Source organism: Lactuca saligna, chromosome 3, assembly GCF_052625555.1.
Source record: "Lactuca saligna cultivar CGN05327 chromosome 3, ASM5262555v1, whole genome shotgun sequence".
NCBI classification, from domain to species: domain Eukaryota; kingdom Viridiplantae; phylum Streptophyta; class Magnoliopsida; order Asterales; family Asteraceae; genus Lactuca; species Lactuca saligna.
The window spans coordinates 2,691,336-2,755,225 of NC_136419.1; the positions used below are offsets into that span (position 1 = coordinate 2,691,336).

The 63,890-nt window shown below is 33.0% G+C and overlaps 2 protein-coding genes, 1 long non-coding RNA gene and 2 pseudogenes across 3 annotated transcripts; 2 read left to right on the forward strand and 3 right to left on the reverse strand.

Moving 5' to 3' along the window:
- Positions 1-35,256: 35,256 nt before the first annotated feature.
- Positions 35,257-38,783, forward strand: LOC145034239 (uncharacterized). The gene is made up of 9 exons (XM_078982615.1): positions 35,257-35,511; positions 35,666-35,853; positions 36,169-36,225; positions 36,290-36,365; positions 36,761-36,819; positions 36,912-36,971; positions 37,102-37,186; positions 37,654-37,766; positions 38,650-38,783. Exons 1-8 carry the CDS (start codon positions 35,468-35,470, stop codon positions 37,685-37,687), a joined length of 603 nt encoding a protein of 200 aa, XP_078838741.1. The 5' UTR covers positions 35,257-35,467; the 3' UTR covers positions 37,688-37,766; positions 38,650-38,783.
- An 878-nt stretch (positions 38,784-39,661) lies between these two features.
- LOC145034241 (uncharacterized) lies at positions 39,662-41,767 on the forward strand. Its single transcript, XR_013677954.1, has 3 exons — positions 39,662-40,388; positions 41,147-41,218; positions 41,394-41,767. It is a non-coding gene; the product is annotated as an uncharacterized LOC145034241 (long non-coding RNA).
- Positions 41,768-42,051: 284 nt separating this feature from the next.
- On the reverse strand, positions 42,052-45,755 carry LOC145034242 (legumain-like). Its single transcript, XM_078982616.1, has 9 exons — positions 45,318-45,755; positions 44,131-44,295; positions 43,912-44,068; positions 43,625-43,710; positions 43,330-43,529; positions 43,155-43,203; positions 42,857-43,069; positions 42,582-42,782; positions 42,052-42,472 (listed from the first exon to the last, which is right to left on the reverse strand). Exons 1-9 carry the CDS (start codon positions 45,621-45,623, stop codon positions 42,293-42,295), a joined length of 1,557 nt encoding a protein of 518 aa, XP_078838742.1. The 5' UTR covers positions 45,624-45,755; the 3' UTR covers positions 42,052-42,292.
- A 4,822-nt stretch (positions 45,756-50,577) lies between these two features.
- Positions 50,578-51,476, reverse strand: LOC145034243 (21 kDa protein pseudogene; annotated as a pseudogene).
- Positions 51,477-59,554: 8,078 nt separating this feature from the next.
- LOC145034244 (pectinesterase inhibitor 9 pseudogene) lies at positions 59,555-60,330 on the reverse strand (annotated as a pseudogene).
- Positions 60,331-63,890: the final 3,560 nt, after the last annotated feature.

Consider the following 63,890-nt stretch of genomic DNA (forward strand, 5'->3'; position numbering starts at 1 on the left):
GTTATGACGTTTGGCACCCGTAGACCTGCAGGTCCCACTGTAGCTAACAGAAAGGTGTAGGATAGTCAATCCAGTATAGATGTATACGCAAACTCAACGCTCTGACGTTTGGCACCCGTAGACCTGTCAGTCCCACTGTAGCTAACAGAAAGGTGTAGGATAGTCAATCCAGTATAGATTTATACGCAAACTCAACGCTCTCCCTCCAAGAGACTCTGGCTACAACCCGGGTCATGACAATTAAGACATGAACCCATACAGTGGATCACAATTGTTAAAGTATTCGTGTGTTTGTAATAAAATATTACTTGTTCTAGTATCGTTGTATATGTTCTCTTAGTAATGAATATTGACTCATGAATGAACTGACTCGTTGATCTAGAAATCGTAGTAGTATGATCCCGTGTTACCCCGATGGTAACTTACTAATGATGTGTTTGATAAGCATGTATATGGAAGTACCTTTATGTCTATACACGTATATACGACATATAACTAATATTGAAACGACCCTCGGATAGTCACCCGAAATTCCACCAGACCACATCTCAAGGCGCGAAAATGAAATAGGATAGGTGGCTTTCCTAAGCCCTTTAAACATTATTTATACAGTTATACATATATAGGCATGCAAATTTATAATATAAAAGCATAATTGAATTTTTGTAATACATTTGAAACATAAACAATATTTTAAGAAAAGATCGACTTGATGTCGATTTATAAAACAATTTGAAGGCATAAGTATGATAAAACGATTTTGAGTATAAGGAAACATTCGATTTAAACATAGTTGTAAATAAGTTTGAAAAGTAATGTACCGAGTAAGATGTACAGTGTAATAAATAGTTTAGAACATATAAAATATTTATAAAAGTCATTTGAAGGAAAACTGTTTGGTGAGACTGCTAATGAGTAGCCCAAGCTTTCGAATGTTGAATATTAATCACATGTGATTAATGCCGTCACATGTGACCGAAACAATAACTATAAGTGTTTAACTTGTATCCCCCCCCCCCATAAAGCATGTAAAAGTATTTAGAATAATTAAAACGGTTGATTAAGGGGTATGAAACTCACTTGGAAATTCGAAGATAGCGAGCTCGAAAACCGGGCAGAGTTTCGTCTCGCGAAACGGATTTTTCTCGGGATTCTCGGGAATCTCGGGAGTAAAATCGACCCTTGGGACTTGAGCAAAAAGACCAGAGCTTCGGGTTTGAACGGGCACGGAAATCGAGGCAAGATCGGGAGAGAAAGAGAGGAAATGAACAACATTTTCGGAAAGGCTCGCATCCCTTTTATAGGGTTGCTGAACCGCCTCCGAACGCGGGGCGTACGAGAGTACACAGCGCGTACCCGTACGTCATCGCTTACGCACTTCGGACTGGACGGGTTCCTGGGTTCGCGGGTCGGATGGGACGGGTCGGTAGCTTCGCATAGGGATACGTGGATGATCCGAGACCCTTCATTCGAGTACGCGGCGCGTACCTCGGCCCAAGGCTGACTCCTCCCTCGGATAATACCGAACTTTTAATAAAATTTATATTTAAATTATTTATCAAACTTCAAAAATTCATATCTCTTTCATACGAACTCCGTTTTCGACGTTCTTTATATCCCCGCGAAGGTGAGACCACGATCTACAACTTTCGTTTAGATTCCGTTGGCAAATTCCGAAATTATTTTTATTATTGTTTTTATTGTTTAATATCAATCCATCGTGTTTAAGGAATTTCTTTGAAAACTCACAACTTCGCTATCTGAAGTCGGATTTGGGCGATCTTTTTACGTACGATCATGGTTTGATGATCTCTAAACATGGAAGAATTTAAACATAAACTTTTTGGACATTTTATTATCAAAGTTAATTTTAGTAACTCCAAGATGTTTACAAAACTTGACCTATTATGTCATTACAAAGAGTTGAAATATCGGGTTGTCACATCATCCACTTAGGATGATTTCATCCCGAAATCAATACATCAACAAACATATGTGTATGTTGACTCTTCGTGTCACTTTATGTTTCCCAAGTAAGGTTTGGTTCTACAATATGCTTCCATCGCACAAGTAATAAATAATTCATCTTGTGTCACAACTTCTTCGTTTTACGATCGAGAATCAGTTTAGGCTCTTAGATTAACCTATTGTTTTCATTGACTGTTAACTCTGGAAGTGGAATCATTTTGGGCTGTCCTCCCAAGCACTTCCTTAAGTAACATGTGACAACCCAAGATTGCTATCTTGTGCAGCCATTCAATTTAATCAAAGTCAGACTCGTTTCTGCTATCTTTTAGCATTGTTTAGAGTCTGTTTGAGTGTTCTAAGCCTAGTGCAATCATTGTGTGGGTTTAGGGATGAGTTAACTTAAGTTCATCGTGTTTCATTCGATGCAAGAACTCCACCAAGGGGAGTGTACGGCCGTACACTCAACGTGGCCGTGAACCCCTCCTATATATATATATATATATATATATATATATATATATATATATATATATATATATATATATATATATATGTCTGTGTGTGTGTGTGTGTGTGATGTCCTTCATTTTTCCCTCACTTCTTCCATCTTCAAGTCAAGAATCCAATTTCTCTCTCAACTATCATCAAGAATACTCCTTCTAATCTTCAAAAGTGTAAGTGATTTTACCATTTATAAGTTGATATCCTTCCTAGTATTGTAAACATCTCATGATTCATCCATGAAAACATCTATTTTATGATAGATCTTCAAATCTTTATCCATTTCACCAAGAACACCAAGAACACACACTTGTTCTTGGGTCGTGAACTCCTTAAAGACTTCCAAAGTGTGAGTATTTCCTTTATCTTCTAGTTAGACATGTTAAACACTTGATTCATAGCCTTGAAACATCATCAAACTCATGAACATCATGAGTGTACGACCGTACACTCTATCTACGGCCGTACACCCTTGTTTGGTTCTTAATCTTGAGCCTTAAACAGTTTCTAGATACTTGTTGTCCATTAGAACTCTTAAACCCTTGAATCCCCATGAATCAAGACCCAAAAATTCATCATATTGGAGTGTGTACGGCCGTATACACTTGGTGTGGCCGTACACACCTGGTGTGGCCGTGAACACACTTCCCTTTAGCCGTAGACACCCTTAAACCAATCACATGTGATTGTAACACTTCATTTCAAGTGTTTCCTAGTCCAAGGGTTGTCTATCCTAGTATATTAGTCGTTATATACACTAATATCATGCTTATATGTATCATTATATGATTATTAGGATCCGTTTGTGCTTCAGGACTTCTTTCATGTGTGTAATACTCTTATTCAGGTCTTCAAACAATTCATCCGCATAAGGTGAGTTCATACCCCTATAATATACCTTTGAAATGATTTTAAATTCTTTTAAAGGGGGGGGGGGGGGGAATACAAGTTGAATACAATCAAATTGTGTTAAATAATCTTTTTGTAATACAAATCACATCGAAAAGAATTTATTTATGTTTTAAAGAATGTGATAATAATAGGTAGATTTCCAAATGTCTCCAAATGACCTTAAGTCATGTAAGCTCTTTTAGAGTCATATTAAAACTTTTCAAAATGATTAAGAACAACTTTAAACTGTCTTTTAAAATTTTCAACTCTTTTACTTTCAAAACCATATTCATTTATGTATTAGTATATAAGTATGCTTTAATGGACTTAGGACTATTTATAATAACCTTGACTCAAGTTCCTTGTTTGGTTGTGGGCTTAGGGTAGGATACACTAGTCTGACTGTCGATTAACTCATAGTTATACATGTCAAATACATATATGACTATTAAACTCATAACAGTCAGAAATCATGTTTATATATATATATATATATATATATATATATATATATATATATATAAGACTTAAAGGACTTAGGACTGATGAATTTCCTTCCTTTCTTTTCCTTATCTATATGTGGATTTATGGTGAAGTTATCTGACCAAAGCTCATTTCCTTCTTGATTTTATATATATATATATATATATATATATATATATATATATATATATATATATATATATATATATATATATATATATAGGAATATAAAAGTTACCTCAATCCAATATAGTTACCTTTGTTTCATGTTGAGCAAGGAGGTACTTTCATGAGTAATCATGCTAATCAGATAAAACATATAAATTATGGTAGTTATAATTTTAGACACAAATGAAATACCTATTTTACTAGATAAGTTCACCAGGTTTAAAACCACTTTATTAAGAAAAGGATAACATTCAATCTTTACTTAAAACAAATAAACCAAAAATGTGAAATCCTACTTCATGATACAACAATTCAATTGATGTATCACGTTTTGTAACCAAAAATGTGAAATCCCACATCCCGATTTTTAGCTACAATCCAAGCCGGTAGGCCCAGGGGTGACAAAATGTCACCTTACTATTTTCGATGCCAGAAGGTCATCGTGTTTACATCCGTCAATCAGCATGGTTACAACCTGATCACATTTTAACCCTAATTAATAATCTTAATTATAGGGTTGTCATTACACCATTAGTGTAGATTTATGGTTTATAAATTCATCACGCGGTAACCCAAATTAAAAATCTTAATATCAGGGGCTTGATTGCATCGGTAGTGCATGCTTAATAAATACTACTGCATTAATCATTTTCCACAAACAAAAGGAACGGTTTTATGGGGATTGAAAACTACAAACAAAAGGAACGGTTTTATAGAGAATTAAAACTACTTTTAAAACTAAACGAGGATTGTTCACCGTATAATTTTATGGAAGGTTAGAATTATGTTTAAATATGTTATAAGTACAATAACACTTAATCGAAACGATTTTATGGAGTAAAACTACTTTCTAGTTGTAATGCAGGAAGTATAAGACTTTCTGGAGTAAACATAGTCATTTTGTTAAAACTAAACAACCATAACTAAATACTTATGAACTGACCAACATTAAAATGTTGATTCTCTCTTTCAAAATAACTTGTATTCTCAGGAAACCAGTAGACAGGTACACTCCAGGAGCTTTTTGCGTAGACAGCCTAGTACCGAGCTGCATCCTTTGTCTCTTTCTATATCTATTTTTGATGTTGAACACTTAATGTTTGAACTTATGTAAAAATTTATACATTATTAATGCAATGGTTTTTGTACTTTTCTTACTATATTGCATGTGTTGTGATGCTTAACATGACGTCCTACGCCGCCGAATGTTTACGCTAATTCGGTTTGGGGTGTGACAGATTGGTATCAGAGCATTGTTTATAGTGAGCTCAGTATATCAAATCATAAAAGATATAGAACTATAAATATATTAGGATGAAAACACTCTGACCAAGAGTTATACTTTAAAATATAACAACATTTTATAAAAGTATAAGCACACCCATAATATATATATTATGCTAGAATAAGTATCACAAGAAGAACAAGATAAAACTTTTTGGGTGTTGGACATTACCGTCAAACCTGGGAAGTTATGTAACTAGGTTTCCTTTTTTTAATAAGAGATAAATTAGATCACTTTAATCTCATATTTGATATTGTTGTCATCAGATCTATTCAAGCCGTTTCCGATTTAAAATTTGAAGGGGTTTTTTAGCCCTTAATTTTGTTACCGTTGTTTGAAATTTTGAAAAATAAGGATTGAGTTTTTAGAATAGATATAAACTCTTACTTATTATCTAATTTATTCTAATTGATACCTTTACTTTATATATATACCTAAATTTTATTACAAATTTGCTAATTTCAGTATTTGGCCACCAACTATGACCCTTTTGGTAATTTAAGTCCCTTGTCTTTTAATTTTATTTGATTAGTCACTAAACATTAATTGGGATTTGTTTGACATGATGTTATTGTGCAGGATTTCCGTGTTGTCTTGATCAAGAGTTTGGAATAATATTGAAGCCAAGAGACATGATGATTTGTTGGATACATGAAGGGTTGTAGAGCTTCTTCAGACAGCTTAATGACGAGTTACTGAAACAAGAAGGTGCCCCTTTATAGCAGTGTGGTATTAGGTTATATAGTTAAGGAAAACCTCTTAATAACAATTTATAATTAGATCCATTTAATATAAATGTATTACAATTTTTTGACATGATGTTATTGGATGAAATTGATTGTTGTGGTATATATGTGCTGCTATATTTTTGTATTATGCGTAAAAGAGTATCGTAAAGGCACATCGTATATGCATATCGTAAATGGTTGCTAAAGGTTATGACACACAAATGTGTATCATATTCATTTATAATAGGGGCTTTAATGATATGCAATGTGTGTCCTAAAGGCGCATCATAAGGTTACGACACGCAAATGCGTGTCGTCTTCTTTTATGACAGGGCCTTCCTTGATACGCATTGTGTGTCGTAAATGAGCATCATAAATGCATGTCATAAATGCGCGTCGTAAATAGACGATGCGTTACAGCGTGTCGTCTCTTGTTATGACATGGCCTTCTTTGACACATATTTGTGCGTCGTCTGAGCATTTTACGACACGCAATGTACGTCGTACAAGGTTGTTTTTTCTAGTAGTGTTACTATCTGATGTGTTAAGCTGTTGTGTGATTTTCTTGTATGATAACTTGGAAAACTGCGAGACAATACTTGGGACGAGTATGAGTAGGTGTGAATGGTAGTAGAGGCCTATACTACCGGAAGCATAGGACTCGCACTTAGATCAGGGAAAGTCACAAGGTTAGCAAGAAGCTAATTGATCTCGTTTTATTCAAGTATGTCGTTACCATCATTTCGGTAATGATTAAGAAGATTATTGTTGTTTCGATCCTAGTAGTCATATCAAATTGAGTTCGACTAAGATGAGTATGTTATGTGGTTCAGAGAACCAAGTTTGATGTAGCATCTAACCTAAGCCAGAAGATTGAATTGAAAGATTATCGAAGCAATCAATAGAAGTATCGTGCTAGTTAAAGAAGTTGGTAGCTAGAAATGCTACATGTTAAAATGTGATTATATCACATTAGAACATGAAGGAAAGTATATTTCATTCCAGAATTTGACTCTAAGAGACCTGAGTCTGAGCGTTGCAACATACCATGAGAGTTCATTAGAACGTGACCCATTGGTCTATCGTGGAAATCAAATAAACTTATCTTAAGTTTGTTAAGAAGAAGGAGTCTCTGATAAAGAGCGATTTTGTGACATGAAGGTCATGATTGAAACTGTAACAAGACATAGAGAATGGGTAAAAGATCAAGCATCACTTGCAGTCAAGAAGACCATAAGTTAGATACACATTCGAAGAAATATAGAAGTTACAATTATTAACTAGGATGAAGTGATAACGTATGGATTCATTATATAGCCCTGTTTCGTTGAGGATTCCAGGACGTAATCATCCTAAGGGGGAAATAATTGTAACGCCCGCAGATTCAGCCTAGTCAATTTAGAGACAATAAGAATAAAAAATGAGTTATTTATGGAATACTATTTAGAAGGAGTAATTTTAACCAAGTGGTAGTATATGTTACAAGGGTTTCGTACATATAAAGAACGCCAAAATCCGAGTTATAACGAAGAAGTTATGGCCCGTCGAAGTTTTAGGCGAAACCGGCACGGCACCGGGAGACGTAATTAGTGAATTTACGATAGAGGACTTTTTGGCCTTAGTGATCTAAATAAAAGTTGCAGTATACGTTAAACCGAGAGCGTGCATAAAAAGAACTCCCAAATTTGACTTCATATGAGGAAGTTATGAATATTCTAAGATTTGGCATAACAGTGCATGACCCGAAACTCGAATTTTAGATCGAGCGGTTTTTGGCCTACACGACCTAAATGAGAGTTGAATATCTCATTAATAGGAAGTCAACGATAAAAAGACAGACGAAAATGGAGTCCATATGAAAGAGTTACGGATTTTTCGCGGTCATTTAACAATATAATCTTCTCCTTCTGTTAAATTTAAGATCGATCGAGAATTAGCTGATGGAGTCAAAATGAAAGTTGTAGATCTTATTTTTACTTATGCATGGATATAAAGAACGTCAAAAATGGAGCTCGTATGCGAAAGTTACGGATTTATAAGTTGGAAGTGTGTTGTGAGAAAATGGGTGATGTGACACAATCTTGGCCATTGCTTTCTCCCCAAGTCTTGCCACCAAATGGTGACATGTGCCACCAAGTTCAACCATATTTTACCCTATAAATAGAATCTCTCTCACCCTCATTTTCTTCACACCTTTCCCATTTTTCTTCTCTCTACACTCTCTTTAAACCTCCCAAAACTCCCCTAGCGCTAGAAGAAAGCCCCAAAGCGCTCGACGGCTCCAAGAAGAAGAGCTTTCGGCTCGAAAGTTCATCCCTTACAAAGTCCGACTTCTAGCCAAACCCCTTTTTAGGTAAGATACGCCTACGATATTTTAAATATAGTTTTTATTTAAATATAGTAATGTTATTAGAACCTTATAATAAATATTTGGGCTATTATTATGAGTTATATAAGTGTCGTTATAATATCTTTTTAACCACTCGCGGTACGGGGAATCTGGTTTGGAGGGCCTCTTGTGTTGCTGAATTTCAGAAGTGCTATATGCCAAAATGATCCTGCCATCTGGTGTTCCATGTCTGGCCCTTGCCTGTACATAGTGGGTGAAAAGTATTGTGTTGATAAAAAGATTTACCAAAGATTTTGATGTAGCCGAAACAAGCTCTGTTTTTGTCTTGAATTTTTCAAAGAAGTTCACCATATCCATTACAATTTCGAAGTCATAATTTTCCAGTACTCTATCAATATCCCTCTCATATTATTTATCTATTAAAAGATATATAAAATTTAGAATTACAGTCTAAAATAATTGTTAAAAACTGAAATATATTTCATCTTTGTTATCATAACTTTGATTCATTGTAACTCATTGAATATAATATTAATAAACAATAAAACTATAGTCTAAAATAATCTACAAACTCTAAATTACACGTTGAAAAAAACAGTACATCAATCTGATTAAAAACAAATGAGATCAACTTGTTTAACCATCTTTATAGAATACAAAAGTTTAATTTATTGTCGAAAAGCTGAAATATATCAGCTTTGATATCCCAACTTTGATTGATTGTAACTCATTAAATATATCACCAAAAACAACACACTTATAGTCTTACATCATCTCCAAACTCTATATTACACGTTGGAAAAAACATGATGTTAATCTGACTTAAAACAAATGAGATTTATTTTTTTAAACAATTTTACAGAATACAAAAGTTTAATTTATTTTCGAAGAGCTAAAATATTTCAACTTTGATATCCCAACTTTTATTAAATGTAACTTATTGAATATAAGACCAAAAACAACACTATTGTACTCTAAAATCATCTCCAAACTCTATATTACACGTTGTAAAAAACATCATCATAATCCGACTTTAAACGAATGAAATATTTTTGTTTAAACAATTATACAGAATACAAAAATTTAATTTATTGCCGAAAAGCTAAAATATTTCAGCTTTGATATCCCAACTTTTTTATTGTAACTCATTGAATATAACACCAAAAACAAAAACAAAATTATAGTTTAAAATCATCTACAAACTCTAAATTACACGTTGACAAAAACTGTATACCAATCTGAATTAAAACGAATGAGATATGCTTCATGCTTGTTTAATAATCTAACCTTTTTTATAAATAAGCCGCTCCAACCGGTTTTTACCTGGAACCGACCGAACCAGACCGATAAAAAAAACCGGACCAGAGCGCCCTCAAATCCTAGAATCGAGAACCAGCCCGGGGTCCAAAAAAAGGATCCGATCCGGTCCGATTCACCGTTCCAAATGTCCAAATGCTCACCCCTACGTGCAACTGATAGCCATGAAGAAGTATTCAAATTTGTTGTCATCACTCGTCTTTATATGTGTAACCCGTCCTTGGATTCTTCATCTCCAAGTTGTAATTTTATAAAGGTAATCTTTGAAAGATTTCTTCACATGTCCCTCTCAATAGATTTAGAGCATATATTTTTACATTTCATGCTTGCCAATATGAAATATGTACACAAAGACGGTCATTTAAACTTTGATGTATCTATTTCCCCTCGCAGCATATTATTGGTACTATCAGCCAATATGCCCTTCAAGACGTGCTCCAATACCTTTTTGTTGGCTTGTCAGTGATGGGGACTGTAACACCCATAAAATCATGCCAAATTAAAACTTTTTCAACACACTTAAAAACCATTTAATCATTACAAATTTTGTTTTCAAAATAATAATCCTTAGAGTATCCCAGTTTCCAGTCATAAATCATAGTAGCAGGAGGAGCTGTACGATCATGCCTTCGCCTTCCCTCGATCACCCCCAAAATACCCTCCTTACATATCCATAATCATATCTTATCAATAAATACATGACATCATGCATAATGAGCCTTCAGCCTGACCGGACCGCCTCGCAGGGCCTACAACCTATCTGGACCGCTCCTGAGTCTTCGACATGACTGGACTGCTTCGCAGGGCTACAACCTATCCGGACTGCTCACCGGGTATGTTAGCCTACCGCACAAAGCAGGACTGCCTCAACCCAACCCCCAATCAAAAAACATATGCACATAGATATCATATGCTAGCTTATATCATATAACATTCAAACCGATCTAACAGATCACTAATCATAGCAACATCCCAAAAACCGGGATACAGTCCTAACCGGTCACTAACACACCATCATTATATAACCTGGACACTGACCTAACCAGGTCACTAAGCATAAGCATATCACCATCCTAACTACCAGGATGTAAACCAATAAACATATCATGCCATAATCTGGATACAATCATAAAGGTTCGGCCTTGGTGCCTTAGACCTTGTTGATATAGTGAGGATAACTCACCTCGCAATTATCGACTCGTAAGATAAGCTCCACCTCTCGGATCACCATCACAAACTCCACCACCTATATTCAGTTCAAAACCATACTTGTAAATTTCCAACCTCCTAAAACGTCCACAGAAGTCAACTGGTCAACCCTTGGTCAAAGTCAAAGTCAAAGTCAATTGTCAAGGTCAACGGTCCATGTTGACCTCAACTCTTCGAGTACACTCAACTACTCGCCGAGTTCCATGGATAACTCGCCAACTCGCTGAGTCATTAGAGTGACTCGTCGAGTTCCTAAGGTTTGCGGTCATAAACTCCATGGCCGACTCGTCGAGTTTCCCTTGCAACTCGCCAAGTTCATATATGTCCAAAGGTTGGGAAAACCCTAGCCAACAAGTCGAGTCACTCATCTGACTCGCCGAGCCCATGACAATCTTCATCGGACTCGCCGAGTTGACCATGCAACTCACCGAGTCCCTTCAGTCCTTCATCCATACAGATGCTTTTTAAGCCATGCAAAGGATCCATATTGTAGATCCAGCTCCCCAAGGCATGCTTATCATGTAAAGTTACAAACTTTACGTCCATGCAAGGCTCTAAAGTCTTTAAATGACCAAACTAATCTTGCAAAGAAGTCTTACACTTTAGGGGAGGTTCATACTTGCCAAAGCTAGCAACTTTATGGACTTAGAGACCAAAGAGAGTTCATATCTGAATTTGTAACTTCAGATCTTAGCTCAAACACAAGAAAAGCTTCCTAAAACCATCCAAAATATATCTAGGAAGAAATGAGCCAAGGTAACAACTTAATACCTTCAAAAGGGTGCCCATTGAAGTAGATCTATGATTCCCCACGAGTTCCTTGCTTCCAATCACTTGTTCCCCCAAGCTTTTCTAATCACCTGCCAAATCTTCAGGCAACTCTTACGATTGTGAAATCCTAATCACCTGCCTTATCTGAACATGAGGCAACGTCGGTGGTTAGACGTGGTGAAAGATTACGACTGTGAAATCCTTTATCACCCGGACAAGGCCAATGTGGTGGCAGATGCACTGATTCTATCTCTATGGAACACCACTCTGAAATGTATGGCCATTCCGTATGTCAGCCTGAAATACATTTTTCCAGTTCTGAAAAGTACGGAGTGTCAGATTCTGGACATCATCCCCACCAACCGGCACCGACTCTAGAACAAGATCATAAATACTCCGGAATATCGTATTCCAGAGCATACCTCCTGAACAAAACATCGTGCTGCAGAATATGATACTTCGGATCAAGTGGTCATTTTTCCAAAAGAAAAAAAAATTATTGGTTATTTTTATTAAAATGCTTGTTTATAAGGGTTAGATTACTCAATTTCCTGATATTTAAATAGAGCTTGTAAAATATGATGTATAAGCAAAACTAATATATATATATATATATATATATATATATATATATATAAACGAGACTTACCAAATTATTGCTCCAAAGGAATGTGAAATAACATTAATTTGTATACGATGGAATATTTATTGTTCCCAAAGTATTTCAAAAAATATTGTAATATATCGATATATCGACTGAGTTTTTTATGTTGCCAAAAGTTTTGCATTTTATTCAACATACAAAAATATAAAATTTTATATTAACTTCAATATATATATATATATATATATATATATATATATATATATATATATATATATATATATATATATATATATATATATATATATATATATATATAGGATTAGGTTCATTTGAGACCACCTATATTTTGTGAGACCGTGAGATACATTTTTTGATTTTTTTGATTTTTTTTATTTTTTTTTAGTTAATTCATGTTCCGAAAATAATATTTAAAAAAAGAATTTTTTGATTTTTCCATTTATTTTGCATTTTAAAATTATTTTTAGAATATGTACAGTGTAATATTCTATTTAGAATATTTTACGTATTTTTCAAAAAAAAAAAGAATTTTTTTAATTTTTTTAATTTTTTTTAGTTAATTCAAGTTCCGAAAATAATATTTAAAAAAAGAATTTTTAGATTTTTCCATTTATTTTGCATTTTAAAATTATTTTTTAGAATATGTCAGTGTAATATTCTATTTAGAATATTTCACGTATTTTTTCAAAAAAAAACGGAATTTTTTTTATTTTTTTTTTATATTTTTTTTAGTTAATTCAAGTTCCGAAAATAATATTTAAAAAAAGAATTTTTGGATTTTTTCATTTATTTTGCATTTTAATTTGTATACGATGGAATATTTATTGTTCCCAAAGTATTTCAAAAAATATTGTAATATATCGATATATCGACTGAGTTTTTTATGTTGCCAAAAGTTTTGCATTTTATTCAACATACAAAAATATAAAAATTTATATTAACTTCAACGAGGGAGGGCCGTATCACATACCAGTGAACTATAAACCTTTTGCTAAATGTTAACTATCAATCGATGATTAAAAAAAATGGGGGATTTCAAAATGACATTGTTACCAACCAAATTAACGGTAAGGATTTAATAGTGCAATATAATTGTATTTGATTTTTTTAGACATTCATTTTCACTTAAATCTTAAAAGAGTTTCAATTTGAAAGTAAATGTAACTATCAAACTAAGGTGTTGTTTGTTTTTTTTAAAGTAAAATTTTTACAGTTTGCGGACGATATCTATGAACCTCTGCAATAGAATAGGTGAACCAAATGTTTGCAATCTGAAAGAAGAATATTGTTTGTTTTTTAACATCTGGAGAGTGTTAGAATAAACTAAAATCTAATTAGAATGATTTCTTAAAAAAAACTTAAATGATTTTTTTTTTTTTGAAAATTTTATGGCTTGTTAGAGATAATTAACAAATGTATATTAATTTTTATGCATTATTGTATAAAAAGTGAAAATAAAATTGTAAAAACTATCATATATATATATATTTGATAAAAACCAACAAACCTTGGTCGTAAAATTATACCTAAACATTGTAATTAAGGATAAAATAATTTTAACACATAACATGAATGAAAATAAACTTTGATTTTAAATGAAATTTTTCAAAGTTTTTATTTTATTTTTCCAATTAAATCAACTAAAAACTAACCATATATATTTTTCACAATAAATGAACGATATTGCATTAAATAACGTTTTATAAAATTTGGCACTAAAAAATATAAAAAAAATATTATGATTTTTTTTCATATCTATTTAAACGGCTCCACTAGTTATTATTGTAATGAAATATTTATTTATAAATTTGTCAAAAATGTCATGATTGTGTTATCGAACTTTTTTTCTATAGGTATTTTAACTTTTTTTTTCTATTTATTTATCATAGATAAAATTGGAAAAAGTCAAAGTTTAAAAAAAAAACAACAACAAAAGTATATGTGTTTTTTTAGGTTAGAAGATATCTGAAGAGGTTTGAAAAATTTGGTTCACATCTACGTTAAAAAGGAGGCACATACTTTTTTAGGTTTGCAATAATCATAAATCAAATATCAAAAATAAAAAAATAGTCTACAAAGTCTAATGTGTGCACATGGTCTGCATGGCGCAGATAGAAGATGCCAAGAAGATCTGCAGACAAAAAAAAAAACAACACCTAACTGTGAAATCTTGTATAATCTACTCTAATAAATGAATATTTGTTTTTACACATGTCACATTCTAATTCAATTTGTCAAATGTCATTTTGTGAGTTTTCTTATTTTATTAAATTTCATATAATATTTTAACGTAATAATAACAATAAATGTATTAATAAATTCATATCAATTTTATTAATAGACTTATTTTTTAAATTTAAAATTTCCAAATTAAAGCTCATTAGTTTATTTTGTTTGTTTATTTAAATTTAAAAAATAAAAAAAAAACATTTCAATTTTAACAATCTTATTTTCTTTTAAATTCAAAGTTCTAAAAAATTTAGACATTTAAATATATATATTTTTAATTGATCCGTGTAATATATTAGTCTTACAACTAGTTTGTTTATAAAATCAAATCCATTTTAGTCATTAAATATAGAAGTTTAATTACACATTAATCTAATAAATATTATATATTTTTTTATACTAATAAAAGAATAGTTATTACTGTTATTTGTCATTTTCTTATATTTTACTTTTTTTTTCTTATCAAATGCTCTATAAAAATGGCATTTAACATTTTCTTATCATTTTTTTTCTAAAAAGTGTTAACGTTGATAATAAGTTATACAATTATTTATTTGATTCCTGATTTTTAAGAGAAATATAAGTTTGTCTTTTTGAATAAGTTTGGATTATGATTGCCGATAACTAATTATATTTTTATATTGAAAATCCAAAAAAAGGTTATTTTAATTAATAATTAATTGAAAATAGTTAATTAATAATTATAAGTTTTTAGCGATAAAAATTTAATTATTTTTGTAATCATGATTTCATAAGTTATAACCTAGTATATATAGTCGTATTAATTACTGAAACTAATTTTTAATCAAAATTGAAATTACATCAAATGACATATAAAATTTAAAAAATTATATAATAACATCTAACAAAAGTTTAAAATCTTTTAAAAGGTGAAAAATAGCAAAAATGATTTTGATTTATTATTATGATAGATTTGGTTTACAAGTTTAGAGTTTATCATCAACGATGATATTAGGGATAAACTAATAATACACATATTATTTTATTATTATTATAAAATAGAATATTTTGAATATTCATAAAAATACAACAATTGTGGGCCTATTGAATATGTCATGTTTGTACTTGATGGCATACTCCACAAGTTGAAAAGAGTGGCCTAAGTACTCAACTTTCACACAGGGTTTGTGGAATCCTAATGATAATGGCAAAACTGATTCCATTTTATATCTTAAGAAAAGGACATTCATTAATACAGAGGTCTTACGATGTGCACCTAGCAATATCTTCCCACTTTTCACAACAATTTATATTTTTTCAACCAATATTACTATTATAATAAATAAAGGAAAATCTATAATATTAATAAGGGTTTAGATCATTTTTTGTCACTTAACTTTTGATTTCAAACTTATTTGGTCACTTAATTTTTTTTAAGTTTTAAAAGGTTATCAAACTTTTGGCTTTGTTCTCATTTAGTCACTTAACTTTTGGTTTGGTCACATTTAGTCACTTAACTTTTAAAATTGCGCTCAATTGGTCACTAAACTTTTAATTTTTTTCAAAAGTTTAATGACTAAATGAGCAGAATTTTAAAAGTTAGGTGACTAAATGAACAGAAATCTAAAAGTTAAGTGACCAAACCAAAAGTTATGTGACTAAATTAGTACAAAGTTAAAAGTTTGATGACCTTTTAAAACTTAAAAAGAGTTAAGTGACCAAATGAGCACAAAACCAAAAGTTAAATGACCAAAAATGACCTAAACCCTATTTATAATAAATGTTATAAAAACGGTCAACGTTAGCTAGTCAGACGATTGATATTAAAATATTAATTATTTATGTGGGGAGCTTAAAATATTGAATAAACTAGTGATGTGGTTCATTCTTCACATGGGTCAGTAGGTTTTATTTATTGCATTGTAACATCAACATGTTGTTATATGGGAACATGGATTGCATTCGATAGTAAACATTCACACGACTTTTACGTACACAAAGATGTGAAATACATGGAAAACATTCAAAACAAAGTCAGAACTAAGTTTATCTCTTTATGTGTCGTCATGAATAATTTGGTGCTTCTCTAGAAACGCAGAGCTCAACACTTCGGGATGTAAACGGGAGTTGGCATGCGAGGTTGTTTGTTGTTTTTTCAATCATATGTAGTTTTTCATAAGTGATGATAAAAAAAATCACCAAATGAGTTCCAACCTTAATACCTAGAGGATGATAAAAAATGTTGTTTTTCAATCATCTGTAGTTTTTCATAAGTGATGATAAAAAAATCACCAAATGAGTTCCAACCTTAATACCTGGAAGATGATAAAAAAAAACACCAACAATTTCAGCGAGAGCAAATCTCCACAATTCATTCAGGCATGTGTCTAAATTCCAAAACAACTGCAAAACAAACCCAAAATCGAATTTATTCAAGAAATAAAGGTAAAACACAGAAACTCTTGTCACAAACATCACTATCAATTCATAGGAAAAACACAAAAGAAAAATGAAATCGTGTCATCCTCAAGTATCGCCTTATGACCCATTTATTTCCGGCTGACAAGACTTGCTCTGTTTGTCTCAAGGCATGTTTAGACTCCTTTGGGGAGCTTGCAGTTCATTGTAAAGAGCTCCCGGGTTTCAAGTACCGATACGATTTAGTTAGGGATGTTCTTTTCGACATATTTAGGCGCGCTGGGTTTCTGCTAAGAAAGAGGCACATGTGAACTTTCTGACTGACACATTGGAAGGAAGATTAACACTTAGACCAACAAATGTTTTAGTATTTAGATGGGCTGGAGGAAAACATGCATGCGTGGATCTAACAGGGGTTTCCCCTCTTGTGGGCTTCGGGGGTGGAGTTTTCACTGTGGGGCAAGTTGTTTTAAAAGCTTCATCAAGCAAAGTGGCAAAACATGAGAAAGTGTGCATGGAAAATCAACACACGTTTATACCCTTTGCATTTGATACCTCTTTTAGACCGGTTTTGTTTAGACCGGTTTTGTTTATGCTTTATAAAAATCAGAGTACCTCTTTTAATAAAAATGTTGTGGAATTTGTTCCCAGTAAAACATAATAAATACGTTATCAAAGCCTTTCCGAAGAGAAGTATTTTTACTCATTTTAAAACATTTGGGATGTCATTGTCAATACAGAAACATAAGCATAAACAGAACTTACATTCATTATCACTAGTTATTTATATCTCCTTAATCTCTGAGTGTAATGTGACTTCATATCAACACCTATGATATAAATAAACTGAGTGGGTCAGGTTGTGAAAGCTAGTGAGTACATAGGGTTTTCAACCCACAATAATATAATTATTATGTTTAAACATCAAACAATCAACCCAATTACCCATCTCCATTATCTTCTTAAGGATTTACCTTAAGAATCAGCTACTCCTCGTTCATTCATTCCTAAGGATCATCTTAAGGAATTGGCACAAAGTCCATCATTTCCAATGACACAGTTGTCAAGCACAGCTGCTAATATTATCACTTAGGCTCAGCTGCCAGAATTATGACATTCTCTGTGAGACGCTTCTACCGGTATTGTCCATTAAATGCTACTGTCATGGTTATAATGTTCTCTATTAGGCACAACTGTTGATACTATCCTTAGAGCGCAGCTGCTAGGATGTTTATCGTAGATCCAAAATATCTACAGATTTTGGCGCATCTGCTAGTGCTCATCTATTGGGTACTAGGTCCATTGATGCCAATGTTAATCTATAAGGCACTAGGTCCATACTACTGATGTTCCTCTATTTCAACCTTCATCCATCAACATTCATCTACCCATGTTTTACCCAACATATTTTGTAGATATAAAATACATATACAGTTTAAATCATTTAAAACATGTATAAAATCGTTCATCCAGCATAGACAACAAGTATTCAGACAATATGCACACATAGCACGTAATTTATATAAAATACTTCATATCTATGTGTAAGATGAAAGTAACTATGCACTCACTTGAAAAGGTGATGACTCGACACTCGGACAACACTTCGTTACTCTTAACACAAAATTTCCTCGAACAAAACCTAGTATCATTACCACTAGAGTTTAGTCTATCTGTGATATCCCCAAATTTCACGGCCAGAAAAGATCGATTTATTTATGCTTTATTTTTTTTTTAAAATCAGAGTAATCGTTTAAAGAAAAATGTTGCGGAATTTGTTCCCAAAAACAAAAATATGATAACCATTTATCAAAACATTTCTCAAAGAAAATGTATTTTTATTAAATAATAAAACCTTGGGAAGTCATGTTTGATATAGACCAAAAGCATAAACAATATAAAATAAACCTTACAACAGTTATTTATAACTACTGATCTATAATCCAAATTCTCTCGTCAAGTCCACCAACTTATACCCTTGTGCCATTACCTGTAATGCAAAGAAAACTGAGTGGGTCAGACTTGGGAGCCTAGTGAGCATATAGGGTTTTCAACCCACAATAATACATTTATTATATTCAGTTATCAAACAATCAACCCAAATACCCATCCCCATATCTCCTTTATTTTCTCAAGGGTTTACCCTAAGAATCCACTATCCTTCATTCATTCATTCCTAAGGATTTACCTAAGGAATTAGCACAAGGTCTATTTGCTACCACGGTTTATACAACAAGCACTACGTCACATAGTCACCAGGGTTCATACAATAGGCACTACGTCTCATAGTCACCAAGGTTTACACAACAGACACGAAGTCACATCGTCACCAAGGTTTATCAAATAGGCACGAAGTCTCATCGTCACCAAAGCTTACTCAATAGGCACGAAGTCGCATCATCACCAAAGCTTTACTTAATAGGCACGAAGTCGCATCGTCACCAACTATTCCATCTACCCATGTTCTACCCAACATTTTTGTAGATATAAATAAAAGAAAAATTTAAATCATTTAATACCCATATAAAAACATCAATTCCAAGCCCATCTCAAATAGACAAATAATATATAACACATAGCACGTATTTCATAGCTAATACTTTATATTTACGTGTTAGAAGAAAGTAGCTATACACTCACACCAAACATATACTTAATATATTCAAACAATACTTGTATTAAAATTGTGTTCATGAAAGGGACTATACACTCACTTGATCAGAAGACGATCGTACAAAACTACAGCTCTAAGAGTAGTATTCTTCAGTGAAACCGGGATATCTTCACACACTGGGTTTCTCGCGGGAAGAGCTTCGGCTCGGAAACTCTTTTCTTCTCGGGATCTTCGGGGCTTCAGGACTCGCTTCGGGTCTCGGGGTTGATACCAGGGCTTCGGGGGTATTTCTTTGCACATAAATCGTGGTAATATGGGTGAGAGATGAGAGAATGAGCAACCAAACTCGGCTGGCCCTTCAAATCTATTTACAGGGCAAAACTGGCCCTTGCCACGTCATGGAACCTTTTGCCACGACGTGGTCTTGGTCGTCACTGCATGCGTAATCTCAAGTTGCATCTGGGGGACTCCCGGAGGTGTCAGGAGACTTGCCACGTCGTGGTCTCTGACACAGCTTTGGGGTTTGCGCCCCAAACTTCAGAAATTCATAACTTTCGCATACGAACTCCGTTTTCGACGTTCTTTATATCGACGCGTAGGTAAGATTATGCTCTACAACTCTCGTTTAGACTCCATTGGCTAATTTTGACTTTATTTTTAATATATTATAAGTATATTACTTATATATTATCTTTAGTAGGCCGGGACAGGAAAATTGCGTTCGAAATTCATAACTTCTTCATATGAACTCCGTTTTCGTCTGTCTTTTTATCGTTGGACTACTATTGAAGAAATATTCGACTCTCATTTAAATCACTAAGGATAGATATCCATCTACCTTAAATTCACTATTTACGTTGCGCTGGGTCGTGCTGGGTCATGTCGGTTCTGTCGCGAAACTTCGACAGGTCATAACTTCTTCGTTATAACTCGGATTTTGGTGTTCTTTATATGCACAGAAACCTTGTGACATATACTACAACTTGGTTAAGTTTAATCCTTATAAATAATCTTCCATCAAAAAGTTATTTTTGATGCTTATCGTCTCTAATTTGACTAGCCCGGATCTACGGGCGTTACACTATCATTCACCGAGATTAATTTATAGTCTAGCTATTATTACTATTATATAAGTGTTAAACGATACTTATATAACCCATAATAATAGCCCAAGTACTTATTATAAGTTCCTTATAACATTACTGTATTGAAACATAAGCTATACTAAAGATAGGTTAAGCGTAGCTCACTTACAGCGGGTTTTCTCAAAAATTGGGCTTCGCTGGAGCAGCATTCCCGAGCCGAAAGGCTCTTTTCTTGGGACTTCTGGAGCCTCGGGGCTTCCTTCGGGTGCTAGGCAGTTTACCAAGGCTTTAGGGGGTTAGGGAGGCTTAGAGAGAGGTTCTAGAGAGAGAAAGAGAAGTTGGAGGTGTGAGAAATGAGGGTGCCCCGGCACTCTATTTACAGGCTGGAAATCACCAAAACTCGTCAATTTGGCCTCTAACTCGTCGAGTTCCAGGCCAGGTGTCACCATCTGGTGGTAAGCCTTGGGGAGGAAGCAACGACTACGATCGTGCCACATCACCCAAACTCGCACAACACCCTCCCGACTTAGAAATATCATAACTCTCGCATACGAGCTCCATTTTTTATATCCACACGTAGGTAAAAACAAGATCTATAACTTTAATTTAGACTCCGTAGGCTAATTCTCGACGGATCTTAAATTGAACAGTAGGAGGAGATTAGACTGTGAAATGACCGCGAAGAATTCATAACTCCCTCATACAAACTTCGTTTTCGTCTGTATTTTTTACCATTGAGTTCCTATTAATGAGATCTTCAACTCTCATTTAGGTCGTGCAAGCCAAAAACCGTTCGAACTAAAATTCGAGTTTCAGGTCGTGCATTGTTAAGCCGAATCTTAGAAAAATCATAACTTACTCATACGAAGTCAGATTTAGGCGTTCCTTTTATGGATGTTCTCGGTTTAACATATTCTACAACTTTCGTGCAGATTGCTAATGCTAAAAATACTCTATCGTAAATTCACTATTTATGTCTCCCAGTGTCGTGCCAGTTTTGCCGTAAAACTTCGACGAGCCATAACTTCTTCGTTATAACTTGGATTTCGGCGTTCTTTATACGTATGGAACCCTTGAGACATATTCTACAACTTGGTTAAGATTATTTATTCTAATTTTTTTTCGAAAAGTCGTTTTCGACACCTATTATCCCTAAATTGACTAGCCCGGATTTACGGGCATTACAATTATCTCCCCCTTAGGGTGATTACATCCCAGAATCATCAACAAAACAGGGCAGTATAATGACTCCAAATGTTATCTCCTCATCCTAGATAATAATTGTAACCTCCTTGCTCCTTCGAATGGGTATCTAACTCTTGGACTCCTTGACTATAGGAGGTGCTCGATCTTACACTTGCTTCCTATCTCATGTTAGGCTCCAAATTATGACCTTCAAGTCACAATCTCAATCCTCACTGGATACGAACTTAATATAAGTTCTTTTATTACTACAATGGAATGATATGTCATATTCTAATGACCAATCATCGTATGTTTCTACGCTTAGACACAGGTCTCTTAGAGTCTTCCAGAATAGACTATACTTTCCTTCATGTTCTAATCTCATCTTAAAAGGTAGCCTTTCTGGCTACAAGCAACCATCGTGATACCTCTACTAATTGCTTTGATTAATTCTTCCGGCTTAAGTCAAGTGCTACATCGAACTTGGTTCTCGGAACCAAGTAACATACTCGTCGTAGTCAGACTCAATTTGGTATGACCACTAGGGTCAGAATAACAATAATCTTCTTAGTCATTACCGAAACAATGGTAACGACATACTTGAATAAAATGGTATCAATTACTAGCTTCTTGGTAATCTTGTGTCTTTCCTTGATCCAAGTGCGAGTCCTGTGTTTCCGGTAGTATAGGCCTCTACTACCTTTCACACCTACTCATACCCGTCCCAAGTATTGTCTATCAGTTCACCCAAGTCACCATACAAGAAAATCACATAACAACTTGACACATTAGATAACAAAATGAATGTTTTATATTAGTCCTTGAAACAGTTACATAGGTGTTCAAGTTCAACCTATATTATGCCTCTAATAGGCTACACCACGTGGTACTATCTACACGACTACTTCATAACTCGATCTTTGGATATCAAACATTCACTCCTGAATCCTTGCATTGTCATCTGCTTCGTCAAGGATCATTTGAAATGCTCTCGCCTTTGGCTTTGGCGGTACATTTGGCTTTGTGGCCCCCTCTCTCTTTGGGCAGTCTTGTTTGAAGTGACCTTCCTCGTTACATCCGTAACACACCCTTTTGTTGAATGTACACTCGTTGGCATAATGCCCATGCTTCCCACACTTGAAACAAGTCACCTCCTCACCGTATTTTCCAGTGTGTTTCTTTTTTCACTTCTCGCACCATCTTTCTTCGCTTCCCCCTCCTCTAAAATTCCTTGTATTGGAAATTCTCTTCTCATCAGGCCTTGCCGATCCTTCGAATTTCCTCTTTTCGCCAACCTCAATCTTGCTGACGACTCTTCCTTTGATCATCTCCTCCACGAACTTGGTAGCCCAGATAGTTGCCTCAAGAGTAGGTACCTGATGCACTGACATCGCGTACTCCCATGGAAGTCCCTTTGCATACTTTTCGATTTTCTTCAGCTCATCTGGGACAAGACACATGGCGCACTCCATCTTCTCTGTGAGTTTATTGGTGTATTCATCAATCGACATGCTTCCTTTCTTCAAGGTAAAGAATTGGTTTTCTAGCTCAAGCAGATTTTGGGCTGAGCAGTACTTACGTTTGAACTACACCAAAAACTCTATCCACGTCAGTTGCAGGGGCTCATTGGGGCTTAGAGTCTTCCCCAGAGTGTTCTACCAACGAATCGCGCCTCCTCTGAACTGGCGCACTGCAAATGTGTTTTGTAGTTTGCCTCTGCAACCACGCGTCATGAAAGCTAACTCCATATTCGAGATCCAATCCATAACCCCGATCGGATCTTCCTTTCTAGTGAAATTCGATGGCTTGCAAGTCAGAAAATCCTTGTACTTGCATCCATTCCTCTTGACTTTGTCATCCAGGTTGTTTTGTCGAACTATTGGTGGGTTGGCTTGACCAACGGTCCCACTGTAGTTCCCTCCTTCTGACTGCCCATCGTTCAATTCGGGCTGTTCAACTGGCATCGTAAGTTCCTCTCGATTTTGTTGAAGCAAATGTCTGGTTTCCTCCATTTGACGACCCAACATCGTCCGGATCATCGGCTGCACTCCGGCCATGGTGATTGGCTCTGGAGCGGCTACCATAATGGGTATTTGCTCAATCACTGGAGGTTGATTTCTGTTCCCATTTGCATTCTCGGCTCCACTGCGGGTCTTGCCATTTTGATCTTTACACGGAATAGGGTGATTTATATCTTTAATTAGGATAGACGTTTAAATTATCTTTATCCCTCCGAAACGTTTACATGTTAGTTCTAATATCGTAGCCGTACGTTTAGAATCCTAAACACATAAGGTTTCCAGATCCGGTCGGCAATAGACCATAGATCCGAACAAATATCAGCATATCAGGCGCAAAGCATTTAGCACATAAAATAATTTTAGGCACAATCCTTAAAATAAGCTAGTGCTCACACCTCACAATCATCGCTTAGCATTCTAAGTTTAAGTCTAGAAATCCTACAAATTCCTAGTTCGCTTGAACTAATGCTCTGATACCAACTGTAACATCCCCATTTTCACGGCCATAAAAGACCGGTTTTGTTTATGTTTTATAAAAATCAGAGTACCTCTTTTAATAAAAATGTTGCGGAATTTGTTCCCAGTAAAACATGATAAATACGTTATCAAAGCATTTCCAAAGAGAAGTATTTTTATTCATTTTAAAATATTTGGGATATCATTGTCAATACAAAAACATAAGCATAAACATAACTAACATTTATTATCATTAGTTATTTATATCTCCTTAATCTCTGAGTATAATGTGACTTCATATCAACACTTGTGATATAAATAAACTGAATGAGTCAAGTTGTGAAAGCTAGTGAGTACAGTGGGTTTTCAACCCACACTAATATAATTATTATGTTTAAACATCAAACAATCAACCCAATTATTCATCCCCGTTATCTTCTTAAGGATTTACCCTAAGAATCAGCTACTCCTCGTTCATTCATTCCTAAGGATCATCCTAAGGAATTGGCACAAAGTCCATCGTTGCCAATGACACAGTTGCCAAGCACATCTGCTAATATTATCACTTAGGCTCAGTTGCCAGAATTGTGACATTCTCTGTGAGGTGCTTCTACCGGTATTGTCCATTAAATGCTACTGTCATGGTTATAATGTTCTCTATTAGGCACAGTTGTCGATACTATCCTTAGAGCGCAGCTGCTAGGATGTTTATCGTAGATCCAAAACATCTACAGATTTTGGCGCATATGTTGGTGCTCATCTATAGGGTCCTAGGTCCATTGATGCCAATGTTAATCTATATGGCACTAGGTCCATACTACTGATGTTCCTTTATTTCAGCCTTCATCCATCATCATTCATCTACCCATATTTTACCCAACATATTTTGTAGATATAAAATACATATACAGTTTAAATCATTTAAAACATGTATAAAATCGTTCATCTAGCATAGACAGTAAGTATTCAGACAATATGCACACATAGCACGTAATTTATATAAAATATTTCATATTTATGTGTAAGATAAAGTAACTATGCACTCACTTGAAAAGGTGGTGACTTGACACTCGGACAACACTTCGTTACTCTTAACAAAATTTTCCTCGGACAAACCCTAGTATAATTACCACTAGAGTTTAGTCTATCATTCACCAAGATTAATTTATAGTCTAGCTATTATTACTATTATATAAGCGTTAAACGATACTTATATAACCAATAATAATAGCCCACGTACTTATTATAAGTTCCTAATAACATTACTATATTGAAACATAAGCTATACTAAAGATAGGTTAAGCGTAGCTCACTTACAGCGGGTTTTCTCGAAAATCGGGCTTCGCTGGAGCAGCGTTCCCGAGCCGAAATGCTCTTTTCTCGGGATGTCGAAACCGTTAAGTTCGATAGGCAATAATTCCTCGCAGAACTTATTCCCATTCAAGTCAATTAAGATGTTTTTCATACGATGGCTAACAGGTACAAACTTGCCACTATCAAGTTCGACTAATAAAGCATCATCTAGTCTATCAACAGGCAAAGCTAGTTTTCTACCAAATTCATGCGATATAAAGGAGTAGTTGGCTCCAGAATCAAATAAAATTTGGGCAGGCAAATTGTTAACAAGAAAGGTACCTGAAGCGACATCAGCTTCATCCTTAGCAGCTTCCAGTGTCATCTGGAATGCTCTCGCCTTCGACTTTGGTGGAATGTTGGGCTTAGTTGCCTCCTTCTTCTTCGGACAGTCTTTCAAAATGTGCCCCTCTTCATTACAACCAAAACACATCCTTTTGTTGTTCGGACATTCATTGGCAAAATGTCCAACCTTTCCACACTTGTAGCAAGTTACATCCTCGCTACATTTCCCAAAGTGCTTTTTCTTACACTTTTCACACCACTTCGCTTCTCCTCCTTTTCCCCCACCAAACCTTTTCGAATCAGATTTCGAAAATTTACTTTTCTTACCGGAACCAGATGTTCCCTCAAATTTCCTCTTCTCACCAACCTCAACCTTGTTGGTGGTTCTCCCCTTGATCATGTTCTCAACAGACTTGGTAGCCCAGATAGCTGCCTCTAGAGTAAGTGCCTGGCGTACTGGCACCTCGTACTCCCATGGAAGTCCCTTCGCATACCGATCCACCTTAGTCAGCTCGTCTGGAACGATACGTAAGGCAAACTCCATCTTTCGGTGAAGTTATTGGTGTATTCATCAACTGACATGCTGCCTTTAGTCAATGTCAGGAACTTGTTCTCCAACTCCAACAGATTTTGAGCCGAGCAGAACTTGCGCTTAAACTGCACCAAGAACTCTGCCCATGACAACTGCAGTGGCTCGTTAGGGCTCAAAGTCTTCCCTAGAGTGTTCCACCAACGAACAGCTCCACCTCAGAATTGTCGCACGGCATAGATAGTTTGCAACTTACCCCTGCAGCCACACGTCATAAAGGCTAGCTCCATTTCGGAGATCCAATCCATAACCCCAATCGGATCCTCCTTTCCATTGAAGGTCGATGGTTTGCAAGTTAGAAAGTCCTTGTACTTGCATCCCATTCCATCATTCCTTCCATCACGGTTGTCTTGTCTAACTATCGGTGGGTTGGCTTGACCAACAGACCCACTAAAGTTTCCACCTTCTGAGTGCCCTTCATTCAGTTCAGACTCTTCCACACGAATCGACAGTTCTTCACGATTTTGTTGAAGCAACCGTCTAGTTTCATCCATCTGACGATCCAACATTGTCTGAATCATCAATTGTACACCAACCATGGTTATTGGCTCAGGTGCTGCTGTTACAACAGGTCTTTGTTCAATCACTGGTGGTTGATTCCTGTTTTCATCAGCATTTCCAACTCCACTTCTTGTTCTCACCATTTTTGATCTACACACCGAATAAGGTGAAATTAGATCCTTATTCGCGATAGATATTCAAATCATCCTTATCACTCCGAAACGTTTACATGCTAGTTCTAATATCGTAGACGTACGCTTAGAATCCTACACACATAAAGTTTCTAGATCCGGTCGGCAACAGACCATAGATCCGAACAAATAATATCATATATGGCAACATACAACATTTAGCACATAAAGCATTTTAGGCAACATTCCTAAAATAAACTAGTGCTCGTGTCTAAAACATAACAGACACACATCTCAAAATTCCACTTAGCATTCTAAGTTTAAGTCTAGAAATCCCAAAAATTCCTAGTTCGCTTAAACTAATGCTCTGATACCAACTGTGACATCCCCAAAATCTCGGCCAGAAAAGACCGATTTTCATTTATGCTTTTAAAATAAATTCAGAGTAAATCCTTTTGATTTGAAAGAGTTGCGGAATTCGTTCCCAAAAACAAAACATGATAAAACAATGTTTACCAAAGCATTTCATAAAAGAAATGTATTTTTCATTATATAATCAAAACTCGGGGTGTCATGTTCCGATATAGACCAATAAGCATAAACGATAACATTACAAGTCATTCAACAAATATTTACATATACAGACTTGTAAACAAAACAACTTGATGGTTCATCCATCTTACGCCCTTGCGCCACTTCCTGTAATACAAATAAAACTGAGTGGGTCAGGCTTGGGAGCCTGGTGAGCATATAGAGTTTTCAACCCACAATAAATAATTAAATTAATTATTATCAACCAACAATAACCCAGTTACCCATTCCCGTTATTCTCACTTTACGTCCCTAAAATAACTAACACAAGGGACCTAGTCTAAGAATATTTTCATCGGGGTGACAACACATGCTGCGGGGTTTCCTCAGCAATATAAGTCAAATAAGGCAACCATGAGGGGGATGGAATACAGCGAATGAACACCCAAGTTCATTAACACCTACAGGTTATGAGCCTGCTAGCGTTCCACTGGACTGTCTAGAAAAGTCCGTGGTCGTCATCTAAATTCCGCTAGATGACTGGATCAAAACAACAACGAGGCCTCTCATCTGTTTATTACACACCAACTATCTACCCATGTTCTACCCAACATATTAGTAGATAAAAACATACATTTTTATACATATTTTCAAAACTTGTATAGCATGCTTGATCAATACATTTTCCATATAACAGATGAGGCACACACACATAACACGTATTTCATATAGAAATAATCAGATCTGTAAGATAGAAGAAAGTGAATATACATTCACACACATAACAACAAAATATACACATAACACGTATCTCGTATAAAATACTTCATAGTTATACGTTATGAGAAAGTAACAACGCATTCACACGTATAAACGACAATAAACTTAATACCCTCGAACCATACTTGTATTATTATTGCGTTTATGAAAGGTAGTATACACTCACTTGATCAGAAGATGATCGGACAGCACTATGGCTTGCAGAAGTAGTAATCCTCCGCAGATCTGGAAGATCTCTACGAAAATCGAACTTCTCGCGGGCAGAGCTTCGGCTCGGAAACCGCACTTCTCGGGATCTTCGGGATCTCGGGATTCGCTTCGGGACTCGAGAATATTACCGGGACTTCGGGATGGCTTCGGGGGTAAAAACGCAGAGCTTCGGCACAAAAACGAGAGGAAATTAGCAATTTGGCCGGCTGCCCTCGCATCCTATTTATAGGAGGTTGGAAGTCTCTCGTACGCGGGGCGTACGTGCCTCAGAAACGTAAGCGCATGCGTCATCCGAAGTGTCGACACTCTTCAGAGTACGTGGGGCGTACTCACTTACGCGGCGCGTAAGTCGGATCGGATCGATGACTCGCCTTCGGATAATGCTTCCGAATTTTGATTTAAAAATAAATACAAATTAATTAATAAACTTCGGAAATTCATATTTTCTTCATACGAACTCCGTTTTCGACGTTCTTTATATCCACGGAAAGGTGAGACTACGCTCTACAACTTTTGTTTAGACTCCGTCGGCTAATTTTGAATTTATTTTTATTATTTATTTTTAATAGGCCGGGACAGAAAATTTCGTTATAAATTCATAACTTCTTCGTTTGACGTCCGTTCTCGCCTAACTTTTTATCGCTTTGATACTAACAACGAGATCTTCGATTCTCGTTTAGATCACTAAGGCTAAATATCGCTTTAACGTAAATTTCACTTTTTACGTTATTCAGCGTTGCCGGTTCTGTTGCGAAACTTCGACAGGTCATAACTTCCTCGTTATAACTCGGATTCCGGCATTCTTTATATCTTCGGAAACCTTGTTTCAACTACTACAACATTATCTAAAGATATCAAGTTTATTTTACACTTAAATTTTGACGCTTATTTTTATTCTTAATTAATCAAACCACATAATTAAGCAATTAAGCACAAAACACATAATACTCGAATAATACACTTATATTATTTCAAAACGGGTTACAAAGGTTAACCTAAACCATTACATTGATAAAAATGGCAAGCCCAGAAACACAGGCGTTACAATTCTCTCCACCTTAGAATGATTCCGTCCCCGGAATCACACATCAACAAACAAATGCGGATAGCGACTCAACATGTCACTCTCCGTCTCCCAGGTGAGATTCGGCCCATTCGTGTGTTTCCATCGGACAAGCACTAACTCGACCATCTTGTGTCGCAACTTCTTAGTCTTTCGGTCAACAATTGCCTCTGGTTTTTCAATCAACCTTTTGTTCTCATCGATTCTCAATTCAGAAATTGGAATTATATCGGGAACTTCTCCCGTGAACTTTCTCAAATAACACACATGAAAAGTGTTGTGAATTCCATTCAGTTCTTTGGGTAATTCGAGCTTGTAAGCTTAGTTCCCAATCCTCTGAAGAACTTTAAACGGTCCAATAAACCTTGGACTCAACTTTCCCCTTTTACCAAACCTTATAAGTCCCTTCCACGGCGAGACTTTAAGCAAAACCGAATCCCCAACTTCAAAAGTCATCGGTCTTCGCTTCTTGTCAGCATAGCTCTTTTGACGATCCTGAGCTGCTAACATTCTTTCCCTAATTATTTTCAACTTTTCAACAGTTTGATGAACCATCTCCGGTCCCATAAACTGCTTTTCCCCAGCCTCAAGCCAACAAGACGGCGTACGAAACTTTTGTCCATACAAAGCTTGGTAAGGTGCCATCTTAATGCTCGAGTGAAAACTATTGTTATAGGAAAATTCTACCAACGGTAAATGTTCATCCCAATTACCTAGGAACTCCAAGGTACATGCTCTCAGCATATCTTCAAGTGTTTGCATCGTTCTTTCACTCTGACCATCAGTCTGCGATGGTAAGCTGTACTTAAACATAACTTGGTACCCAATTCCTCTTGTAGACTTTTCCAAAATCGCAAGGTGAACCGACTATCACGATCCGACACAATTGTTAACGAAACACCGTGAAGCCTTACAATTTCCTTTACGTAAGAATTCGCAAGCTTTTCCATAGACCATTTCTCCCTGGTGGCTATGAAATGCGCACTCTTAGTGAATCGATCAACGACCACCCAAATCGCTTTGATACTAACAACGAGATCTTCGATTCTCGTTTAGATCACTAAGGCTAAATATCGCTTTAACGTAAATTTCACTTTTTAGGTTATTCAGCGTTGCCGGTTCTGTCGCGAAACTTCGACAAGTCATAACTTCCTCGTTATAACTCGGATTTCGGCATTCTTTATATCTTCGGAAACCTTGTTTCAACTACTACAGCATTATCTAAAGATATCAAGTTTATTTTACACTTAAATTTTGACGCTTATTTTTATTCTTAATTAATCAAACCACATAATTAAGCAATTAAGCACAAAACACATAATACTCGAATAATACACTTATATTATTTCAAAACGGGTTACAAAGGTTAACCTAAACCATTACATTGATAAAAATGGCAAGCCCAGAAACACAGGCGTTACAAATGATATCTTCAACCCTCATTTAGGTCGCGCAAGCCAAAAACCGCTCGAACTAAAATTCGAGTTTCGGGTGTTAAGCCGAATCTTAGAAAAATCATAACTTACTCATACGAAGTCAGATTTAAGCGTTCTTTTTATGGATGTTCTCGATTTAACATATTCTAGGACTTACGTTCAAATCGCTAATGCTAAAATCAATATATCGTAAATTCACTATTTACGTCTCCCGGTGTCGTGACAGTTTTGCCGTAAAACTTCGACGGACCATAACTTCTTCGTTATAACTCGGATTTCGGCGTTCTTTATATGCACGAAACCCTTGAGACATATTTTACAACTTAGTTAAGATTATGTATTCAAAATAATTTTTTTTGTCCAAAAATCGTTTTCGACCACTATTATCTCTAAATTAACTAACCTGGATCAACGGACGTTACTATATATATATATATCTTTTAGTAAACAAAACCTAAACTAACCATTCGTCACTTTGTTAAACTATATGTTGTAAACATGACATCTTTTCCCAAGTCTTTTTTTTTTTTTTTTTTTTTTTTTTTTTTTTTTTTTTTTGTATGTCTTTCAAATTTCAAATCCCCTAATATTAAGAAATATCAAACTTGCTAAACTCATTTAAAGTTAAATCCCTTACATTTGAGTATATCAAATTGGAAATTCTTGAGACATTGTAATTAAATATCATAAGATATTAATTAGACAATATTCGTAAATAAATTGATGTCCTTGATTTATATTCTTCAAAACCAAATTTCAATCATTTATTTATAAATCAATTATTTTCAATTCGAATATTGTCATTCGAGTTTCTATCTGTTTGTATATTCTACGTATATAGCTTATATAGTTTGCATAGCCAAAAAAAAATTAATATTCGTCTTTTTGGCACCCAATTGAATATTATTTAAAATTTATAAGACTTTAATATATATATATATATATATATATATATATATATATATATATATATATATATATATATATATATATATATATATATAAAAGGTTGTAGAACTCGTTACTCGGTACCTATTCGGCCGAATATATATATATATATATATATATATATATATATATATATATATATATATATATATAAGGTTGTAGAACTCGTTACTCGGTACCTATTCGACCGAGTACCGGGTAGCGAGTATTCGGGGAGTACTCGGATTCAGTAATTCATGTGGAATTATTTGTAGGGAAATTATATATATGTTAAAATCATAAGTTGATTGAAATATATAACAAAATTAGATACTTGTGAATACACAAAAACTGAAAAACACATAATAGTCTCACTTCATGGATAATTACGAAAATTTAAGATATATATGTAGTAATAATCGAATGTGTGTGTGTGTTAAATAATAAGTTATTAAGTATATTATACATATTAATCACCGAGTTGACCAGGTTTTACAACATCGCTCAGTTCGGTAAGGGGGCGATCGGGAAATACTCGGGATTCTGTAACTCGCCTCGGTAAAGGACTGAGTAACGAGTACTCGGAGGAGTAATCGGTCAGCTCGGCGAGTTTTACAACAGTATATATATATATATATATATATATATATATATATATATATATATAGTATATGTTTTCAGCTTGTCGTAAAATATTTGTTTGCAATATCATTAAATAAATTGTTTTTTTTTTTATCATTTGGGTCTTATTGTTGTCAATTGTATATCACTCAGATGATAACCTAATATCTACTCTAATAAATGAATGTTTTTTTTTTGTCATTTATCACATTCTTATTCAATTTGTTAAATGTTATTTTATGGTTGAATTAATTTTTTTTCCACATGTCATTTTATTAGTTTTTCTATTTTATTAATCTAAATGATTTTTTTTGTCACATGTATTCTTCTCATTCATTTGGACACATGACATTTTCTAAAATTTTTGAATTTTCTATTTTACACTTATCATTTTATTAAATTAAAATTTCACATTTAATATGTAAAATAATATATATGTAAGTTATTTATTAGAAATGATTTATATATATGTAATGTATTTAATGTATTAAAGCCTCATTAATTTTAATAATTTAAATTTTTTCTTATTTTTTTTTTATAAATTCAAACTTCTCAAATTGTTAAAATTTCATTTTTTTTTAAATAAACTCATGTAATACATAGGTCTCACACATAGTTTTCATATAATATTTTAATGTGAAATTGTAACAAATTTAGTAATAAATTTATATCAATTTTATTAATGAATTACCTTTTAATTTCAAAATTTTCAAAATTAAAGCTCATTAGTTCTTTTATTTATTTAAATTATTTGTTAAAATTTAAAAGATAATAAATATTTCTATTACGATAATTCATTATTTATTTATTTTTTTTTAAATTAACTCATGTAATATATGAATCTAACAACTAGAATACATATATAAAAACTTTGAGACACAGCTTTTGAGAATATTTACGTTCATATATAACAACTTTTAGACATAGCCTTTGAGAATATTTACTTTTATGTGAGTTGATAGTTACTCTCCAAGCTACACATTTAAAGGATCTAAATCTGAATATTTTCATTAAGTTTTAGTGGGTGTTTGGATTAGATTTTTAGCTTATTGCTTATAGTTTATTTGTGGTAGGAATAAGAAATAAGCAATAAGAATGAGGATGAATGCTTATTAAAATTATCTTATTTAGCCTAATAAGTTGGATTTTATTCAAACATTTAAATTAGCTTATTGTGAGAATAAGCAATAAACACCTCTTTTTTTTTTTTTCCTATCCAAACACCCCCTTAGAAAAATATTGTGAGAATAAGCAATAAACATTTTTTTTTCCTATCCAAACACCCCCTTAGAAAAATAAACAGTAGTCTTGCCCTACCATGACAATACTTATTATGTTAATAATGTTCTCTCTTTTTTTCTTCTAAATTTTGGTTCTCAATTATTATATGCTAGCATTTTAATAGGTTAACTTTATTTCCAAATTCTGTTGGGCGTTACATAGATATTGTAATAATCAATAGAAATTCTTGGTCTTGATTTTGAACATCATGTTATTTCAAATGAGGAAAATGTCACCTTTTTTCAAGTTATTATTTTCGCTATTCCTTTTATTGCACCCAATATTCCTAATTGTATGATGTTTACGTTATGAGGCAATTATATATTTATATGTAGTCTTTTTGTTACTCTCACTAGACGTCCCTCATAGAAAACATGCCAGCTATATTAGTATGGCAGTAACATCAGTGGCTTCTCATGATTGGCCAGATCAGTGACCTCAGGCGCTTCAATTCTTAATGAAGTTACTTAATGATCCAAGTAATACAAATGCAGTGAATGGGGCTTTTAGACCTATCTTCAACTCATCCTTATTTTTTTTCCTAAAAATGGAGTAAAAAATAAAGTAAATAGTAAAATAGGGTAAATAGTGTTTCATCTCCAATCCTACTCCATTTTTTAACTCCAAAAAATATATTCCAAATATATTCTATTATGCCAACTTAGATAAAATGTCAAACACACCCCTCTACCAATTTAGTTTTAACAAATATATAATTTATATTTTTTTCATTACATTAATATTAAATAAACAATATTATATTTATAATACACTTATAAATAAATATTATACATGCATTTATAAAAATATTACACATACACACTTTTAAATAAATATTTTACATACATTTATATAAATATTAAACATACATACTTTTAAATAAATATTATACATGTATAGATAATATATTTATGCATTGGAATAAATTTCCTACAAATGATCAACTAACGCATTTCGCAGACTGAAGTGTGCTTCTTTATCTTTAATACGTTTATATCGAGCAAGAAATTGTTGGAATTGACTTTCTTCATCTAGTCGTCAATTCAACCTCTATCGGTGACACTTCTCTTGCAACTTCAATTGGTGCGTCAAGATCACGTTCATCCTCGATTATCATATATATATATATATATATATATATATATATATATATATATATATATATATATATATATATATATATATTAAAGGGGAGCATTTCTTAGGAATAGTGCCTAACCATGATACTGTTCTTTGGGTTAGTTAATCTGTCGTGGTTAGTTAAATCCCCGCTACCTACCCTTCCTTCTTTCACCGCTTTAGATACATTTTCTTTTTCATTCTTTTTTGTCTGCAATCTCCACCGCTTAATCCCTCCACCGATCACTCAAAACCTTCAATCACTTTGAATGTTTACTTCTTCTATTACTCCACCGCCTCTCATCTTATCGACGTTACCTCATCGCCTTCCATCGCCTCACCACCTCAGGGAAGTCATCCTCGGATCCAGTTCAGATGGTCGCCGATTTCATACACTCCACCACCGACGTTTGTTCCAGGTTTGCCACCGATTTCATACACTACACTAAGATCCGGTTCTGCTATGCTTCATCTATCCCCTTCTTCCGAGTCGTCATTCGGTTTTGGGGAAACGATGGTCGATCGAGCAATATTAGGGTTTTTAGGGTGGGTGTTCGACTTTTGCAATTTTAGGTCGACTGACTCGCTCCTACACAAGTATGCAATTCCAAATTGTCTTCTGGCTAGGGTTTCGGATTTGGTGTCGCAAGATAACCCACACACAAATGACTTTGGTTCGTTGATACAGATCCCGAAAGGCACAATTGGCAGCTTCAACTTCAGCTTCAACTGTTGCCTACGTTTTTGGATTCTGTTACAAGGTATTTCTCAATTTCTTTGCTTCTTTATTCTTATTTGTTTCTAATGCATGCAAACTGTTTGTGGAAATGCCGAAGTGAAACTAATATCAGATTATGTGGTTCCCATTTGCTCTAATATTACTGCAAAAACGGTTTTCTATTGAAAAATGAGATTTTTGATATGTTCATCTGGTGGTGCTTGATGATTTAAGTAGCCTGACGATTTTGATAACAATGGTTTAATATTCTGTTGGAATGAAAAACTCTCTTTACAAAATGGAATGAGTTATTTGTGAAATAATGGGAATCATTTCATTGGATTGATTTTGAATCCAGGCCTAGCTGGTGTTTTTTGGGTTATAAATCCATGGAGTATGCATCTAGTGAATATGGGTATGTGGCTACTTCTCTTTTAACTATTTTTACTTTTTTAATAAATCCTTTTTACATGCTACAGTGCCAATTCCATCAAGCAATATGTCTCTCCAATCTGCAACAATGTTAGATGGGTTACTTGGGCGCAGTCATTTCAGGTCCTAATGGTTAGATTGCTTCATATAACTCTTCATTTTTGTACTGTTTTCCTGAAACCGAATCACTCTATTTGTGTTAACATGGTGAAGGGCTTTATTGGAAAGGTTCCTGTAAGTAGCTTTGCTTTCTAATTGTCAATAAACTATAAGAAACTCAAAAAAATGGAAGAAAACTGAAGAAATCATAAGAAATTGGAAGAAAACATTTCTATACTGTTCTCAGATTGCTAGAAAACTTGATTTGTAATAAAACTCCAAGTCTGTATATATTTTTGTCTTTCTTATTTGTTTGTGTTTTTTATTTCGGTTTTAAAATTTTTGCTTCATTTTATTTAAGTTTTAACCAAAAAAATTTCGGAAATTTTCAGAGTTATTGAGTTGTGATGTTTTTTCAGGTGGACTTACTTCGCTCATTCGACATTTTATAGTTATATCCAGGAGTTGGTTCAAACAGGTAGTTGCAGTTGGTTACTTTGAGATAATTATATATGCAAATTCATTTGCGATAAACTTTTAACAAAAATATTTTTATTTTATTTTTAATAGACAACAGAATTTGCTGGAACAGATCAAGAAAATTCTTACGTGTTACTTCACATTTACACAGTAAATCATCATCCAACTTTTTTTTTAATTACAAAATAACTACAATAATTATATCCTAACATGTACCCCACCCTAAAAAGTTTATAGCTTCTGTTCTTTTAACATTTATATTAAATACGTTGCTTTTCAGATTACACTGCAAAAAATAACAATGTATCAGACACTCAAAACTTGAAAGAGTCCGCTACTATAAAAGTAGAAGTTAAAGATCCTAGGTAACATATTATTTCCAAATTTTCTTCCCTTTCTTAGATCAATTTCCCAACATATGTTAACTCTAAAATGTTTACCCAACAGGAGGTTATTTTTTAGATTTTGAATGTTTATTTTTGTTCTGTGAAGCATGTTTTTTATTTAAAATATAAAAGACAATTGATTTTGTTTGTTTTGGCTATGATTTTGGTTGGGAGTAGAGATAATAGGAAGGATTTTAGTTTAAGGTATGGTATAGAAATCCGATTGGGAACCCTATTTAACTTTGAAGTTTCCAAATTTTGCCACAGTTACATAACATTGATTTTTTTAGTTCTATTAATGTTTCTCTGCTTATGGTTCATCATTTAAAGTGTTAGATATTAAGTTTTAACTGCTTCAATCCTTTCCTATATTTCTATCTTTTCATGTCTAAAATTGGCAATCGACCTACTTTTAATGATGTAGAATTTACTTCGCTTTTATGCAGGTCTGTTTATCACATTTTTTGGAGATGGGTATAAGACAGCAACATACTATCTTAATCACCAATTTGTAGAAACAAAATGCCAGTGGTTGTTGTGTGTGTTAAGTTGCAACCAAGTAAGTTTTGTTATGTATGTTTTATGGCTAATAGTCATAATTAACAATACAGTTTCACTTTATATTAAGGGATTTTCAGCTTTCGATTATTTAAGTTATGAAATTTTTATGGCTAAAATTGGTTTATATTGTTGCTTTCAAGTGACATTTTTCATGTTTTATTTTCATTTTCATTTTTTGTTTTCATACCATGGTGGGCAACAAAGTTTCATTTTTAATTACAAGTTTGATACATGTCAACAGAAAACCTTTTTTGTCAGTGCCTACACCTTGGGTAATCAAACACTTACTATTTTTTTTTTATTTATTATTATTTGCAGCATGTTAAATTTATTTGAACATTTTTGTTGCCTTTCTTTACAATTTAGAAGGCTGTTCAAAAAAAAATTATTACGTGCTCTACCTTTGTATGGACAACAATATTTAACATTTTATACCAAAACAACCATTTTGGCTTTAAAAAAACACACTAGCAAAACATGAGCTTTTACAACCATTGCTCTTGACTTTTAAGCATAAACATTGTGCAACCTATAAGTAAAATGTGTCAAAAAGTTTAGAAAACACTGTAAAATTGTTCTTTGTGGTTATGCAAAATCATAGACTTATATGGCGAGGTATACATGGTAACATGTATGTTATATATGATTGATTATTGAATTTTAGAGGGGATATCCACCTATTTCTACTTAAGATGGTAGGATATGGCTTTTAATTAGACGTGGATGTCATCAAATAAGCTGTTGGTAAGAAACTAAGAACCTGATAAATGGTTTAAGCTAAAAATTTTGTTGACATTTTTGTTTTGTTGCTTTTCTGTAAGGAGTTAGGACTTAAGGGCTTTATTTTATCTAATTAATCTTTCTGCTATCTATGTTTTCAGGGGTTTTGACGCTAGAAGGGAATGTAATGTTCGGAAATATACTGACCACACGGTGGAATGAAATCTGGAATTCCGGATTTCCACTTCGAAACATGCCCTAACATTCTTAACTGATACTTCTATTCCTTACTTAGGTGCTGTTTGATTTTCTGAAGCAAAAATTCATGAAGTCTGCGGACCACTTCTGCAACCCTTTGCGGTAGAAGAAGTGGACCAAACGGCTGCAGACTATAATAAGAAGCGTGTTTGTTTTTTTAACATCTACATACTGCTGCAGATATTAAAAAATTAAAATAAACTAATTTTATAAACCGAAAATAGCTTTTTAATACGTAAAATTTAATAATGTATAACATTTCGGTAAAAATTAATGATATTTCAGTAAAAAAGAATGATATTTCAACAAAAAATAAAGATATTTTAGTAAAAAATAATGATATTTCATCAAGAAATTATCATTATTGAATATAAAAAAAATGAAAAATAAATTCAATAAGAATAAACGAAAAAAAACGGAAAAAAAATGTGAAATAAAATTTTAATAACATATAATCAAAATTTCAGCAATAAAAAAAGAAGAAGATGTTGGAAGAAGTTAGAAGAGGCAGTACAAGTGCTGCGCCAAACAGAGCCTGCGCAGAGGTTTTTGACTCAGAAGACTTCTAAAAAACAAACAACTGCGAGATGAAAAGTGCTGCACGTGTGCTGCGCCACGCAGCAGTAAGAGGTTTGAAGAGGTTTTTTTCCAAAAAACAAACAACACCTTAATCTTTTTGCAATTAATCATGACTGTTGTAGGTCACATTCTTCAACATAGGGATCAATGCATTGGATGCATTTTCACACGTGGGAGGTAATTATGCACTACGAAAATGGTTGGTGAGTGAATCAACAGTTGGTAAAATATGTTTAGGTTTCTCCAATAAAGATCATCATAGACCTGATTTGTTTTTCTTCTTATTCATTTCAGTTAAAATCAAATGCACACAATTATTCACCGACTGAAGTAATAATTTATGCAGATTTTTTTTATAATGTTGTTCTTTATAGAAAGTATTTGGGTTTGAAATGATATTTGTTGAAGTTTGTAACTTATTTTGAAAATGAATGTTGATTACAGTTTTCTTAGCGACAGTATGAATACAAGGTTTTAGTCGGGTTTTTTTCTCCTATGCACACATTTTTTATTTATTTATATATTTTTTTTTTTGGATATCTAGCTTGGAGTATTGATCCCAATTCTTTGATTTGTTGTTTATGGTATGTATAGAACAACAACACCTTCTTTAGTTGAAGATGGAAAATATGGAAATATATACAATTTTGCTGGAATTAGGATGTTCTAAGGCACTCAAATATTTGTGCCGTTTTTCACTTCTTTATATTAAAGTATTGAAACTTTTTTTATTAAGCCATGTGAACATTTTAAAGAACAGTCATTCTTTTTCTTATTTTTTTATTTGTCTGTTATTTGGCTAAATGTTTGAGAGGGAATGAGTTGCTTTAATTTGATACATAACAGATTTAGAATGGTATGTTTTTCACTAATCCATTTTTTTTTTCGCTATTGAAATTTTCCTTGAACAGTTTTAAAAGGGTATACAAAGACTTACAGAATGTGTTGTTTTTTTTTTGTTGCAGATTCTTGATTTCGGATGAAATAGTTTTTTATGGGGCTAGAGTTGACTTTAGGGTTTGACCTGCCATGGGACTTTAGCGTTTTAGTGGTATAAGGCAGGGTAAGTGTAAAAATGATGTTGGAAATAGAAATGGAATGGAAAGGGTTAAGTGAGGGAAAATGTGCCCACTTCTTTTTCCATTTTTTTTTTTTTTTTTGAATTCAGAAACTTATTTATAAAAATAATATCATGTTTTATACAATCGGAAAAACAAAATTTTGCATCTCTTAGGATTGAAGGGGAACATGAAGGTTTTGGATAAGTTTTCAATTACAATCTTTTTCTCTTAATCATAAATGTTTATAGGAATCACGAATTTTGATGGAATTGAGCTGCAAGATTTTGTCAACATGTTAATTATTTGATGTAGTATTTTTCTTATCCAATTTTCTCAACCACAGTAAGCACATGACCATTTTACCCTTGAAAAATAACAAACCATTTTAACAATAAACTAAATACCAATATTTTGATTTTATCATATTTTTTAGTTAATGCTTCTTATAAGAAGGTTTATTTTCATATAAATTAAAATGACTATTTAACCCGTATATAATTTTTATTTTGTTTATTTCGATAAAGTAATCTTAATCTGAAATGTTATACTCCTAGAACATTTTTTTGTTGCATGTGGCATCCCTGTTCAAATTTATCCCATCAAATATAGTATTCCAATATATATATATATATATATATATATATATATATATATATATATATATATATATATATATATATATATATCTTAAAGTTATCGTTTTTTCTGCTTAATACTTTCATATTGACAACTTTTTTCTTTTAATTTTTTTCCTGAACAGGACACTTGCCCACGGTCAATTCTCTGATCCCATACCCAAGGATCTTCGAAAGCTTAAAGAACTAAATATGTTGTGAGTGCCTTTTAATGTCATTTTGAATGCAAATTTATTGTAGTCAATTTCTATAAATTAGAAAGCACTCTTCACAGTCTTCAGTTCATTATGTCAATTTTCCTCCCTTATATCGTTTTTAGATCATATTATAAATCAGAACTATGCTGTTTTAAGTAATTTATAATTTAAACAGACATGGTCCAATTTCATCATGTTATCACGCCATAATCTGTCATGGTAAGTTTCAGATGTTTTGTGGTTTGGAAGAACTAATGTGAAAGAAGAAGTGGAACTTACACCACAATTGTTTCAACAATTTCATCAGGTCGTGGAATTTGGCATATATCAACCAACATAGGGTAATGTACTTTCATTTTAATGTTCAGTTTTATGTAATTTGGATCATCAAAATACAAAATACCAATGTACATTCGTTTTTTTACCGTGTTTTCAAATACACGAATTGTAGAGAATAGCAACATATTTTATTGTGACTACCGATTAAAGCGATGACTAGAGTTGCACACAAAAGCAACATCTTCAAACCCCCACAACGCGGGGGAAACACATCTAGTTATGTAAAATAATGCATTTAATCATTATGTCATGTAATTATTATATTTAAATTAAATCTAATAGATAAAATAAACTACAAATGTATAAATATATAAAATTAGGAACTAAACCCGACAATTGAATTCATCCCCATATTTGGAGATATGAATAGTATCACCCTATATATGGGGTAATACTATTCATATCTCCAAATATGGGGGGAAAAAATGGTATTTGAAGGTGGGTTGGAGATGCTCTTAGATGTTTGGCTCTCCTGTGCTGATTTGGATGATAAATTAGTGCCTAAAATAGTATCGTTTTTTTTATATGCTATTGTTTCAACTCGTGGAGTACACGGTCTCACAACTACTACATATATAACGTTGTCACAACTAGTACATATATAACAACTTTGAGACACAACCTTTGAGAATATTTACTTTCATGTTTATTTTGAAGTAAAAACACTACAGAAAAACAAAAAACACCAAAATATTGCTAAGCGAACAAAACACGAGAATAAGTAACAACACGTGATCAAACACTGTAAGTTTTGCTGTTAGCATATGACCCAAGATTCTTATCACCACATGTAGCCATGCACGCTTCCTCGAACGTTTCCTTCTCGACCACTTTATTGCAAATGTTTGCAAATGCCCGCATGTGCTTCATCCCATATTGAGTCAGCGACCCACAATGCTTCTCAAATAACCGAGCCTTTAATGGAGAAACCCATAAGGAGAAACCCATAATCATATATATTAGCAAATTACCAATCATATAAAACTGAATTTGAAAATCACACAGTTTTAACCATAAGACATACCGTAGATTTAAGACACTCCCAATCATCCACCAAAGGAATCCCACGACCTCTAGATGAATGGAGGATTGAACGACCATTCTGTGGTCCAAAAAGAAGCATTCCAATCATCTCAATACTGTTATCTAGATGCGCCCTATGTGACATGGTCTCTGTTATCTTCTTCAGAAGTCCCGCTCTTTCCATTTCTGATGACTTTTTGTACTGAACATACAAGCAAAATAAAATTGTCAAAACATTTGGAATTTAGGCTTTGTTTCTCACATAAGACATCTTACCCTCTGCCACAAGAATATGAGATCGGCATCTCTTTGATTTACACCATCCATCTTCTTCTCAAATGACATCAGCTGGTTATCCGGGAGGTTTAGGGTTTCTGGATCAAACCCTAGATATAAAGAGACCTTCTCTGGTTTGATGTCTTTACTACCGTATTCCATCACATGTGAACCTGAATTGAAAGTATCGTAATTAGATGTCCTCTCCTTCACCTGTTCACAAAAATATACCAATTAACTTCAACACATTAAACCAAAATCAACATAAACTTGGATCCTAATTAAGTCTAGATCGAACCTTGTTGAATTGTTGCTCAATTGATTCTTTCTTCAGGTTGTGTGTCTCACTGGTGAAAACAAACCACAAAAAACTCATTTCATAGAAGTTGTAGGCTAAAAAGAATCTAATAAAATTCATAGAAATTTGAGTAGAAGTAAATGGTGGCATGAAATGATAAATCATAAGTGCATACCTATCTTCCATCCAAGCGACACTGTATAGATCTCCTAAGCAGGTAATATACTCGGGTGGGGGAGAAGGTTCCATCCCCGGGCAGTATGTTCCATAGCTGCTCTCTTCAGAGCTGGATGCGGTTGTAGCATATATGTTGAGATCTTCGGGTAACATTCCTTCAAAGATGCTTCCACTTTCGCATGCTTCCAAGTATATAACCTACACTAATTAATTCTTCTTCAGAGATATATAATCATACACATCTACGTTTTAATTTAGATTGAATCTGAATCCAAATGCTCGGTCTAGATTACCATTTCTTTGTATGTACCCATGTCATGCTTCTTTTTCAAGACTTGGATCAAGTCTTTGGCTACAAGATAAGGCATGTTTGGCATCCCTACACTCAAAAGTACAATATGATTGGTATCTCATTTTCTTGTAAGGCTAAACCACAACATTGCCCAAAATATAATAGCTTTTCTCTAATTTGACGTTTTCTATCAACATATATATATATATATATATATATATATATATATATATATATATATATATATATATATATGTATGTAAATGAAATTAATTATTAAAGACTAACCAAGAACACCAGGACCTCCGTGATCAGAGTAGTAAAGAAAGATCCGGTCTTCTGGCTTGCTATCAACAACCTTTCCACTTCCACCTTTCACCGATTTTTTGTCACCAAGAAGCACAGCAAACAAATTGTCTACTGTAACATGCTCCCCAGTATAGTCCTACAATAAATTATACCATTTTAATCTTTTAAAAGATAAGGAGGGATGTATGATGTATGTACCTTTGGAACACCAGAATAGACATCGTCTCCTTGTGGGTGATTGATTATGACTCCAGGCCTCGGGTTCATCTCACTTGTCGCGATATCATCGTACATAAACACAACAATATTTTCATCTTTCAAACCTCCTTTTTTAAGTATTTGATAAGCATGACAAACATCAGCCTGTGGTACAAAAATTCAGATCTTCATTAACAAAAGCCAAACTAAAAGTTCAACGATCAAAAGAAATTGAGATGACATATTGATATTTTGGAGAGATAAATTGTTTTTTTTAACGACATAAATTTTATTAGAATCTAACAAGACTCTAGAACAAACGACATATTACAAAGAAAAGATAACAAAAGTAACCCGATTCATTTTACAATTTTTACTCCATTAAGTGATAAGAATAAGAGTTTTATATGGTGGAATGAAATACTTATCCATTCTTCCAAAAATTTCTCCTAGCGGAGAGAATTTGTATCCTCCAAACTTTATATTTGGAGGTTGACAATTTATGCTTTAAAATGAATTGAAAAGTACTAAAAAGCAACATAACTATGACTATTACCAAAAACGTCAAAACGGACTATTGTAACTTATACTCGATCGCACTGATTACTTTAACACACATCTAGCTAACTCCCAAGTGAGCAAGGTATCTATCTATAGAATTATCAACGTTCTTAGCAAATAAAATGGATAGGAAACTATTTAAACGATGATTTTGTAATATCAAATTAGATACTTTTGTAGATAATAAAATTTTGATGCCAGTATTGAAAATAATAATGTGATACTTAGAATCAAATTATTGTTTCTCAAATTCTTGTTATTAAAAAAAAAAAAATACTCCAATAGATAAGATAAACATAAGGATACCATTATCGAAAAGAAGATGCATTTTGCACAAAATGGAGTACAATTCCTGAAATTAGGTTAAATGAAAAGTTAACTTCGACATTCAACTTTATTGTATCATGTATATATATACCAAAACTAATTATTTGACAATTTCGATAAACAAATTACGAATATAATAATTTAGAATCTTTAATTAAGACTTAAGATAAGCGTAAATTTAACCCAGCAGAAATATTCTCGGATTCAAATAAAATTATATTTAGAAACATTATGAGCTCAAATATTAAATAAAAATTTAATTAATTCACAAAATAAAATTTTGAAAAATTGGTTGTCACCTGATGCCGGTAATTTCCATAACCGTTTGAACCGGCGACGAGCACCCCCCACCTAGTCCCGTTTCCCGTCGTCTGTCCATCCGACTCCAAGTCTTCTTCCAGATCCACCGGTGACCGGATCAACGGGTCCCACCCCCGCCGGTAACCAAAACTTCCGGCAGGTAGAACCACCGCCACTAGTACAAGAAGCAAACATGATATAACACGAGACACAGCCATGGAAGCAGAAAACAGAGTGAATGTATGATGTAATGTAGTTGGAAAGATTTGGGGGTTTATTCTGAATGTATAAATACGAAGAGGCATACGGCATGCAAATCAAGAAGCTTACACCTGTAAAAAGTGTGGGGCCCAAAAGTATAAGCAAATGCCAGGTGGAATTACGAATTGATAGACCCGTGATGGATGGTGTATAGAAACGAGGGTGAAGGATTGGCGGATTGGTAAATTCATGATACAGGACGATTATTATAGTACTTTTTACTTTTTAGAGTTATAATATAGTAAGAAAATTTGTATTGTTAGCTAGTACGGAAATTTCTCTTTAAATATTTATTACTTTCATACGGAATATGTATTTATTACTTTGGTAAAATATTATTGATTTTGTAAAGATAAGATATATTTAACAATATTATCTCTGGACGTGTATCGTGTAATTAATGACATTATGATCTCCTTGGTGTACGTTATGTAGATATGGGATACTAAATACTTATCCCATTTACAATACGCATATCATGTACTATATATAAATATTTTAAATAATGATTAATGAAATAGGCAAAATTTTCTCCAAATTCAATTTGACATATATCAGAATTCTTTAATCATGAAATAAAAACGTACACATATCATGCCTCATTCACCCAACATTCACCATCAATTAAGAACTTGATCATCAAGATCGTAGAGTTGTATTCTCTTGTTTATTTCATTATAATAACTAGTAAAGAGGCCGCGGCTTCACCGTTTTTTGGTATTACGGAAAAAATTGGCAAACTTTAAAAGATATGTGCTGAAATTGTATATCACCACAAATAAGGGAGAAAGTCGACAACTTCTAAAATTAGATGTCAAAAGTGTATAACCAAAAGAATGAACACTGCTGGAGAAAATTCAAAAATGTTGTGACAATAATGTTAAAGTTGTCAAAATTGGGAAAAATATGGTGACAAAATTCAAAATGAGGTTTTTTCTTTTTTATGTCAAAATGTAAAAGTTTTTAGTACAAGAACGAAAAGTGTCAAATTAATAAAAGATTTGTGGCAAAAACATCAAAAATATAAAACTTTTGATTGTAAAGACTAAAAGTATCAAACTCACTAAAGATTTGTGACAAAAACCAAAAGGCAGAAAAATACAATCAAAACACAAAAATATAAAAAATTTGAATTTAATGGTAAAAAGTGTTAAATGCATCAAAGATTTGTAGTAAAAACCTAAGGCCCAAAAAGATATTATTCCTAACTTTCATTTCTTATATATATATATATATATATATATATATATATATATATATATATATATATATATATATATATATATATATATATATATATATTGTTTTTACTAACTATTGTTTGCCAGAATACACAGATCTGGACTCCGGATAGAATAGAATCAAATATCATGATCTGAAAATCTATGATACTACAATAGGGTAACACATACCATATAATCACACAAATTTCAGCATAATGACATTTTAGTCAATTAACCTATATTAAAAAAGGAAATTTTCGGATTTTTAAGGATAATTAATTACATTATTTTTAAAAATCTGAATAATTTAAATTAATTCGAATTTAAAAATCCTATTTTTTTCTGTCAGAATGACAGAATACCAACCATAAACTAATAAATATATTTTCGCTTTTATTCTTACAGAATATATTTCCAATGCATATATTTTTGACAATTAACCTGATTTAAGAATTCTAGATACGTTGTCTGAGTTTCGAGTCATCACTTTAACAAGTGAGTGCATAGTTACTTTCATTTTACACATAAATATGAAAATTTTAAGATAATTACATGCTATATGTTGTTATTAGTTGTGTTCGTTATATCTATGCTAGATCAACGATTTACACATGTTTTACTTGATATATACTGCATATGCATTTTTATATGTATAAATATATTGGGTAAAAATAGGTAGATGAAAGATGATATAGATGATAAGAGATCAAAGATGATATAAATAATGAGAGATGAAAGATGAAATAAATGATGAGAGGTATTGACTTTAAAGATGATGTCATCTAGCAGAGTATAGATAACAACCATGGACTATTCTAGACAGTCCAGTAGAACGCTAGCAGGCTCGCAACCTATAGGTGTTTGTGAATCATGTGTTCATCAGATGTACTCTAAAACCCATTGACATGTATTGTGGGAAGACTCCCTAAAATAATACTGACAATAAAGAAGATAATCCTTAGGATAAATCCTTAGGAATAAATATAGAAGAAAACCTACTGAGAAGTATCAGGAGGAATCCTTAAACTAGTACTATTAGCATAGATGATCCTTAGGGTAGATCTTTAAGAATAAAGACGATAATGGGGATGGGAGATTGAGTTAACTATTTGATTATTAAACATATTAATTATATTATTGTATCACATGTATCGATATATAAGATACAATCTGCTGAGAGATTCTTAAGGATCTATCCTAAGGATCATCTATGTTGATAGTACTAGTTCAATGATTTCTCCATGATACTTGTTAGTAGGTGTTCTTTTATATTTATTCCTAAGGATTAATTCTAGGGTTTATCATAGGTGTTCTTTTATATTTATTCCTAAGGATTAATTCTAGGGTTTATCTTCTTTGTTGACAATATTATTTTAGGGAGTCCACCCACAATACATTCTGCTGATACTTGTCAAGGAGTCCTCATTATATCACTTGTATCGATATAAAAGATACATTCTGCTGAGAGATTTGAGGAGTATTAGGCCACTAGTTTAATTACTATAAGGCTTGTAATATTTCGTTGTGCTTATGCTTTTGTATTAACGATGACATCCTAATGTTTTAATATAAATAAAATACATTTCTTCGGAAATGCTTTGATAATATCATTATAATGTTTTTGGGAACAAATTCCGTAATATTATTCCTAAAAAAATGATACTCTTATTTTAAATAAGCATAAATAAATTGGTCTTTTCTGGCTGTGAAATTGGAGATGTCACACTTATGCTATAATTGGCTATGATACCAAGTACAATATACATTATTATCAGGCATTCCTCTATCAATTTACACACAGTGACACATCAAAGTGTTCAGAATTGTAACATAAAGAATACAAAAATTTCATTTTAAATATCATTTTGGCACGAGTAAATTTTAATATTGGAACAAGTGATGTATTGTTGTAAACATAACCTAAGACTTTTATTGGATTAACTGGTTTCCTTATTTAAGGAGTTGGTTTTGTCTAGTTTAAATAAGGGACATTTTAGGAAATTTACCATGTTTGAGTTCTTTTTTATCTCCTTTATAGTTTTAGAATTTAATTAGGATACTTTTTGTTTAGTATATATAGGAACATGTATGAAATTAAGTTTTCTAGCAAATAAAATTGGTTAACGAGTAATTTTAAAGTTTCTTTCTTCTTGTTATTCCCCAAATTCTTTTGTTTTTTTTTCTTTCTTCCATTTGTTGATCAAGTTATACTTTGAGCATGAAGGTAACATCATGTTGTTACCTTACACTTGGTATCAGAGCGGTTCTGTTAAAGGGGGTGTGAGTCAGCTTTGATCGCAAGTTGAAGCATCTCAACAACAGCCCCAATTTCTCTTGATCAGACTTCTTCAAAGGATAACGAGAGACTAATCGAAGGTGCGTGAAAAATGGACAGGAAGAAATCAAAGCAAGTAGCTTTGATTCAGTTCGTTTTTGCGGGTGACGGAATACAATAAAGGTGGTCATGACCTTGTCTTCTTGATTGGTGGAAGAGTGCTATCGGAAAAAATCTTGATGAAAGAGGTCGGTATTGTCAAAAGAGAGAATGGGTTGTTGATGGTTAAATAAGGAGGTTTGATGTCATATCAAGTTTCAGTTTTCGTTCCAACGAATTATCCGATGTAGGTAGTCAAAGTCAAATTAATTGTGGATACACATGACATATGAGAGACGACCGAATAGAAGGCGTTAGACAATGCATCAGATCGAAAGAAGTCAAAACAAGATCTTGATTTTTTGTTTCAAGCGATACCCGAAGACATAATGTTGCAAATGTTGAGTTACACCAGCCCAAATCAAGTGTGAGATGGGCTAAAAACACAATATTTAGGTGTGGATCGGGTGAGAACGGCTTGGCTTGCAACCTTAAAGATGGAGCTTGAAAGTTTGCTCATGAGAAGGGTAAAACGGTTGATGATTTAGTGTTTAAGTTATCCGGTTTAGCCTCAAAAGCAAGGAGTCTTGGTTACGAGCTTGAAGAATTGGATTTAGTGGAAAGGTTACTTGATTCGATTCCTAAGTTTTTTCTCCAAATCGTGGCTTAAATAGAGCAATGTTTTGAGTTGGATTTGATGTTATTCGATAAGTCGTTAGTAGATTGAAGGCATACAAGGAATGTATAAAATGTATAAAGAAAGTGGAGAACAGACAAGGTGGGTTGATGTTGGTTGGTGAAGAAAAATCACATGTTTGTACACATTGTGATAATGGAGGTTCAAATCGAGATGACTCTGGACTTGGCTGGGGAAGAGGTCATGGGTCCAGCAAGAATCGAGATAGTAATGAAAGTGTCCTAGATAAAAGTTACGTTAAATGTTACAAATGTGGTGAGTTTTGATCACTATAGCAACAAGTGTCATAAATAGGAGAAACAAGAGACAAATCTACCCGAAGAGGAACCGACACTACTGTGAACGAACGGTATGACCAAACCGATTAAGGGTTGATTGTTGGATTAATCGGTTTCCTTATTTTAGGAGTTGGTTTTATCTAGTTTAAAAAAGGGACATTTTAGAAAAGTTATCATATTTAAGTTTGTTTATCTCCTGCATAGTTTTATAATTTAATTAAGATACTTTTTGTCATATGTTAGACTTTTGAAGTTAATTTTTCAGGCAAATAAAATTGGTTGATAAGTAATTGTTTTTTCTTTCTTTCCTTTGTTGATAGAGTTATACTTTGAGCATCAAGGTAACATCATTTTGTTATCTAAAGACGATTGGTTAAAATTTATGTGAAAGACGAAATCATATTTAGGTTTCTTGCAAGAAAACCATACAAAATAAAACTTGAGAATTATAGAGCATTTTTACAGAGTGAAACAGAGTATGTTATTTGTAATACATCGATGACCTTCTAGCAATCCTACTACTTCATTCGAAACTAACTTTTATGGGTAAAAACTTAAAACTCTCCTATCTAGTTTTTTTTACACACGGCATTCTTCCGGTCTCTTTGATATTTTGGCATCATAAAGACTCATGGCCTATGGATACCCTTTCTATGCCTTACAGCAAACCTGTTGACTAAAGCAAGTGCGTTACTTGTGACTTGTGAAACATAAACCATTCTACCCGTGACAGCATTCTTGACATGTCCATTCATAGAACTATCATCAAATCCCCTAGCACATATGTTTTGATTAGTAAGAGCAGAAGCGACCCACGTCTCAGCGTTGCTCATGTGCCACTCGAAATCATGACCCCTGGTTCGAGCCATCTGGTCTAGCTCCTGAACCGACTGGCTTAGACTCGCCACGCTGTTGGTCATGGTGCTAATACAGTCCTTCACAGCTTGATACTCTCTGGGTTTTATACCAGAGAAACGACTAAGTTTTGATATGAAGACGCTTGCTGACTTGGTGTTGTTCAGGCTGACGGAAATTGCTGCTTTGGCAAGTAGGTGGTCGGCGTTGCTCCCCTTGATTGAACCAGCGTAACTTGAGAGACAGCGGACACAGAGGGAGGCATGAAGGGTGGTTTTGCATGAGGCCCTGATTAAGTCCATGGCGGTGGGACTGGCGGCACGACCATTCACGGTGGTGGTGTACCGGAGGGTGACTACAAGAACTAGCAGGTAAAACCCAACTCTTTCCATTTTTGGAAGGTTTAAGAGTGTTATAATTTTTGAAGGAAACTAAATATTATGAGAGATGAGGGTATGAAGTTAATGAAGAGGGGTGTTGTGCTTTATATGGTTACGACTACTGTACGTGGGAGGTCTTTACTTTAAAAGCTTTCTCATCTATTATTGACGTGGGACGTGTATCAACTTACGTGTCCACAGTATAATCACAAAGTTTGACTTTTTGATAACCAGGTTAAACTTCATTAACTTTCTAACTACTATGACTACCCCAGCAACCTATAAGATAGACATTGGAAAAGAAGTCAAATATTATTGTCAAAGATTTACATATCATAATCATTAATTAAGGTTAGTATATGTTTGCTTAGAAAGCTGGTTTATAAGCAATTGTGCAGGTGGTCAATAATATATTAGAGGTACGTCTTTGTCGGTATTGATCAGTAGGAAGGCAAAGGCTAAGAGGATCTATGAAAATATAGGAAAGACAAGCCAACGGTTCTCAGATTTCTTGAAGTAAACATTGTTTCAAGTGGGATATATAATATTCCAAGTCCAAGCTTCGTTTGTTGTAAACTAACACAAAAAAGTTAAAAAGTCATCCACGTAAGTTTCTTTCGTTGTCATAATTACATATCTACAGTCTACTACTTGAGATGACAACATCTTATAATGTTTGATACATAAGGTAAACTTCATTTAGAAAAACCCCTTTTTGAGAAAAGTAGCAAATATATCCCGAGACATGCGGGACATTGTCTAGCCGAGAGTAACACTCTTTCCCCAGATAGAAGCTTGGATGAAAAAGATCAGTCGGACGTGTGAGGGAGGAAAAAGCTAAACACCAAGTCTAATATGTGATATACGTTGAGTTATTGGTTTCGCTCCAAAAAAAAATTATCATAGAAAAAGCTAGACTCGAGCATAAACATAAGATTTTAAGTTAATCAGACTAAACTACTTCTTTTCTGTGTTTTCGCATCTTCGTTTTTTCTAATGTTATATATAAGATAGCACCTTGAATTTAAGAGAATCAACTAGCCAGTAGGTGGTGCTATGAGATATTTAATTTTATTACATGACAAATTCAAATTAATAAATTAATCATGTTTCTCTGGCCAGGTCATGCAGATGGGTAACAACAACCACATGCTGCTTCCGGAATTTAAGAGAATTATGTCTAAGGTGATTTCATAGTTAGCTTCGATATCACGTTAGAAAACAAGATAAGCATCACTGTGAAACATGATTAGAACGATGGTGTCATGAGAAAGAAAATAAAGAAAGAAAAACAAATCCCAAAAAAGAAATACAAAACATAGGGCTATACCAAACAGGGTTTGTTTTCTATACAGAGGACTAATTATTCGGAATTGTTTATATCAATGATTTTGTACTGAACGAACACGAACAGAGCTTGTTATGTTGGTTCATTTAAATTAGTTGAACAAATAAACGACCACGAACAGATAAACAAACGAGTTTCTTGTTCATGTTTGTTCGTTTAACAAATTACATTGTTCATGTTCGTTCCTTTATGTTTATGAACATGCTAAACGAATAAAAATAAACGAACATAAATGAACAAAGATTAAAAAAAAAAAAAAAAAAAAAAATTGAAAATACATGAACATATAATATATTAATGTAATCAAGCACAATTAGGCATATATGAACATAAAATGAACTTATATGAACGAACATAAATGAACAACATAAACGAACGTTCACGAACATAATTGAACGAACGAGATCATTGTTCATGTTCGTTCGTTTAACTAAATGAAGGATAATTTGCGTTCATATTCGTTCGTTTATTAAATAAACGAACATAAACGAACTTCCTGTCAAATGGTTCATGAACAGTTCGCTGAACGTTCAGTTTGTTTACAACCCTAGTTATACACACTTCATATACGTACACACCGCATATATGATAATTCATCACAAATAATGAGTTAGACACACATATGAGATAGACACATATATGTGTATTTATAGGGAAAATGACTTAAAAGGGTAATATATTTTTTGATTTATACAAAATTGATTTGGTCGCTGAGTTTTTTTTTTCATCCATATTTAACCCTTCAACTTGTTAAACTTTACACGTTTAATCCTTATGACTGGTTAATCGGTTACTCCACGTTAGCCGGGAAAAATAACTTAATAAGGTAATATATTTTCTTATTCTGTAGACATTTAGTCATTAATATTTTTGTACACATTTAATCTTTCATATTTTTTGTTTCAAAATAAGAATTTTTTTTTTGTACTTACTCAATACTTATGAATGATTTATTTAGATTTTTCTCACATCTTACATGGGAGTTGGGACAAACATTGATGAGGTGTTTAGGATTGTTAATGCTTATGTCCATCGCGATTTAGACTGTTTGGTTGTGTAGGTCTTGTGGTTTGGCTTAGATCTTGTGTTCTGAACGTCATAATTTCTTCATACGATATCTGATTTTAACAAAAGTTGTAGTATACCAAAATACGAATGCATAGAAATTTCACATAAACCAAGATTTCATAAATTCTAATTTCATTGCAAGAAATTTTGATTTCATACAAAGATCATATAAGCACAAATTTCAAGCATAGATCATATAAGCAAGAATTCTGATTTTAATTTTCACACATCTTACAACATATATACATATTTTATGATTTCATCATTTCATCATAGAACCTAATTTTAAAAAAAAAAAAAAAAAAAAAAAAAAAAAAAAAAACCCTATGTTATCTTGTGGCTCATCCTTTGAGCTTGGAAGAGAATCTATAGAAGCATTCAATGTCACCGATGCTTCATTGATAGCTACTGAAATACTTGTATCCGTGTTCATAGATTCATCAGGAATTAAACTTAGATCATGATGAGAACCTTGTCGTAGCTTCTGCAGTGTCTAATCTACATAACAGAAAAATAAGAATGATCTTAAAATAATAATGATAACAATACAAACACCTCGATTAACTACACTTCAATTGCGATGTCAGATCTAGTAATTCTTAATCTGATTGTGTTTCTGATGATGAAATTCAATCTGATTAAATAACCAAAAAAAAAAATCTCCACCATTCCATAGATTTAGTTCTGTTTTTAATATTCAAATCAAAACTACTTACATTCATGTCAACTCGAAAAAAATCGTGAAAAAAAATCATAAAGGAACATAAAACAATATCCAAAACATATTCAATTAACATCACAAATTCGCAACATGTCAATTGAAAAGAAGAAAAAAAGTACCATAAATGGAGAGAGAATCATCTTTGAGAAGCTTAAAAGGAGTTCGCTGCATTTCTAGAAACTCCAAAGAGCTCAAAGAACACGTCCTTACCCTCCCCAACATCTGTTGGATTAGTTGTCTAAGCCCATAACTATATTTGGTATGTACTTGACCCGATTGTAGCATGGTCATTTTGGGTTGCCTTCACCAAAACAACTTGACTAGACGAATAATGGAGAAAGAGGACAAATGTTATTTATTAATATATTATTTGAATAATATATTAAAAGATAAATCATATTATTTAATTAACATTGGTCAAGAACTAATTTAGAATTAGTTTTATGTTCAAAAGAGATTAATTGAATTAAGGGGATTGATATTGTAATTATAAGATAATTGCAATAATGGGTTGAGGACCTCTTGCATAAGGGGTGGACGAAATCTTATGGGAGCCCATAAGGATTTCGTCCAAGGTCAGGGTTCTGGAAGATTCCTATGGGCTGCTTAGGGCTTAAGCAACCATATTTGAGATTTGAATGAGACCCTAATTCCTCACCTATATAAAGACCCCATTGACTTCATATTTTCGGCCACTACAACCCTAGAAGGACTCCTAGAGCCAAAAATAGCATTTCCACACTCTCTCTAATATTCTCCAATTGCTTTGGTGTTTGTGATCTATTAGAGGCATCGCATTTGAGGTGTTAGGTTCTCAAAAGCTCAAGGTTATCAAGCTACAATAAAAGGTAACATTCTAACTTGTTTATTAGATGTAGTTTTCGATTTTTGTATGCTAGTCATAGGGCTTACAAGCTTTGGATGATTATTGCATGTACAATTAGAAAAACCTAGATCCAAAGCTTTAGGGTTTGCATGTGCACCATAGGATTGATGTTTTGCTCATAACCCAACAACATCATCTCTATATCTCTACGTGTAAGAACTTCACAATGAAAAATTAAAAGAAAGAGACAGAGAGAGATTGGCGCTAAAAGTTTTTCCACGATTGGATTAGAAATTTGGAAGTGGGAAATTCCACATCTGGAATCGATTTTTCTATATACCTTACCTGAGGAAGACAATGGTGCAATGAAAGCATTGACGGGGGAAACTAAAGGAATGTTGGAGGAAGCTAACAACATTGCAATGAATCGGTGGCAAAAGTGAGTAGGATAATGGTGACGCTGAATGGAGGCAATGATGGACGGAGGTAAAAGGGGCAGAGGTGGGAGGAGTCAGCGTCAACGTGCAAACCTGAGAATGAGAGAAAAAGGTTGCGGCAGGAGAAGGAGGGAAAGGGGATTGAGGGTATTTTTCTCAGTCGAGTAATTATTTTCAATGACCGAGTCTAAGATTTTTTGAGGACCGAATCAAAGATATGGATTGGGTAGGAGGTTCAAATGTTAAAATCAAACATACTAACTGGACCGGGTCAGCCAAAAAGTATAACTGGACCAATCAACACTAAATCAAACAGGACATAATAGTCAAAACTCCCACTATATTAGGTTTAAGTCAAACATTGCATTTATTTTGGAATTGTTATAAATGGTCCGTGTGGTTTTTCAGAATATCAAATTTAGTCCCTAATTTTTTGATCTCATAGAAGTTCATGTGGTTTTAATTTTTATTCTTATTGGTCCTTGGCCCATATGAAATGACTTATTTACCCTTTTTCCATTTTCTTTATTTTACAATAATTAAAAAAATAAAAATAAATACTACCCCTACCCCTCCCCCTCTCTCTTATAATACCCATCTTCAACTGTTAAACCAACTTAATCCACCATCATTGTTGGCTACATTAACCCATCAAGCCAATTCACCCGTATACACTACCTCCACTATTATTTGCAACTACCTGTTCAATATCTAACTCCATTAACCATCATCACGAACCACAACAACAATCAAAACCACCAATATCCCCACCTTGGCAAGACAACATTATTACACTACAACCAAACAATACCAAATACCACAAAAATCACAGCTCTCTCTGTTTCATCATAGAACCACAACCAGAAAACTGAACAACACAACCCTTATTGCACCACCAAAATATCCTCGACTCACCTGCCTTCTTTAATGACTTGTTTCATCTCTTTCTTCGCCCCTCCAATTTCATTGGTCGTACCAGCCATGTCGCACCTCTAACATCTCCTGGAATCACAATCACTATCCCTACACCACCATCATCTTCTCTGTGTACCATCTCATTTAAGCCACCCTTATAATACTACCACCATCACTACCGAAAACCACCACCCGATCAATTAAAACAAAAAGGGTTCAATTTCATGCTTACTATCATGAGAAAAATAAATAAGAAGATGGAATGAAAGGAGTGTGTGTTCTACTTTTAATAAATCGAACTCCATTCTTCACCTCGGTTTATTTGGGTTATTCGAGTTATTTCAGTTTATTTGGGTTATTCAGGTCATTTCGGTTAAAAAACATAATGTACATGTGATTTTGGTCCTTTTGGGTTAATAACCGAACCGAAACCCATATTACCCAAACGAACTAGTCTCGTATTAGTATAATTGGTCCGGGTTTCGATTCCAAATTTTCATCAAATTCGGGTTATTCGGGTCCTTCCCAGTTCGGGTCGGTTTCGGCCTGAAGCACATCCCTAATGGTGAATATAGGGGAGGGTAGCAGATGAAACCAGGAAGAGATAGAGGTTTTGGAGAAGAGGAAGGGGCGGAGGTTGGTGAGGTTCGATAGAAATCTAAAATCTAACATAATTTAAAAGGATAAATAAGTCTTTTTATATAGGTCTAGGATCAACCACGATAGAAATTAAAACCACATGGGTTGTTGATGAAGATTTGTCTTTATTTTGTCACAAGTTAAGAGCATTTAAATCAACAAAGTGTCAATCTGATGATCAAGCAATATACATAAATTGTCGGGGATTTGATGTAGATCCAAACATCTATAGAATCGATCAAAATATTAGCCAAAAGATATTAAACACTTGCTCAAATAAACAACTATAAAACCCAACAATCAAAAATGATAATAAACTAGGATGCAAGAAACAATAAAATTTCTCTCATTCTTACTTGCAAAAACCGTGAGTTCCATCTCTCTCTCTCTCTCTCTCTCTCTCTCTCTCTCTCTTTTTCTCTTTTTCTCTCTCACTCTTATCTTGCAATGGTGTTAGAAGGTTTTAGTTGCTTGTTTTTTACTCTCTTGGATCAAATACTAGGGTATTTTCTTCCAAGCCTAAGAGTACATTAAAAGGATCAGCATCCTACGTTAAGTTACTGCATTGTAGTGTCTCAAAGGTTCCACATAGTTCATCAAAACTCAAATCTCGTAAGAGGACCCAAAGGACAACAAAGATTGTTATTTTTTCATCTATTCTATGGTTGTCTTTATCTTTTCCTTTCTTATAAGATGATCATTTGGTCAGTTTTAACTTGTTTATAATTGTTAAAAAATTCAAGTCTTTCATTGCTAAAATATCATGTTTTTAAAATTACTTTTAAACTAAACCCCAACAATAAAATGGTCACATGCTTACCTAAAATTTCAGAAGGATTAAATCTTAGTTATTTGAAGAAAGTGGTTAGTTTTGCAACAGACGGAAGCAAATAACTTACCCAAATTAGCCACACCATTTGAACCCTAGGTTGAAAAGGACTTGTTTGATAGTTGAAAAGTTGAACTTTTGAGACAAAATTCCTCCGCCATGACTTTTAAAATGGTTTAACATTTTTAAGAAAACATTATCTATTTTAGCTCGTATGAAGTGTGTTAACTTGAACATTTGGGACTGAATTCTCATGATATAATAGCTTGAACTGATTCTTGATTTAACATTTTAAAGAAAATATTATCTATTTTTGCATGTATGAAGTGTGTTAACTTGAGCATTTGGGATTGAACTCCCATTATACAATAGCTTGAATCGGTTCTTTGGATCACTTGAACCTACAGTAGACCAAAGTTTACCTTGATTGTAGCAAAAAAAAAAAAAAAAAAAAAAAAAACCAATGTGAGAAGGAGAAGATATATTTTCATTGAACTCTGTCCAATTTGGTTCGCATTTGCAATTAACCCATACGTCTCCCCTCGGCTTGGCATGCGCAACATAGAACCTTTATGTTATAAATTTGAGTAGGTTTAAAAGCGTCTTTGTATTTATATACCCACTTTTTTTTCATTCTCCACCTATATAGGATGGACTAAAAACTCATGAAACTTTTTATTAACTTCATTGAGGGGGTGTTTGGCTAAGCTTTTGAAAGGTAAAAGTCATTTTAGGAAAAATTGCAAAAAGTTAGGATTCTGTAACTTTTCCAAAAAATTTATTTTTCCTTATATAAAAAAGTAATTTTTACAATATTACCAAACATCTTTTGCTTTTTTATCTTTTTCTAAAAACTAAAAATTGTTTTAAAAGATAAAACAAACACTAGGTTCTCGTATACTTTCCCCTTCCATTTGCATGGGCAACATAGAATCATAGACCCTTTATGTTATAAAGTTAAGAAGGTTTAAAAGTCTTTTATTTATACAACCATTTTTTTTTTCATTTTCCACCTACGGAGATGGACTAAAAACTCATTAATCTCTTTATTAACTTCATTCAACTACCTTAATTTAATGATTAATTTTTTATTTATCTTAAAATTCGCTTTGGACATATAATATATCAAAATGAAGATATCATAGAGGACCAAACGAATATATGAATAGTTTATCCATTTTTAAAATGTTTAAGGTTTGAAATTCGTGATCAAAGATTGAAAAAAAAAATACACTTGTAGAAATTGGTTTAAACCAAATTAATCTCCATTACAAACACCCTCCAACTCTTACGCTTAAATTCAAACATATACTTTGAACCCACGACCTCTAGATGATATTTCCAACACACCTGATGAATGAGTACCACGTACCAAAGTAAAATAATGGATGAAAAAGAGTAATTATATTAGATCATTGGAATTTATAACGACTCTATGTAGTCTTTTTTACACGTTGTCCTAACAGTCTTTTATATTTTGACATCATAAACTCTCATGGCTTGTGTATACCCTTTCTATGCCTTACAGCAAACCTATTCACTAAAGCAAGTGCATTACTAGTGACTTGTGAAACATAAACCATCCTCTTAATGACCGCATCCTTTACAGGTCCATTAAGAGACCTATCAGTAAATCCCCTGGAACATATGTTTTGATTAGTAAGAGCAGACCCGACCCACGTCTCAGCGTTGCTCATGTGCCACTCGAAATCTTGACCCTTGGTTCGAGCCATCTTCTCTAGCTCCTGAACCGACTGGCTTAGACTCGACACACTGTTGCTCATGGTGCTAATACAGTCTTTCACGGCTTGGTACTCTCTGGGTTTTATGCCGGAGACTCGACCCAGTTTGGAAATGAAGATGCTTGCTGACTTGGCGTTGCTCAGGCTGACGGAAATGGCGGCTTTGGCCAGGAGGTGGTCGGCGTTGCTCCCCTTGATTGAACCGGCGTAACTTGAGAGACAGGTGACACAGAGAGAGGCGTGGAGGGTGGTTTTGCAGGAGGCCTTGATGAAGTCCATGGCGGTGGGACTGGCGGCACCACCGTTCACGGTGGTGTACGGGAGTGTGGCTATAAGAACTAACAGGTAAAGCGCAACTCTTTCCATAGTGTGGAAGTGTTTTAGTGTTATGAAAGATAAAAGGGATGAAGATAGTGAAGAGGGGTAGGTGCTTTATATAGCTAGCGACTATTGAGAGGTCTTTAAATGCTTTCTCGTCTACTCTGACTTGGGATACGTATCAACTTACCTGTCTCAGTAAAATAACAAAGTTTGACTTTCTCAAAGCCAAGTCAAACTTCCGTGAACTTTCTAACCACTGTGACAACCCTAGCAAACTATAAGAAAGACGTAGTCAAAGATTTGCAAATGTGGATCATTAATTATTATGACTAGTATATGCTTGTTTAATTTAGACAGCTGGTTTATAGGCAGTTGTGCAGAGTGTAAATGTGATATAATAATATACAAGGTACATATTTGTTGGTATTGACTATTTAGTACAAAGGCAAAGGCTAAGAGTTTTTTTTTTTTTTTTTTTTTTTTTTTTTTTTTTTTTTTTTTATATATTTTTTTAAGGGATATTATCAAAAAAATCCCGATATTTTAGGTAAATTTTTAATAAAATCCTAAATATTATTTTTTGAATAAAAAAGTTTTGATTTTTTTACATTTTGAATAGAAAAGCCTAAGAAACCGGCTAATTTATTCACTTTAGTCATTTTTAACATGTTCAGCAGGTCATAAGACCAAATTGTTAATTTTTCGAAAGTAAAGAAACTTTTTTGCAGATTTCGTCAAAATTTTTATATAATATGTAAACATATTTTTTACATATCTATATCTATTTTTACATATTTTTGTATTTTTTATATTTTTATAAGTCTATATTTACTTATTTTTATGTATTTTAAATGTATAAACGTATTTTTTTTTTACTTATTTTAATGTATTTTTAACCATTTAACATATTTTTATGTGTTATTTTTTATATATTATGTATTTATATGTATTTTTATATATTTTACGTATTTATGTATTTTTTAAAGCTTTTTATATAGATGTTTATGTATTTTAAGTGTATAAACATATTTTTTACGTATTTATATCTATTTTTAAGTATTTTACATATCTTTTATGTATTATGTATTTATATATTTTTTAAAGTTATTTATATAGATTTTTTTGTATATTTATGTATTTTAAATGTATAAACGTATTGTTTTACGTATTTATATGTATTTTTTACGTACTTTACATATATTTTTTGTGTGTTTTTATGTGTTTTTTATGTATTATGTATTTATATATAATTTTGCGTATTTATGTATTTTTTTAGTTTTCTTATATAGATGTTTATGTATTTTTATGTACATTAAATGTTAAAGTGTATTATTTTTACGTAAAAAATATATAAACACGTAAAAATAATACAATTAAACATTTAATATACATAAAAATACATAAAAATCTATATAAAAAAACTAAAAGAATACATAAATAAGCAAAAATACATATAAATATGTAAAACAATACGTCTATACATTTAAAATACATAAATATACAAAAACATCTATATAAAACACTTAAAATAATACATAAATACGTAATACATAAAAAATATGTAAAATACTAAAAAATAGATGTAAATACATAAAAAATACGTTTATATATTTAAAATACATAAACATCTATATAAAAAGCTTAAAAACTACATAATACATATAAATACATAATACATAAAAAAAATAAACATAAAAATACATAAAAAAAAATATGTAAAATTGTTTAAAATACATATAAATAAGTAAAAATAATACGTTTATACATTTAAAATACATAAAAATACGTAAATATGTACATATAAAAACATAATAAATACACAAATATGTAAAATTTGATATAAATATGTAAAAAAATATGTTTATACATTATATAAAAATTTTGACGAAATCTGCACAAAAGTTCCGTTATTTTCGAAAAAATAACAATTTGGTCCCATGACCTGCTGAACACCATATTACTTCCTGTCTTAATTTAAGTTATATTATTCAATATAAATTCATTTTAATTTTTTTCAACATGTTTATTATTTTAAAATTATTATAAACAATTCAAGTATATTTTATGTAATTTTAAAACCATTTATTTTTTTCAAAAAAAAAAAAATTCAAGACCATTTGATAAATTTTATATAAATATTTTTTTTGTCTTAGATTGCCTATAACTAAATATTAATATTAATAAATTATAAAGTTAATTAGTAAAATTATCAAATCTATTAGAGCTAACCGAAGAAATAATCATCGTCTTGAAAAATTTAGTAAAATAAAAATGTTGTTTGCTAATAACAATTTTATTAATTGTTATTTAGCAATTATTATATTTAATTATTTTATATAAACGTATTTTAAAAAAAATTCATCACAATTACTTTTATATTCGATTTGCAAATGATTAAAACTATATAAAATTTTGATTTAAAATTATTTTTTACTATTATATATCTAATTTCAGTTTATTTTGCTAGGGATGTGTATTTGGATCGAGTACCTAAACCAAAATCGAAACCCGACCTGATTAGGACTCAATAAGTTATTTAGGGTCGGTTATCAGGTATCTACTTTAGCCCTATTTGATTATCGGGTTATTCGGTTTGAGTTACCCAAATAAAGGTTTAATCGAACCTAAAGGACCGACCCAAAAATTGAATAGTCACTTGATCGATCATTCTTGACTCTTGCGCATTGCCGATTGAAGTTTCACATCCGTATCCGATACCAATCGAATTTAAAAAAAAAAAACTACTAAATTTGAATTTCATCGTCGCCTTAACAGTCCATAATCGATACCTAATTAGATTGATTGATTCATCATTGCTTTGTAATTGGATTGATTGAACTCCATCCCCTTCCCCCCCCCCCCCCCCCCCCCACACACACACACACACAAAATCGGCTTATCCTACTCCTTGCTTCTTACTGTGATCGAACACAAAAAAGCATTTATTGTGATCGAACTCCACTTTATTTTCAAGAAATCGAACTCCATTCTTCATCTCGGTTTATTTGGGTTATTCAGGTCAATTCGGTTTATTTGAGTTATTCGGTTCATTTCGGTTCAAAAGCATAATGTTAAATGTTATTTCGGTCCTTTTGGGTTAATAACCGAATCGAAACTCATATTATTCGAAGCAAACTAGTCTCGTATTAGTATAATCGGTCCGGGTTTCAGTTCCAACTTTTCATCCAATTTAGGTTTCGGGTTATTCGGGTCCGATCCGGTTTCGGCCCGAAGCTCATCCCTAATTTCAGCAGCTTACAAACGTTAAAAAACAAACAAACTTTTTATTGTAGTTTTTTGGCCTTCTCTTCTGTTGCAGAAAAAACAAACACAATCTTGAAAAAATCTATGAAATATAGGAAAAACAAGCTCATATTTATTGAAGGAAACATTGTCCCAAGTGGGATAATATAATATTCCAAGTCCAAGCTTCGTTTGTCGTAAACTAACACAAAAAGGTTAAATAAACCCATCCACGTTTCTTTGGCTGTCTTAAATACCTACTCGAGTATTTGAGATAATAACAGCATATAATGACAAGATTTCGATGATTCTAGAGGGGTTGTTTCCTTTTCGAATAAAATTTTATGTATAAGATTTGATGCTTTTTTTAAAACTGTATATACCATTGAATGAAAATAAATAACTATTTTATCCT

Bases quoted from the DNA above. Each gene is read 5' to 3' on its own strand.
- LOC145034239 (XM_078982615.1), top strand. From the start codon at position 35,468: ATGGTCGCCGATTTCATACACTCCACCACCGACGTTTGTTCCAG. The intron at 35,854-36,168 runs GTATTTCTCAAT...TTTTGAATCCAG, and splicing joins TTTTTGGATTCTGTTACAAG to GCCTAGCTGGTGTTTTTTGG. The intron at 36,820-36,911 runs GTAGTTGCAGTT...TATTTTTAATAG, and splicing joins CCAGGAGTTGGTTCAAACAG to ACAACAGAATTTGCTGGAAC.
- LOC145034242 (XM_078982616.1), bottom strand. From the start codon at position 45,623: ATGCCTCTTCGTATTTATACATTCAGAATAAACCCCCAAATCTTTCCA. The intron at 44,296-45,317 runs GTGACAACCAAT...TTTGTACCACAG, and splicing joins ATGGAAATTACCGGCATCAG to GCTGATGTTTGTCATGCTTA. The intron at 42,473-42,581 runs GTATGTCTTATG...TCTCCATTAAAG, and splicing joins GGGAGTGTCTTAAATCTACG to GCTCGGTTATTTGAGAAGCA.